Genomic DNA, 72,089 nt, shown 5'->3' with positions numbered 1-72,089 from the left:
CACAGTTTGCGGGGAACAATGCTACACTGGGCACAGGGGCGAGGACCAGACCAGAGGTAGTTTATGAGAGGTTTAGGAGGATGGATCCGAAGGAGTTCTCGGGACTACTAACCCGATGATAGCTGAGGGATGAATTAAGTCCATCGAGGTAATTTTTTCTTTTATGTAGCTGCAGGATGCAGACAGGGTCAGGTATGCCACATTTCTACTGACAGGGGACGCCAGACTATGGTAGGAGAGTGCATCAGTGTCAGTGAATTTGCAAAACCTGACGTGGAATGGTTTCAAAAAGGTCTTCTACTCCAAGTACTTCACTGAAGAAGTACGCTCCCGCCTGACTAGGGAGTTCATGACGATGCGACGGGGAGACAGTATTGTGGCAGAGTTTGTCAGGAAGTTTGAGAGGGGGTGTCACTTTGTGACCCTGATTGCTAATGATTCCCGGGAGAAGCTGAGGCATTTTATTGATGGTTTACGGCCGATCTTGCGTCGTGATGTGAGAGTTGCTGGTCCTACTACTTATGCAGTTGCCATTTTGAGAGCCTTGGCAGCAGAACAGGACCAGAGGGACATTGAGAACGATAAGCAGGACAAGAGGCCCTATCAGGCACCTCATTAGTAGCAGCAGCAGGGACCCCAGTTTAAGAGACTCTTCCAGGGATAGTAGGGGAAGATGCCATTTCAAGGACCGCCGAAAGGCAAGGGTCCTACTCCTTAGTAGAAGGCTCCACAGAAGATCGATGAGTATCCAGTATGCCGAAGTGCCACCGCCAGCATCCGGGACAGTGTTTGTGGGGATCGAGAAAGTGCTTAAAAATGTGGAGCCAGCGATCATATGCTAAAGTACTGCCCACAGTGGAGGCAGCCAACCCAGGGTAGAGTGTTTTCCATGCAGGCAGAGGAGGCGAACCCAGACATGACCCTGTTGACTGGTAACTTATTTAATTCATCACCATATTATTTTTGATATGCATGTTTTGAATTTTATTGGGATTATTAGTGTGCTAGTTATTATATTTGGTGACATTGTATAGAAATTTTCTATTGTGCATGAGATTAAGATTAGAATTATGGGATATAAGTTTTGTGTGTTGTGCTAATGTCTCTCAGGAATTATTATCATAAAGAGGGTAGCCACGAAGGCCTTGATAGATTGCAGTGCAACTCACTCTTTTATTTCGGAGACGTTTGCTAATCATCTGGACGTCAAGTCTATTGGACTCGACGTGAGCTATTCAGTTATAGTTCCGTCAAGGGAAGAGTTATCAGCTACTAGCGTGGTAAGAGAAATTGATCTTGAACTGCAGGGCCCCCTAGTATGCCGATCTGATTGTGTTGCCGATGCCAGAATTTGATATCATCTTGGGAATGGACTGGCTGACGAAGAACAGAGTTCTTATTGACTTTCAGAATAGGTCAGTGTTGGTAAGACCGTTGGGCATGGAGCAGTTTCTCTTTGAGTCAGATAGATGGAGTAGTTTCCCTCGCATGATCTCTTGCATGCAGGCACAGAGACTTATTCATAAGGGATGTCAGGCTTTCTTGGCCAGAATTATTTCCGCACCTAACGCACCCACTCCGTCATTATCTGATGTGCTCGTAGTCAGGGATTTTCCTGACGTTTTTCCTGACGAAGTCACAGGCCTTCCATCAGAGAGAGAGGTGGAGTTCGCCATTGATCTTATGCCAGACACTGTGCCAATCTAAGGCGCCATACTGTTTAGCTCCAGCTGAGATGTTAGAGCTCAAGAAGCAGATTCAGGAACTCCTAGACAAAGAATTCATCCGCCCTAGTTTCTCACCATGGGGTGCACCAGTGCTCTTTGTAAAGAAGAAAGATGGGAGCATGAGTCTTTGTATCGATTAACGAGAGTTGAACAAGGTGACGATCAAAAATAAATACCCACTACCGAGGATCAAGGACTTATTTGATCTGCTGCAGGGAGCTACAGTGTTCTCTAAGATACATATGTGATCAGGGTGAATGCAGATGTTCATAAGACAGCTTTCAGTACCAGATATTGGCACTACGAGTTATTAGTGATGTTGTTTGGATTGACGAATGCTCCAGCAATTTTTATGGACCTGATGAATCGAGTATTTCAGCCCTACCCAGATCAGTTCGTCATAGTATTCATTGATGACATTCTTATCTACTCGAAGAGCCATGAGGAGCAAAGTCAGCGCTTGGGTATAGTTTTGCAGGTCTTGCAGAGTCGCAAGTTGTTTGCAAAATTTAGTAAGTGTGAATTCTGGTTGGAGAAGGTAGCATTTTTGGGTCATATAATATCTAGAAGTGGTATCGAGGTGGATCTAGCTAAGGTAGCAGCAGTTAAGGAATGGTTTGAGTCGAAGAATGCGTCAGAGATTCGCAGTTTCCTAGGCTTGGTAGGCTACTACAGGAAATTTATTCATGGCTTTTCTTCAATCGAAGTGCCACTCACTTCATTGACTAAGTAGAATTCTAGGTTTGTATGGACTGAAGGATGTCAGAAGAGCTTTGATACTTTGAAGCAAGCTCTTATTTCAGCGCCAGTTTAGCCATGCCATTAGGACAAGGTAATTTTGTGTTGTACAACGATGCTTCTAAGCTCAGTTTAGGTGCATTTTTGATGCGGAATGGTCGGGTTATAGCTTATGCCTCCAGATAGTTGAAACACGAGAAGAACTACCCGACTCATGATCTTGAGTTAACTGACGTTGTCTTTGCGTTGAAGATATGGAGAAATAATTTGTACGACGAGATATGCCAATTATTTACTGATGACAAGAGTATCAAGTATTTCTTCACGCAAAAAGAGCTAAATACGAGACAAAGACGGTGGTTGGAGTTAGTGAAAGACTATGATTGCGAAATTAGCTACCATCCGGGGAATGCTAATGTTGTAGCAGATTCCTTGAGCAGAAAAGTTGCAGTCATAACACAACTGTCAGTACAGAGACCCCTTCATTCACAGATTCAGAGTTTTGGTCTAAAAGTGTATCCTAAGGGCAGAGCTCCTAAGCTGTCTAATCTGACAGTTCAGTCTTCCTTGCTAGACCGAATCTGTAGAGGTCAGCCTTCGGATGAGCAATTGCAGAAATGGAGACTGAAGGATGAAGTCAAGGACAGTGTACTCTACACAGTGTCTGATGGTATTTTGAAGTACAGAGGAAGGATGTGGGTGCCTGGTGTTGATTCGATCAGATGGGATATTTTGTCAGAGGAACATACATCTCTGTATTCTATCCACCCCGGAGGTACCAAGATGTACAAGGATCTGCAAATTCTGTATTGGTGGCCAGCTATGAAGGGAGACATCCACCGATGTGTGTCTGAATGCCTCACTTGTCTGCAGTTGAAGGCAGAGCATCAGAGGCCAGGAGGAATGCTTAAGCCGCTCCTTATCCCCGAGTGGAAAGGGGATAATATCACCATGGATTTTGTTGTTGGTTTGCCAAGGTCAGTCAAAGGATCCAACGCCATTTGGGTTATAGTGATTCGACTTATTAAGTCGGCGCACTTCTTACCGGTGAAGACGACTTTCTCCATGATTCAGTATGCAGAGCTCTATATCGGGGAGATAGTCCGATTGTACGGGATCCCAGTTTCTATTGTGTCCGACAGGGACCCGAGGTTCTCATCATCCTTTTGGAAGAGTTTACATGCAGCCATGGTGTGGGGACCCGAACCTAATTCATCTTCTTAATCATTATTAATATCAAATTTAACAATTAAGAAATGTGGAACATAAATTTTTTTATAAATTACACGAGTGCACAACATAAGAAATAAATCTTATTTCATTTACAAGATCAACGTCTAGATCTAAAGTACAAATCCTGTACAAACATGATTTATAATAAACTACTGTTCCTTTACTAAATGTCAGGTAATGAAACATATTCCCTTGTAAGTCTGGATCTCCATGTTAATCTTGATTTTCTCTCATCCTCTTCCTGACCCTGATCTTGTCCCACCTGTTGTCATGTACACATGCAAATAAGACAACAGCCGGATAACCCCAGTGAGAAATACATCCCAGTATAAACAATGAATACATACAATCATATAACAGATATAAAAGCATGAAACAAATATCGATAACATGTATCAAAATCTGAAAGACATGAATCTATATAAATCTGTAAATCAATCAGTGACTAGTCATCTCAGACTCGACTCATTTCTAATCTAGGGATCCCGGTTCCTAGACATTGGCACATATATCGAATCTCAGCGATAGGAATGAATCAATCCCTAAGCGACATCGATATAATTCACTTATCCAGTGTCTTGGCGAATCAGCCGAAGACTTGGCACATCAGCCAAAGACTAGGCATATCAGCCCATAACTCAATGCATGCTTCGCTATAAATCAATAGACTAAGCATATCAATCTTACTCAATCGCAAACATCAATGCAATAAAGTAAAGTATGTGGTTTTGGAAAACTAGAGTCCAATCTATCTCAAGTCGATCTCCCGGTTAACATTGGTTTATACATTTCTTTCTGTCACTCTAACTCTGTCCAAGTCTCGATTCAAAGCCTGTCAATATCAATCTGGAAATGACAAAATTCGAGGAGTATAATATCAATACACCGCTCAAATCAATACTGGATATAATCAGAACTAAATCAAATTCTGTTTTAGCGGCATAACTGCACAGTCTCAATATACCCAGCAATACAAATATCAACCGATATCAATCTCAACTCATAATCAATAACGATACAAATCTGTTATCAAATCAACTCCGAAATTCATAACAATTTCATACGGTATCTGTTCTTTAATCCGGTTCTGATTATACGATGTCTAACATATCAAGAACATCATATATGAATCATATCCAACTCTAACAATACCATAATTTCAAATCATATCAAAACGTAGTAAAACTTACGTCCGTATGAAGCCTGCGTCGATAGAAACACAGTACTGCACTCAGATTCAAAATCGGACGGACAGATTTGTCATAAATCAAAATCTAGAACCAAGAACTTGAAACTTTTCCAGGAGCTTTCTCGTTTCTTTCTTAGTGCCAACTGAAGGAAATTAAGGAAAGTTTATATATATATCATGCATGTCAAGGGCAAGTGGATAACTCTAGGTGTTGCACGTCTCGCGCATATGCGCGAGACCTACTGGTCTCCGCATATCTCTCCTTGACAGCTCGCGCATATGTGCGTCCCATCTCCGCGCATATGCGCGAGGTTATCTGTAAGTGGCCCTTGGATTCTCGCATGACTCGCGCATATGCGCGCACACACTCCGCGCAGATGCGCGAGGCCCTCTGCCCATTTCACGCATGTGCGCTCCTCATGTCACGCATGTGCGCGAGAGGTACTGCCCTCGCACATCAAATCTCACGATCAACCTCAAATCGAGTCTCGGAGCAATCTTTTATAATCATATCAAATCATAAATCAATAATTATAGCTTATCATGATAAAAATCTCGGGCATTACACATGGGGACGAAGTTGCTATTCAGTACGGCATTCCACACTCAGACAGATTGTCAGTCTGAGCGAATGATTCATATTTTAGAGGATTTGTTGAGAGATTGTGTGATCGATTTCCACGGGAATTGGGAATCGAAGCTACCTCTAGTGGAGTTTACCTACAACAACAGTTTTCAATCGTCAATAGGTATGGCTCCCTACGAGGCACTGTATGGAAGGAAGTGCAGATCACCGATTCATTGGGATGAAGTCGGTGAGATATCAGAACTTGGTCCAGAGATTGTTCAACCGAATGCAGATGTGGTGGTCAAGATTCGAGACAGGATGAAGACCGCCCAGAGTCAGCAAAAGAGTTATGCTGACAAGAGGAGGAAAGATCTTGAGTTTGCCATAGGTGATCACGTTTTCGTGAAGATAGCACCTATGAAGGGTGTTATGAGGTTTGGGAAGAGAGGCAAGCTTAGTCCGAGATTTATTGGACTGTTCAAGATTTTTGACAGAGTTGGGACACTAGCTTATCGTGTAGCCCTACCGCCGAATTTGGTTGGAGTACACAATGTGTTCCATATTTCAATGTTGAGGAAGTATCTAGCAAATCCTTCGCTTGTGTTGAGTTTTGAGCCGTTACAGCTTGCTTCAGATCTGTCCTATGATGAGAGACCTGTCCAAATCCTAGACAGACAGGAGCGAAGACTTCGGAACAAGGTAACAAAGTTGGTCAAGATCCGGTGGTTGAATCAATTAGTAGAGGAGGCCACTTGGGAGGCCGAGGCAGATATGAGGAATCGCTACCCGAAACTGTCTGGAAAGGTTTAATTTCGAGGACCAAATTTATTTAAGTGGGGGAGGAATTGTAGAGCCCAAATTCAGTACACGTAAAACCCATGTTTTTATTTAATTGTTAAATTATTTAATTAAGTTTAAATTGATTTTTAGCGGTGCATGCTTTATGAAATTGCATTATTTTAAATTATTTATGTTTATGTGATGCACGTTAAAATATTTTCTTGAGTTTCATGTTTCAAGTGATTATTCGATGTGGGATCGAGGAAAAGAGACAGGTGACGATTTTGACGAGTTTAAAATGTGGTATTTTATTTTTAAGTTAAGAATGGGGTATTTTAAATTATTTATTAGTTTTGAGTATTTTTAAAGCCTAATTCACTTAATTGGTATTTTAAGTTTTTAAAACTTTTAAAGTTTAGCAATTGTGCATTTTATTTTAAATTAGGGGACTTGGTTTAGTTGGTAGGAATTAATATTTGTAATTAGCATTTTAATTGTGTAATTAAGCAATTTTTCTCCTCTAAATCATTAAAAACTCACGCACACCTACACAGACACAGGCACTTTGTTGCATTATAATTCATAGGAAGCTTTATGGTGTCAAAGGTTGTTTGCAGGGGTTGTGTTGCGTTGTAGGATTTGCATCGTTGTTTTGGGGCGTCGTGTGAGTTTGAAACATTGCCATAGTGCTCTAAGTTGAGTCTGGTTGCATCGGTTTGAGTTGATAGGGCGTGGCTTATAGTTTGCATCAAAATTGAGCTTCTGGGGTCGAGTGGACGTAGAACTAGTGCCGAAGAGCTCTTCGAGGAGCGCCGCAGCGCTGCCTGGAGGCGCCGCGGTGCTAGGGCTACGGCCCTTCTAACGTTGGGGCGCTAGAGCCTAGCGCCTAGGCGCAGCAAGGCCCAGCGCCTAGGCGCTTGAACATGATTTTTAAACCACTATTTTAGGCTCATGTCTTCTATGTTTCGAAAAATGTTCACACGTCATTTTAGGATTTGTTTCGGGGGTTGATGTCATGGTTTCGTACAATGATTAAACGAGGTCAAGTCCCGAGCGATTTAGAACGTCATAAGAAAATCGTCATTTTGGTGGTGAGCACGATTATTACGTCTAAGTATGGAATTTAAGTGCATGAAATTTAGTTAGTATGTGCAGCAGTGGCCCCAAACGAAATCCAACGAACCCTCAACGCCATGTAAGTATGTTAGACGTGAAAAAGAAAATAATTTATGTTTTTTAGGTTTACTAATTGTCTTGTGACCAATTATGAACGGGTTTGGAAGTCGGTGAACGTGGCCGAGGACCTCTCCACCCCGGTATAGCATGACCGGGTTTAGATCAGGATTGGAAGTGGTAAAGCATGACCATGGACCAATGCACCCGGTAAAGCATGACCGGAGATCTCATGTATGTGATAGTGGATTTTCTCTGCCAGCCCAGTACTGTAGTAGTGTAGTTTAGTCTGATCAGGCACATTTATGTATGAGTCACTTGCTTTGAAACATATCTCTACGCAAAATGGCGAAGTTTATGCGCGTTCAAGTACGTATGATGCAAGTATGTTTATGAAAAGTTTTACGATGATGGCACGTCTATGTTTATGTATGTGTGTTCAGGTTTAAGTATGTACGCTCTACTTTTAAGTTGCATATGGTTTTATTGCGCATTACTTGTTATCTCCAGTTTATATATGTTGAGTCTTTAGACTCACTAGACTTGATCGTTGCAGGTAAGGACGAGTATGAGGAGACGAGGGGTGGGGACCAATGAGCCGGCTTGGACTACACAGGAGGCTAAACTCGAGGACCGCTAATATTTTAAGATTTTATGCATGACGATTGTAATACTGTGATTTTCACGAGATTGCTTCACGTTGTTTGAACAAGTTATTTTTAGCACTATATTTGTAACCTTTTTCTTGCAAATATTTTGGTTGAATAGTTTATATTTATTGCATTTTGAATGATTACTACCTATTTAAGAAAAATTTTATTTTTCCGTAATTTAAAATAGTTTAAAAGTACAGTACGTTACAGGAAGGGTCCCAGGTTGTTCCTAAGATGGAAGGTCGCAGCAGGTTGCACTAGGGAAGGAGCCGTGAGTGATGGGAAAGGGCTAGGCACGCGCGGCTTGTGTAAAAACGAGGGAAGGATCACGCGCATGGCTGGGGCTGGCTACGGCTAGGATAGGCTAGGTGGGTAGATGAGGGTCCAGGACAGTAGGCTAGGGTCTGGTTCGGTCATGGTCCGGGTTGGCTCGAGGGTAGTTCGAGAGTTTTGGGAGCGCGACTTGGTTTGGGAGAAATAGGTTTGAAAATGGCTATGGAAAGAAAAAGGAACTCAAACCATGGGCTCACAGGGGTTGATTCATGGCTCACGGCGGTAGACTAGAGACGATTAAGTTATGTTTCAAATTTGGGAAGAAAATAATAAGTTCTGAAATTATTCTCATTTAAAACGCTATACAGTTTAGTTAATAAATGAATAAATCGAGAGGTTCGGGTTTACGTCTAAGAAAAATATTAGAAGTAAAATATAAGCTTTTATTATGGTTCGGAATAGGCTCGAGTCAAGAAAAATAAGAAAAAGTCAAAAATGAGAAGTTCGGGGTCCAGGGGTAAAATGATCATTTTATATCCCAAGTAGTTCGAAAGGCCTTGCAGTGTCCCGAGGAATCATAATACATGCTAAATGATATTTTAAAATATTTATGATGAAAATATGATATTTTTACAATATATGCTGAGTCTACACGATTTTCCCGAAATGCTATTTTTACGATTAGTGAAGAACACGATATTTTATAAAAAAAAATGAAAGGAAAAATATTTGAAGGATTTGAATTGACTGTGACACATAGAATATGTGGGGGATCCGTTTTAAGAAGGAATAGTAAACTTACAAATGGGAATATCGTGAGGGAAAAAGCTCCAGATGGAGCCCATTTACGGGAGAAGGCCCAGAGATTTACTTATGCTTACAAGTTTTATGCCAGTTTATTTTAAATAAAAGTATGATTTTTAAATACATGTGCATGTATATATATTATTTGGTATGTATGGTTAGGACGTGCAGAGTCAATATACTTACTAGGTTTGAATGGTTGCATGTGAGGATGATATTGTGGGAAGCGCTGACACTTGAGTGGATCGGGTCCAGCAGTACACTCCCGAGGGACATTAGCATTTCTGCATTAAGTTTAAAGTTTTTAAATAAAGTTTGAAGATTTATTTTATAAAGATTTTATGCTTTGGTTTTAAGTTTTAAGGTTGAGTTTTCTTTAAATTGACGTACGATTTTGTGGTTGACGATTTATGGATTTTTATGCATTTGAGATTTTTAAATATTAGTTTATTTATGTTGGATGGTTTCAAAATTTAGAGGAAAATGTTTTTTTTTAAAAAAATACCCTATCATTTGTTTAAATTTTAAAGTTAAAAGTAAGAGACGTTTCACCTGCACTGTAAACCTGACTTATTTTTCATTTTCTTCTAGATAAGTTCACCTTGCTTTTCTTGAAAATTTTAAAATCACACGATTTATTAATATTTATAGAAATTTTTTGATTGTTCATTCTTTTCAAAACTTTAAAAAGTTCTTAGTGAGTAAAGCAAAAGAGTCAATCAAATTATCGTTATTTTCTAACATATCACTTCCTTGGCGATTTCGCGACTCGAATTTAAGAGCAATTCTTTTGCCTTTTCTTTTTTGATCGAACTTCATTTCAAAGATAAGTAAAGATACCATTAGTTCGTCCAACCTCATCGCATCTATTTCATTTGCTTAGAGTAAAGAACTCATCATAATATCACATCTTGATATTAAAGTCGTTGATAGTATCGTCCTCCTTCATCTTGAGATCCTCAAACTGGGTTGCAAAAATTTCGAGTTTGGAAACTTTGACTTCTACAGTAATTTCATAAGTTGTATCTAGAATATTCCACACATTTCTAGCTTATTCACATGTAAATATGATCTTGAAATGGTTTACATCTACTACGGTGAATATGGCATTTATCGCTTTGGCATTCGCATTTGAAAACCTTCTCCCTCGATGCTCCATTTTTCTTCAGTTTTAGGAGAAGTTTTTTCTCCATCCTTATTTTTATCCATTGGAGGTGTCCAGCCAGTCACAATCGATCTCCAAGACTTTTTGTGAATTGATTTAATGAAAACTATCATCCTAGCCTTACAATATGGGTAGTTAGTGTCGTCCAGAAGTGGGGTCTTGGTGAAAGAAGTACCTTCTCATCAAATCATCAAAAAACAACCCACAGATAACTTCAAAACTTGAACAAAATATATCATAACTTAAAAAAGCTAATCAAACGATCAAATTAAGCTAATATGCACAGTCCAAAAATATCAAAAACAATTAAAATTTAATAATATAGTATAGATATTTTTTTCGCCCGACATGGGTGCATAAGCATTTGCACAAAATTTAATATAAAATTAGTGACTTTTTGCATGCGTTGCATGAAAAAAATTAGTAGCTTTGAAAATTTTAGAAAGTGAACAAGATAGTGATAAGAAAATATACAAATTACTAAATTGATTTTTATAATATTTTTTTTGAAACATTTAATGTTCGCAATCTTGATTTTGATGTTAACAAAACTTGTTATTTTGTTTCTAATCAATTTACTTAAGTGCGTAGAAACATGAACTGAATAGGATTCGAACTGATCAGTTATCAAGCCAAAATTGAAGCCATCAAGAAGCAAACTGAAAGCACCAACTGACTGATCAAACTGAACAAGTCCAACTGATGTATCAAGAACAGTTCCACTGATTGTTCAGTTGATAGGTGGTTCAGAAAAAGACCTTCAGAAGCCCGACCAGCTGATGAAGAGTTCAACTGATGAAAATCCCAATTGACCAGTTCCGTGACAAGCCAACTGATTTCACCGCACCAGTTCAAGACCAGTTCAACTGACCAGTTTAAAACATCAGTTAGGAGCAAACTAGTTTGCAGTTGCCGACAAGCTTACGTAAATGGAATTCAGCTGTGCACAAAGGTACAAAAGCTTTTGTCCAGTCAAAGGACAATAATGGACATTGCATCAGAGCTTAAAGACAAAAAGTTCCAGAATGGCTGTCGGAAAAGTCGAGACAAAATTCAAAGAACGCATTCCAGTTGCAACGATCACATTTGAAGAGTCTTTGGTGTACGGTCTCAATGCCTCTATAAATACCAGACCAAGATCATCAATAAAAGTGTGTGAAAAAGGAAGGGCATACAAAAACTTTTATCAGCTTACAAGAAGCAATCAGCCCATATTTGAGGGGACACTTCAACGTGTTATCAGCTTAGATTAGAAGCATAATTCTCTCAGTGTGTGAGAACACTTTCGTGTTGTACTCATATCAGTTCTCACACACACCACCACTCAAATACAGTCTTGCACAAAGACAATAAACTTGTGTATGTAGTATTTGACACACAGACGTTAAACAAGTGTTGGCTGGAAGGTACTGCCTTCAGTCTAGTCTAGGATTTCAGTTAGGCAGTAGAGTAAGTCCTAAGCTGAGTAAATTTGTACAAGGTGTTGTATAGATCAAAGTCTTCTAGTGGATCCTACCCGAGGTGGAAAAAGGGGTGACGTAGGAGCAGTTGAAGTCTCCGAACATCCATAAACATATCTTGTGAATTAACTGCTTAATTTTGTTTTAAACTGATTTGATCAGTTCAGTTCTCAACATAACTGAACTGATACAAGCCTGAACTGATTCCCCGTATTTCAGTTGATCAGTTTACACAAGCTAAAAGTTTTCAACTGATCGGTTTTCTTCACGAAAGATTACTTCAAGTATTTTTCGCTTGGTTTAAAACTAAATTTGATTTAATTCAACAGTGTATATGTGAGGACCCGGACGCTAATTCATTTCTTAATCATTTTTTGGAATAATTTAATCAATTAAGACAAACATGGTCTATTTTTTTTTATACAACTGCGGAACGTAATGGAATCACTTTGATATACATATCAAAATAAATACATGTCTCGTACTCAATACAATAAAATCAAACTAGGGTTCAACTACTATATATCAAGTGCTGAAGCCTATCTACTTGTGATCCGGATCTCCATTCTAACTTGTCCTCTCTCATCCTCTTCTTGACCCTGATCTTGTCCCACCTGTTGTCATGCACACATACAAACACGACAACAGCCGGATAACTCCGGTGAGAATATAATCCCAGTATAAACAATGAATAAATGCAATCATATAAAATAACATATATAAAAGCATAAACTGTCATCAATAACATGTATCAAATCTGAAAACATGAATCGATATAAAACTGTAAATCAACTAGTGACTCGTCATCTCAGACTCGACTCATCTCTAATCTAGGGATCCCGATTCCTGGACATTGGTACATATATCGAATCTCAGCGATAGGATTCGATCTACTCCTAAGCAACATCGATATAATTCAATCATCCAGTGTCTTGGCATATCCTCCATAGACTAGGCATATCCGCCAATGACTAGGAATCTCCGCCCATGACTCAATGCACGCTTTTCTATGAATCAATAGACTAAGCATATCAATCTCATGAAATTGCAAACATCAATGCAGTAAAGTAAATTATGTGATTTTTTTGGAAACTCAAGTCCAATCTGACTCGAGTGGATCTCCCGGTCTATCAGTCTGAGCCACTGATCCAGTTGATTTTGCTCCCTGGGATCTTTGGGAACCTCTCTGTGGACATACTCTAGCAAAATGTCCCTGTTGTCTGCAAATATGGCAACTACCAATCACTCCCTGGCATTACTCAGTCGGATGTCTTCCTCCGCAAGTTCTACAATAAGCTCCGGTATAACTCTAGCTCTGTCGGGAACCACTGGAGCTAAAAGAACTGTTGCCAGACTTCTTAAACTGTCTTCCTCTAGCTTTCAGATAATCTTTCTTTCCACCACTTCTGCTGCCACTCTCAAATCTGGGAGGTGGTTGATGTGGTCTCGATACTGGAGGAACATAGGAAGCTCCTTTATGTCTCATCAGACCAGCTTCATCTCCTTTGGCTCTGCTCAAAGCATCAGCGAAATTATTCGGTCTTCCGGTGGTCACCAATATAAAAATCTCCTGATTCAGTCCATTGATGAAATGATCAGCCACAGCTTCATCATTCTCAGCAACATGCGGAGCAAAACGTAGCAAGGTAGAGAACTTGTCCACATACTCTTCAATGTTCAGCTGACCCTGCCTCAGATTTGCAAACTCTGCACCCTTGTCCTTCCTGTACGACACTGGGATAAAACTCATATTACAACAAAATATGCATTCAACCACACTCAAAAGACAACGGTTTTTTAAAAAAACCGTTGTCTTTTGCTTTTTAACAATGGTTTTAGTGAAAACCGTTGTTAAAAAGCAGCAAACGACAACGGTTTTGTAAATCTGTTGTCGTTGACCCTCAAAAACACGCTAAAAGACAACGGTTTTTTACGTTAAAAGACAACGGTTTTTAAAAAACCGTTGTCTTTTAGCGTGTTTTTGAGGACAAAAGACAACGGTTTTCGTGAACCGTTGTCTATTAGCGTGTTTCTTTGGAGAAACGACAACGGTTTTTTTTTAACCGTTGTGGATTAGCGTTATTTTTGGGGAAAAGACAACGGTTTTCGTGAACTGTTGTGGATTAGCGTTTTTTTTCGGAGAAATTACAACGGTTTTAGAGAGCCGTTGTTAAAAATAGCGACAGTTTAAACAAAAAATCGTCGCTATTAGCGACGGGTTTAGTAAAACTGTCACAAAGTTTAATGTAGCGACGAATTATAAACCGTCGCTAACTTTAAATCGGCGACGGTTTTAGAAAATCCTGTCGCCGATTCAAACCTAGCGACGATTTTGTAAACTGTCGCCGATTTAACGTAGCGACGAATTATAACCCGTCGCTAATTTTAAATCGGCGACGGTTTTAGAAATCCCGTCGCCGATTCAAACTTAGCGACGGTTTTGTAAACTGTCGCCGAGTTAACGTAGCGACGGTTTTATAATTCGTCGCTGAATTAAAATTTGGTCATTGTCTGTTCTTTGTCTTTTAACAACGGTTTTAAGAAAACCCGTTGTCGTAGGCTCAAAAAACCAGCACATAGACAATAGTTTCTTAAAAACTGTTGTCAAAGATATGTCTACAACAACGGATTTTAGAAACCACTGTCTATTAGTTTTTTTTATACGACAACGATATTTAAAAACAGTTGTCTATTTGCGTGTTTTTTTTTGTCTACGACAACGGTTTTTAAAAACCGTTGTCTATTAGCTTGTTTTTTGTTGGCCTACAACAACGGTTTTTATAAACCGTTGTCGTAGAATTTTTTTCAAATAAATTGTAGTGTTATAATACACACTTGCAATAAAAGGGAGATAAAAAGAGGAGTATAATACACACTTGCTACGTCTCTCTCTTCCCCCTCCCAAAATCCCTAGCCGACGAGGAACAAGTGATTTCACAAATACACAAGTAAATCAAAACTCACACTCAAACCTTCTTCTCTTTAATCTATCTCCAATCCCTCCACATCTCCAACAAGGTACGTCGTTATGCTTTTCGGCTTCTGATGCTTATTTGTAATTATTGTTTTCTTTTCGTTTTCCTTTATTATTTTTTGATTGATTTTGTTTCCATTCTTGCGGGTTTACTGTAATGGTGAGCATGCTTCATTTTCATTTCTCGTGGGGGTTTCAACAGTGAAGTTCAATGCAGAATGTTACAGCAGACAAAAATATCTCTACCATGACAAAGGTCGAAGGAAACAACCTTATACATATATCGCATGTCTTCTTCTTACATGAGCTGAAAGGCCCTATACATACTGTAAAATATTAGGATTGAAAGGCTATACATTCGATAGATCTTTAGCTGTACAAATTCGAGGTTTAACGTTCAGCTAGATTTGGTTTTGGCTCTATTGCTGATGATGCTTGTTGGGAATTTATCATCTTATCAATTGGTTTTTTATAAGATGTTTTTTCATAATATTTGTTAGCTAATTATCCTGATTTGAGTTCATTAATAAATTTTATACATTTGGTTTTTTCTTCAAATTATTTTTAATTTATACATCTGGTTTACATTGTGACTGATGTGTGTTTTTCATTTTCATATTAGAAGTTTGCAGCTGACTTGAGTGAGGAAAACAGGGGTAAATGAATATATTTTTTAGGCTATAATCTTATTCTTAAGTTATGCAAATGTATACGATAATCATACATTGCATATATTTATTAATTTATATAACAGAAAATATAGAATATAGTAAGGAGAGGATTTAATTTGGAATCTTTCATTGTCCCTGAAAGCAATCTTTAATTTGGATTTGGGCTATTTTTCACCATCTTTTTTCCGTACTTCCTCCACTTGAAAATCCATTATCCAATATCTCAATCTGTGACTTGGTTCTAAACATAGTTGTTAAAGGCGCGCCTGACGCGCCTCAGGCGCTAGGCGGCGCTTCAGCGCCTCAGATGACCACCAGGCGACGTGCATGGCTGGGCGAGCGCCTTTAGCGCCTGAGGCGCGCCTTTCTCCAGGCGACGGGCGGTCCAGGCGTTCCGCCTCTTTGCAGCAGGCTTCTCTTTTATTTTTTAATGACCCAAAGCCCAATTAAATAAGCCCATAACTAATTTCAGCCCATAAGTAATTTATTTTAAAAAAATATCCTAGTTTGCATGTCGATACGTATTCCTACAATCGTCCAAAGGCCCGTCGATTGAAGCTTCACGCTGCGCACCAATCTCTTTCTGCCGATTGAAGCTTCTGCGCAGTGCGCACCATCTCTTTCTCTCTGGTTTTTTGTTTGTCATCGAGTCAATCCACTCTAGCTATAGGTCTTGTTCATTATAGTTTCTGGTTTTTTGTTTGCGCACCAATGACAGTAAACTTCTGCAGTAAATAGTCGTGGAACTGGGTATTGGTAGGGGAAGTTTAATTGTTGACTACAATGGGGCTGTTTTGATGAATATTTATTTATTTATTTTCTATATTATCGCCTCGTGGCTAGGCGATCGCCTTTTGTCGCCTAGGCGTTCGGGCACTAGGCAGTGGCTCATCGCCTTGACGTCGCCTAGCGCCTTGACAACTATGGTTCTAAAAGCAACTTTCTCTCTGATTTCTTTCTTCTCCTTCCCACTTCCACTGTCTTCTGGTAATACCAAAAAACACACACACACACACACACACACATATATATATATATATATATATATATATATATCACTCACGTATAACCCCCTTATATATAGTTAAGTACTGTTGACAGAACTCTCTAGAGAATCATATATACAATAACTCAGGAAATGACATCATTTTTATGCTTTACAGTGACTTGCTTACCTGCAATCAAACAATTGGAATTTGAATTTAGAACTTGATCCTGTTGGCTAATAATTGGCTGCATTTGATATAGCAATTAAAATTTCAAATAACAATATATTTAAAGGTTGTTCAACATTATGGAAGGATGCATTTTCTATAAGCCATATTCTTTTGTTTTCTCGAACTCCATTGATTAATCTGCTGATTAGCAAGATATACCTTTTTATTTGAATTTAAATGATCGATTGATGTTCATTTGTTAAAACATATTAAGTGTGTCACACCTCGACTTTCCAACATATTTTAATGGTTGTTTCGTTGTGAATATTGTGTGTGTGTTTTTTTCATTTATTTTGATTAATAGAGTAACTAGATGTTATTATTTTAAAAAATGAACATTTATCAAAATATCTAAACCTCGTATATTGATAAATATATATTTTTGAATTTGAAATAATGTCATAAAATAACGTGAATTTTAATGTTTGATTGCAGGTATTTTGACTAGTATTTTCTGCGATAGAACAATTTCAAAGGTGTCAAGCTATCACGAGCAAGTTTCTTTGATGCGGATTTGAGCGGTAATTTCTTTGTTATGGTTGTTTTTCAAGTGTAGTTGTGTCGCGTGATGGGTTTGACTCATCACAACATTGATGTCTAATTTTGTTGTTTACAACTCTTTTGAACACCAACTTAATAGTATTTTTACAACTGTTTTGTAGGATTTGACTCATTGTTGGTTGCTTAGTTGTACGTATAATGGACAAAGATTGGATGTCAAAGAACAGGTTGTCACATGAATATGAGGTTGGGGTGGAGTATTTCTTGCAGTTTGCATCGCGAAACGCTAACAATCCTTATGCAATGCCTTGCCCATGTGCAAAATGTGGTAATCTAAAGACGAAAGATATTGACACTATAAGGGCTCATTTGTGTTGTAATGGTATAGATTTAACATATCATACATGGATTTGGCATGGCGAAAGATATAAGTTCGGGAACTCAATGAATGATAGTGATCGAGTAGGGCAAGATGAACGCAAATATTTTACCGAGGAACCTATAAGTATGGTACATGGTGCATATGATAGTTATGCTAAGAATCCAAACCAATTCCATAAGCTACTTGAAGATGCCGAGAAACCTTTATATCCTGGATGTGTTAAATTTACAAAGTTATCTGCACTTGTGAAATTATACAACTTGAAGGCAAAATATAGTTGGAGTGATAAAAGTTTCACTGATTTACTTTGTTTGTTTGGGCAAATGCTTCCAGATGACAATGAATTGCCTTTATCTTTGTATGGTGCAAAGAAAAGCTTATGTGCTTTAGGGATGGATTATGTGAAAATTCATGCTTGTCCTAATGATTGTATCTTATACCGGAAGGAGTATGAGGATTTTACCAGTTGCCCTATTTGTGGGATGTCAAGGTGGAAGTTGGGTCAAAAATCTACGATAAATGGAGGAGTTCCTGCAAAGGTCCTTTGGTACTTCCCACCTATTCCTAGATTTCAAAGATGGTTTCAGCAGAAGGTGATATCTAAGGAGTTAACTTGGCATGCTGATAAAAGAATTCATGATGGATACTTGCGTCATCCGGCTAAGTGTTTTGGCAGAAAGACTAAGTGTTGCATCAACAAATCAACTAGTTTTAGTGCCGCTTAATGTTGGGTGAGTCAAAATTACAATATCAAATTTAATTTGTTTTCTTGACATTTTATTGAATTGTATGCACTGACTATGTGTTCTGTGCATAGTTACCATTGGATTCTTACCGTCATCGATCCTTACAAGGAGATGGTTTATTTGCTGGATTCACTTGGTCATCGAAACCGTTACGATGACTGGAAATATGTGGTGGATATGTAAGTTAATATTTTGTTTTTTATATCAAATTTAATTCAGTGATTAAAACACTCATATGTTGACTGTTAATGATGTATGCAGGAGTGTAAGATTGTTTAATTCAAATAAGGAAAGGAAAGGGAAAAAACAAGCTATATGGGAAGTAGTAAAGGTATGCATGTGTACTTGTCATTAATTAACGTTTTTTTCAATTTGTGTATCAATCACTAACAATTTTTTTGTAAAAAATTAGGGTCCACGACAACCAGATTCGAAACAATGTGGTTTTTATGTTATGAGATTTATGAGAGAAATGATTGAAAAAAATGCTACCAGTGAGAAGAACTCGATATCTTCAATTGTAATATTCGACATATTCTCAATATTCACAAATAATTGTGTATTTCTCATTTTTCAATGTCTATTGATTGTTTTTTTTACTAATATTGACATTGTGTTTTTTCACAGTTCATGAAAACTGAGTATTCCAAGGAAGAGATTGATGAAGTGCGATCCGAGTGGGCGGAATGCATACAAGACTATATTTACGAATAGGTATGCAAAGTGTTGATGAAGTGGTTTGTGTTACAATGAACCAAATCAATCATTTTTCTATTTTCTTCAATAATGCATGGTATAGTAATGCAAAGTATGGATGGGTTTCTGCTGTTAGCCCTTTCCCCCAATTGTTCTGTCACTGAACTAAATTTCAATAACTCATAAACTTCTCAATGAATCAAGTTCAGCTACATGATTGTTTTGATTATGAAGATTCCTCAACATTGCAATTCTAGATTATGCAGTACCTTGCCTTGTAGGTTCTACATTCAGTGAGTTTGAACTTGTGTAGGCTAAACCCGTTGTCTAGATAATATGTGTGCATCGTTTCACTTATAAATTTATTTCAAGGGCATGTATTGCTCATCTATACTCCGGAAATAATAAATGAATACCATTTAAAGATATTGATCATCATAGAATAGTAAAATGTATGTTTGTGGCCTGTTATCAATATTTATATCGATTCTTTTTTAGGTAGTGGGTAAGCATAGGTCGGAATCCACATTAATATCCATACAAGGCCAGTTGCTTGAAATGTCATGTGATTTATTAAAGATTAACATTTGGAGACTTATTTAATTTCTTTAGGTACTTTGTGTATATTGTAAATCTGACGTATTGTTATCACGTGAATATAAACGTTATTCGTTTGTGAATTGATGTTATGACTTACTTTCGAGTATATAAATGTTGTTTGTGTTGGATGGAAATTTGTGGGATGTCATATTTATGGGGAGGTCATGCCGAAATTTCTATTTTCCTCAGTATATATTAGTTATGACTTTATTTTTGTCTCTATGCACCATTTGTGTTAGCTGCGTATCCAGTGCCTGTTTCGCTTGCAATCTCATCTCTTACATGGGTTTTTAATGAGCTTTCTATGTGTGGATTATATGTCAGGGATGAAATGGAAGGTTTTGATGCATGAATGTTGATGAGGTTTGAGGAGATCGAGGCCAATGATGACAAAAGATTGCAGTATATCCGTATTTTTTGTTTGGAAAAACTTTATATTGTGGGACTCTACTAGCTACCACATTGCCACGTTGATGACGAACATGGATCACGGTCAATTGCAATACTAAATTCAAATTTGTAAAATTTTTGTTTATCGTTGGCATATTTTGGATGATGGATTTTGAACATTACATAGTCATGGATTTAACATGGTAAATATTTTGTTTTCTGTTGTTATTTTTTGTTTAATTATTATTATATAGATTGTAAATTAAAAGAAATTTAATATAAAATTTTTACCTAATAAAAATAATTATTAAAGACAACAGATGCAAAACCATTGTCGTTGATAGATAAGACAACGGTTTTTAGGCGTTGCAAAACTGTTGTCGTTGTTATAAAAAACAACGGTCTAAAAAGTGTCGAAACTGTTGTCGTACATATATTATGACAACGGATTAAAACCGTTGCAAAACTATTGTCAATAGTGTTAAATAACAACGGTTTAAAACTGTTGCGAAACCGTTGCCGTTGGTATAAAATACAACGGTTTAAACCCATTGCAAAACCCTTGTTGTTGGTATAAAAGACAACGGTTTAAAACCCTTGCAAAACCGTTGTCGTTGGTAGAAATTACAACGGTTTAACACCGTTGCAAAACCGTTGTCGTAGGTAGAAAAGACAACGGTTTAAAACCGTTGTCGTTGAAGACACTTTCAACAACACCCTCAGTTACAACAGTCGAAAATGACCTACGACGGCGTTTTTGTTGTAGTGTCAGTTTTAAAGACATTCCAAGTGATATTCGTACATCGATGCTCAAAAGCCTTCTTTGTTGTAATCCACCAGTTCTTTGCAACGTCATGCAACGGGTGCCCAATCAATCGGACTCTGCACTCATCGGTGTAATCCAAGGAATCAAACAGCATCTCAATATCATCTAACCACCACTGACAGTCAACAGAAGTCTCTGTTCATTTCAAGGTTGGCGGTTTGAACGACTGAAATCTCTTCAGTAACGTTTCCATCGGAGTTGCTGTCACATCCATTGGATTCGCTGAAGTACTACCCTGTTCCGGGATTCTTCGGGGAGGCATATCTGATTATCAAAAGGATTAGTAACCCAATACAACAAATCTGTTTCAGTTCAGTCCCCCCTCCGATCATCTTACTGCTGATCAAGAATCTGTTCTGATTCATTCTCAATAATACATATTACTAATCGAATCAGATAAATCAAGTAACATGTAATTCAAAACAGTAAAACATGCTAGCATCAAAAGCAAGGAAGAATAACTCAATCTACCCCGCTCACTAGTTTCTATCTCAGTCTAAGGAACCTACAGTTCTAGAATCTACTGCTCTGATACCACCTGCTGTGGGGACCCGCACACTAATTAATTTCTTAATCATTCTTGGGAATAATTTAATCAATTAAGATAAACAGGGTCTAAATTTTTTTTTATACAAGTGCGGAACGTAATGGAATCACTTTGATATACATATCAAAAGTAAAGTACATGTCTCGTACTCAATACTTAAAATCAAACTAGGGTTCAACTACTATATATCAAGTGCTGAAGCCTATCTACTTCTGATCCGGATCTCCATTCTAGATTGTCCTCTCTCATCCTCTTCTTGACCCCGATCCTGTCCCATCTGTTGTCATGCACACATACAAAACGACAACAGCCGGATAACTCCGGTGAGAATATAATCCCAGTATAAACAATGAATAAATGCAATCATATAAAATAATATATATAAAAGCATAAACAGTCATCAATAACATGTATCAAATCTGAAAACATGAATCGATATAAAACTGTAAATCAACTAGTGACTCGTCATCTCAAACTCGACTCATCTCTAATCTAGGGATCCCGGTTCCTGGACATTGGTACATATATCGAATCTCAGCGATAGGATTCGATCTACTCCTAAGCAACATCGATATAATTCAATCATCCAGTGTCTTGGCATATCTACCATAGACTAGGAATATCCGCCAATGACTAGGCATCCCGCCCATGACTCAATACACGCTTTGCAATCAATCAATAGACTAAGCATATCAATCTCATTAAATTGCAAACATCAATGCAATAAAGTAATATATGTGATTTTTTTGGGAAACTGAGTCCAATCTGACTCAAGTCGATCTCCCGGCTAACATTGATTTATACCTTTGTTTTGTCAGTTTCTGGCTTTGTCGAAGTCTTGAATTCGAATATGTCAATACTCAATCTGGAAATAACAATATCGAGGAGTACAATATCAATATACCACTCAATTCAATACTGGATATATTCAGAACTCAATCTAATTCTGTTTCAACGGCATAACTACACAATCTTAATATACCCAGTAATACAAATCAACAGATATCAATTCTCACAACTCATAATTGATAACAATAAAAATCTGATATCAAATCTCAATCAAATTCATTCTGAAAATCATAAAATTTCATACGGTATCTGTTTTTCTATCCGGTTTCGATTATACAATGTCTACTACGTCAAAAACATCATATATGAATCATATCCGATTCCTTCAATATCATATTTTCAAATCATAATATAAATCAATAAAACTTACGTCCGTGTGAAGTCTGTAACGATAGGAACACAGTACTGAAGTCGGATTGAAAATCGAACGGACGGATTTTCCGCAAACTTCAAATTTCTAAAATAAAAGGTGTAAGGATTTTCTGAAGAATTCCTCGTTCTTCTTCTGCTAATTCTGAAGGAAATATATATATATATATATATATATATATATATATATATATATATATATGTATATATATATGTTACATGCATGTCTACGCCATGTGGCCTCCTTCTTTAAGCAACACGTCTCGCGCGTATGCGCGACCCTCCTCGGTGCATATGCGCGAGACCTACTGGTCTCGGCAGTTCCTTCTCGGCAGCTCGCATATGCGCGCACTTCTTCCTCACATATGCGCGAGGTTCTCTGGACTTGCAATTGGCTTCCAGCATAGCTCGCGCGTATGCACGCACCCCCTTCGGCATATGCGCGAGGTCCTCTGCCCATCTCGTGCATTTGCGCGGCTCGTGTTGCGCATATGCGCGAGACCCTCTGTCCTCGCGCATTCAATATCACATACTATCTCAAATCATGCCTCAGAATGATCCTTCATAATCATATCAATTCATAAATTAATCATCTCAAATTAACAGGATAAAATCTCATGCATTAGATTATACATTCTTAAAATACGAGCTATTGTAGCTTATGGAGAATATTGTGTTTGAAGCGCCTCGAAGGTGCCCGCACACGATCCTTCATATTTTTTACTAAATAAAAATCGAGTACTTTTATCATTTTAGATGTGTACGGTTGGTTATTTATAAAATTAAAGATGACATCAAAGTTAGTAGTTAGTTACTCTAGAAGCATCGAACTTAATAGAGTAAGTTTCATGTGAGACGCTATTAAGAATTTATATATGTGAAATGGATCAATATCATCCATATTTACTGTGAAAAAGTAATATTTTTGCAATAAAAACGGATAAATTTTATAAATTGGATCGGATTGAAGATATGTCTTTTTTAAGTATGTTTAACTTTTTATACAATAAGTTGTGATTATTTTAGAATAATATTTTTCTATAAATATTTTGTTTTTTTTATATAGAATTAAAAAAAATATGGAAATAAATATTTGGAGAAAAAATAGTTAATTAATTAAATAATAAAATGGTTTACTTTATTAATGTCAGAGTTCGTGTGTCCATATATCACAACCCTCAGATCTCTCACCATAAAAAAATACATTTCTTGGGTAAATCAGTTCAATCATTTATTCATTCACCGAGAGAAAGAGAGAGAAAAGAGCAAAGGTAGACGCGGACTCTGAAAATGGCGTTGCTTTCAGATCTCATCAATCTCAACCTCTCAGAATCCACTGATAAGATCATTGCCGAATATGTCTGGTGAGTCTTTTTCCAGTGGCATGCTCTGTTTCTTGGAACTTTTTTGCTTCTGCTTTTTGTTGCAAGGAGATTTGTGCTGGATGATAGTTGTGGGTTCTGGATTTTCCTCTGTTTTTTGTTGTTTTCCTCTGTTTTGTTTATGTGTTCCGTGTTTTCCATGGTTTGGATAATTGTGAGATGGCTCTGTTTCATGTTGTTTCTTTTACGATGTTTTCGTCAGTTTTTGTTGAAAGTGAGTGTGAGTGGCTTTTTTGTTATGTTTTAATTAATGAAAGGAGATCTTAGATTTGCGTATAGAATAATGGGATTTTGCCATTTAGCAAGTGTTGTATTTCCTCCATTGATCAACCGATGGTATCTGGCTATCTACTGGTTTGTATTGTTTGACTATATATATTATGGGAAAATGAGGAAAATGGGAGTGACGAAAGTGTTTAAAAAAAAAAAAGGAGTGAATGTAATTTACTTTTTTATCTTTTGTTTTAAATTTGTTTTAAAACTAATTTTTTCATCATTGTATTTTTATTTTAATTTTATATATAATAAAATCTATAATTTAACTAAATAAAAAAAACTTACTCGACTCAATCTTTTCCATCTTTCCCGAATTTTCCGGAATCAACCCTAGGTCTCACTTCATTCATTATCTTCACAAAACATTCATTATCTTCACAAAACATCATTTTCTTCTCAACCTTACATCCTGCATACATTGTTCTGGTTTTTAACAATTAATAATGACTCTACAAGGTATTCCTCTGCAACAAATCCAACGAGAAAACCATGTATTGGTAAGAAATTTATTTTGAGAAATGAAATCTATTGGGTCTCGTCGTTTGCTTGAGCCCTGAGTCGAGCAGTGTGAAGAGCTTGTTTGCTCGAGCTCTTCACGACCCAGGGTGAAGAGCTTCACCGACTTCACGACCCAGGGTGAAGGGTCGCTCTTCACCCTTCACGACCCAGGATGAAGAGCTTCACCCTGGTTTGTGTCTTCTGGGTCGTGACTTCACGACCCAGGGTGAAGCTTCACCAAGCTCCCTGGGTTGTGTTCACGACCCAAGGGTGAAGGGGTGACGACCCAAGGTGAAAAGCTCTTCACCTTGGGTCGGGAAACAAACACGACCCATCTCGACCCAATTTAAAATGAAAAAAACGGTTTAATTTTAAATTTTTACAAATAATAACTTTTTTGTTTGTTTTGTTTGTTTGTTTTTTTTTTTTTTGCAGATTTACTTCCTCACTAAATTTGGAAGGAATCAATTCTTTTAATGCAAGTTAACTTTAGGATCAAGATACGTTGAAATATGTAAGAAGATTGTATCATTTTTAAACGAGAAAGAGATAGAATATTTGGTGCAGTATACTCAATTCGGTAATTTAATTTTATGTGTTAATGATTATAACAATTCCAATCAATTGTTGTGATTTTTGATGACTAGGCAAAGTTATGACAGTGGAAGTGATGAATTTTGGATGATATATCGTAAACGACCTTTACGATTTTCATTGTTAGAGTATTGTTTGTTAACTGGCCTAAATTGTTCAAACTTTTATCCTATGATACCTGAAGAAGATAAATTTAGGGAGAGACATTTTGGTGGAAGTTATTGTATAGGTTTGGGGGATTTGTAGATAGGATTGATGAATATGAGAATGATTTAGGGGAAGAAATAGACATTGAGAAGGTGAAATTGGTTTGTCTTTTGTTTGTGGTAGGTGTATTAGGTAGACACAGAAAAAATAAAAATGATACCGTGGATTTAGAATGGATTAGATTAGTAAATAACTTTGATAGTTTTATAGACTATCCCTGGGGTAGAATAGCTTTTGAAGAAGTAATTTATTGACTTAGAAAAGATCTCGAAACTAAGTTCAGAAGCTATGAAAATTTGGTAGCACGCCGTGGGAATGATCTAGATTTCAGTGGGTTCGGTAGCTTTCATATAAGTGGATTATTCATCCTTTACATGTAACTAAATATTGTTCATTTAATGAAATATCCTTGTTATTTAATATCATACTAATAATGTGTTTATTTTTGTGTCCTAGATTTAGTCCTATGAATATTTTCCAGCAATTGCTGAAGTGTTTGCTAGACATCGAGAACGTCCCAATGTACCGATTCCTCGGATGTGTCATTTGATTGACTAGAAAATGGAGTAAAAACTATTCCCCTTCAATGGATGAGGTGAACAAAGCATTTAAAAGTGTATATACCAAGATAAATACAAAAAATTCATTTTATTTATTTTTTGTATTATCTAATATATTTTTTGTTAACCGTTAACTAATTTCATGTTTATTGTTAATGATTAATATATGATATTTTGGGGATGCTCATTCCCACCACGGAGGAGCTGTTGTCTTTACATTATATGACTGGCAATTTTGTTGATTCTAATAATGTGATAATCAATCGCATTACAGAGTTAATTTGCCAAGGTATCAAAGTAATTTGCACTCAAGATCCATTGGGTGACCCAGAGGATGAAATGGGTGTACAGACTGAGACTGAGGATCAACCGTTTCTCCAGCCATTCACGTATACATACTCCAGATCATCTCGAGATAAAGTCAAAACATCTTCTCGGCCATCTCGTAGTCCTTCACACATAAATCAACAGTCTCCTCCATTGACTCACATGAGACATATATCTATGCATAGAGATCATACATCTTTTGCAGATACGTATGAACTTCGTTTCACAAGTTTGGAGGATAAAGTTGGGACGATACTAAAGGACCAAGCCGATATCATAAATTAATTGAAAAATATGCAAGACGATATCTAGAGTTTGAAGGATATAATTGGGAGCGTGTCCTTCAATGAATGTAAATGTTGGTAAGTTTTATCAATATTTATATGATTTTTAATTTTTAGTATGAAAAATGACAAATTGTATGTATTATTCTCTCAGATCAATGCGAGACATCAAGGCATATATATGAAGATATTCCATTTATGAGAGTAGATGACGTGGATCCAAATATTCGACTTGTGAGCGATCCCTCTTTGAGTCGAGCTTTTGAAAAAACTTCGGGTCATAAGTTAAGATTGTTCACAGTGGAGGAAGAGTATGACAGACGAGGAACTGCGTCATCATGTTATGAATGATATGATGTCTTTGACTTTTGACAAAAGAGCTAAAATGTTCGCCAATAGATCGTGGCCACGAGTAAGTGCTGAGATTAATTCTTGTATGAAAAATATGAGGATATATGGGTTGTGTTCGTGCTACGATAGCTCGTGGTTTCGTGTATTGGGGGCACCTGCTTCTTGGCTGACCGAGACAACAAGTTTTTTCTTATTTAGTTTTTTACGTTGAGTTAGTAATTAACATATTTCACTTTATCACTTTCAGAATATTCAAGAATGTTGTCGAGGGTTGCTTCAATTACAAAAGACGTACTCACATTTAATGTCACATGAGGTGTCACATGAGGTGTCATTGATAGACGTCGATTTTCATCAGCTGGTTTCGAGTGCTTTCAATGAGGGAGAGACCCCAATACACGAAACCACGAGCTATCATAGGACAAACACAACCCATATATCCTCGTATTTTCCATACAAGAATTAATCTTAGCATTTACTCGTGATCACGATCTATTGGCGAACATTCTAGCTCTTTTCTCAAAAGTCAAAGACATCATATCATTCATAACATGATGACGCAGTTCTTCGTCTGTCATAGGCTCTTCCTCCACTGTGAACAATCTTAACTTATGGCCCGAAGTTTTTTCAAAATCGCTCACAAGTCGATATTTGGATCCTCCTCATCTGCTATCATAAATGGAATATCTTCATATCTATGCCTTAATGTCTCGCCTTGATCTGAGAGAATAATACATACAATTTGTCATTTTTCATGCTAAAAATTAAAAATCATATAAATATTGATAAAACTTGCCAACATTGACATTCATTGAAGGTAATCTCCCAATTATATCCTTCAAACTCGAGATATCGTCATGCATATTTTTCAATTGATTTATGATATCGGCTTGGTCCTTTAGTATCGTCCCAACTTTATCCTCTAAACTTGTGAAACGAAGTTCATACATATCTGCAAGAGATGTATGATCTCTATGCATAGATGTATGTCTCATGTGAGTCAATAGATGAGACGGTTGATTCATGTGTGAAGGACTACGAGATGGCTGAAAAGATTTTCTGACTTTATCTCGAGATGATCCGGAGTATGTGTATGTGAATGGCTGGAGAAACGGTTGATCCTCAGTCTCAGTCTGTACACCCATTTCATCCTCTGGGTCGCCCAATGGATCTTGAGTGCAAACTACTTTGATACCTTGGCAAATTAACTCCGTAATGCGATTGATTATCACATTATTAGAATCAACAAAATTTCCAGTCATATAATGTACAAACAACAGCTCCTCCGTTGTAGGAATGAGCATCCCCAAAATATCCTATATTAACAATAAACATGAAATTAGTTAACGGTTAACAAAAACTATATTAGATAATACGAAAATAAATAAATATTTATCTTTGTATATACATTTTAAATGCTTTGTTCACATCATCCATGGAAGGGGAATGATTTTTACTCCATTTTCTGGTCAACCAATGACACATCCGAGGTATCGGTACATTGGAACCTTCTCGACGTCTAGCGAACACTTCAGCAATTGCTGCAAAATATTCATAGGCCAAAATCTAACATAAAAAAATAAATAAAATAACAAGGATATTTCATTAAATGAACAATATTTAGTTACCTGTAAAGGATGAATAAATCCACTTATATGGAAGCTACCGAACCCACTGAAATCTGGATCATTCACACGGCGTGCTACCAAATTTTCATGGCTTCTGAACTTAGTTTCAAGATCTTTCCTAAGTTCATAAATTACTTTTTCAAAAGCTATTCTACCCCAGGGATAGTTTATAAAACTATCAAAGTTATTTACTAATCTAATCCATTCTAAATCCACAATATCATTTTTATTTTTTCTTTGTCTACCTAATACACCTACCACGAACAAAAGACATGCCAATTTCACCTTCTCAATGTTTATTTCATCCCCTAAATCATTCTCATATTCATCAATTCTATCTATCAAATCCACCAAACCTATTCAGTAACTTCCACCCGAATTTCTCTCCCTAAATTCATCTTCTTCAGGTATCAAAGGATAAAAGTTCGAACAATTTAGGCCAGTTATAAACAATACTCTAACAATGAAAATCGTAAAGGTCGTTTATGATATATCATCCAAAATTCATCACTTCCACTGTCATAACTTTGCCTACTCATAAAAAACCATAACAATTGATTGGAATTGTTATAATCCTTAGCACATAAAATTAAATTACCGAATTGAGTATACTGTACCAAATATTATATCTCTTTCTCATTTAAAAATGATACAATCTTCTTACAGATTTCAACGTATCTTGATCCTAAAGTTAACTTGTATTCAAAGAATTGATTCCTTCCAAGTTTAGTGGGGAAATAAATCGGCAAAAAAAAAAAATAACAAAACAAACAAAATGGTTATTAGTTGTAAAAATTTAAAATTAAACCATTTTGTTTATTTTAAATTGGGTCGTGTTTGTTTCCCGACCCAAGTTGAAGAGCTCTTCACCTTGGGTCGTGACCCCTTCACCCTGGGTCGTGAAGCACGACCCAGAAGACACGACCCAAGGAGCTTGGTGAAGCTTTACCTTGGGTCGTGACACGAACCAGGATGAAGCTCTTAACCCTGGGTTGTGAAGGGTGGAGAGCGACCCTTCACCCTGGGTGCTCGAGCTCTTCACACTGCTCGACTCAGGGCTCGAGCAACGACGAGACCCCATAGATTTCATATCTCAAAATAAATTTTACCAATACGTGATTTTCTCTTTGGATTTGTTGCAGAGGAATAATTTATAGACTCATTGTTAATTGTTAGCCAAAAACCAGAACAATGTATGCAGGATGGAAGGTCGAGAAAAAAATGATGTTTTGTGAAGATAAGGAATGAAGTGAGATCTAAGATTGAGTCGGGAAAGATGGAAAAGATTGAGTCGAGTAAGTTTTTTTTATTTAATTAAATTATAGATTTTATTATATATAAAATTAAAATTAAATTTTTAAATGCCCTAATGAAAAAATTTGTTTTTAAACAAATTTAAAACAAAGGATAAAAAGGTAAATTACATTCACTCTGTGTTTTTTAATACACACTTCCGTCACTCCCGTTTTCCTCATTTTCCCTCATATATTTTTTATTGTTCCGACTCCCTATATATTATTATATTGTTTCTTAGTTTCCTTTGATGGTGACTGTGGATCTAAAATATTATTTTTAAACTTCTACTTGTATTTGTTTCTTGTATTTATGTTTATCCATTCTTGAGATGGGAAAGATATGATTTTTCCGTGATCTTTAAATTTCTTAACTGTATCTCGAATGTTTTGTGGCATCTTTTGCTAGCTTTTAAACTGTTTATTAATTAAGTAGTTACTTAGATGACCATTGTAGATGTTGTGTACAACTATGTGACAAGCATCTAGGCTCAGGGCTTAGCAAGCTCATACATGGGTCTGACTATCTTTATTGGGTATAACACATCCGGTGGGACATCTGTATTGGATCCCAAATTCGTGGTGTGATCACGTGAATTCATGTGGAGCCCTGGGAATATAGAGGTTGTGTCTGTTCTACGTGTAGTATGGACAGTCCCCTCCGTCATGCTAAGGCTCCGGTCTTCAGTGAAGCGTGTCCTTTGATCTTAAAAACCTTGTTCTTGGTGTGCTTTAAAGTCTCGAGGTGTTTAAGCGCACTTTACATGTGAGGATAGTAAAAGATGGAATGCATTATAACATTCATTAATCTTTTATTATAGACTAACAGTTGTTTGTTTCATTGGCATCTAATAGTTTGTGAATTATATGTTTCGTATATGTTTGATGAAATTTTCTTTAAATATTTAGATTTTGGCATAATCTTTTTTACGGCACTTCAGATCAATAAACAACGTCCCTTGCATTACGCCTAGGCTGTACAATATCCTTATAAGCCTTACTGCACCTTCTGTATCTAATAACTATGTGTGATCGATTCTGAATAAATGTCTACCATGTTTCCTGTTTTTCTTGTTAATATAGACGAAAATGAGCGATACTGTAATCCCCTGATTTTTGTAAGTAATTCAACTTTGGCTTATTTATGAGGGAATCTAGTGTCATCCCAATTCGCATCGAGACTGTATTTTTTTGTCGCCCTATTTCGATTAAATCCATGGTGCTGTCCATTCAATGGTTTTATCAAATATATAGTACTCCATTTTGATTTCTCTTTATGAGTACTCTTTTCATTTGATTATAGATTACTCAGATATGTGTTATATCTATAATTGGCAGGATTGGTGGCTCCGGTATGGACCTTAGGAGTAAAGCCAGGGTAAGTAATTCCTTAGCTGAAAGTTCTATGTACATGTGCTCTGTATGTACTTGAGTTACAATATAATTGAGCCAACTTTTTGTTTTCTCAGACTCTTTCTGGAATGGTAAAGGATCCTTCGAAGCTTCCCAAGTGGAACTACGACGGATCAAGCACAGGTCAAGCTCCCGGAGAAGATAGTGAAGTAATCATGTAGTAAGTATTTTCGATTACATTGTCTACTTTTCTCTTTTTGATATTGTTCTCCACGAAGATTCAAATATTAATCATTATTTGTTATAATGCAATAAAACAGTCCTCAAGCTATCTTCAAAGATCCCTTCAGCAGGGGGAATAACATATTGGTGAGTTGAGCCTTTATACTTTTTATATATTTCAAATCTTATTGGCTTCAAAATTTGTTGCGAAATTTAAAATATTTTTCTCTCTCACAGGTAATGTGTGATGCTTACACTCCGGCTGCTGATCTAATGTTAGAGAAGATGCCCTGCAAGTCAACTGTTGGCTAGGGATTTTATTGACTCAAGTGTAATAAACAATCTTTATTTTAATATAATTCATTATTTCATGGTTTGTTGTTTCTTTATCTGTATACCCATGTGAACAACATAGATAAAGACGTTGATTATACTTTAATACAAATGAATCGTAATTCGATGTTGAAACTCGTTTGTAAACACTGTATAATCTAAATTCGTTCCTAGTCAATTCAGCCGCCTAAAACATGGATAAAGGTCGCTTGAGCTCGAGACTAGCATCTGTGATGTTGTGTACTGCGTTTCTTAGTAAGGGCATAGAGATGTCCAAACATGCAGATGGGTAGTCATATGATCATTATACCGAACAACCCTCCCTCGGACTTTCCAAGTGGTTATCATTCATCGAGAGGATAAGTCCGTGGTTATGATCGTACACCATTAGTCCTTACGACCCGGGACAACACTGAGGCTCTATATGCTAGGGCTGTGCTTTGACTCGTTTACCGGCTCCGGGAGAGTCATCAGGTGGCTTGGTTGGGTGCAGTTGCGACACATATAGGAGCCAATGCATTGTAGTCGGGGATTCACCGCTCACTTACGGGTGTGGATATCCTATGTAATCTAATGAAATAATAGTGCATGAAATCTCTGGCCAGAGTACGAGATGTACGTTGGAGAAGGAGTTCTCAAAATAGTACACGCGATGCCACTATTATAGTTATCACATAGTTATCGAATTAATATGCAACCCTCGATGAACCAATGGTTGCAGATTCAATCGGGATATATGAGATGAAGGGACCGTACTGTACGTTAATCATAATCGACTGGTTCTTGCAGGCACTATCAGTGATACCTAGGGGATCATGGGGCGATGCTACTAGACGCTCTTACAATGATCCGATGGGTGCTATCAGAAATAAGTTCTAACATTCTTGATCAAGGTGTTGATGAAAAGAATGGAGCTAACTAGGGTAAGCCCGAATAAAGGATTATGTCCTGAATCACAAAGAGTTGTGAACCCACGGCTAGCTGTATCCCTGAACCATTGAGGGTCACACAAGTACTGGATTGTTTGTTCCCGTTGAGAGAATAAATTCAAAAGTTGAATTTATATTATATAGTAAATTCAAGGAGTTGAATTTATGATAATTAAATTTTGAGAAAATAAATTCAAGGAGTTGAATTTATAAAATTTAGAATTTAATTTATTAAACTCAATTGTTGGGTTTATTAAATATAAAATGTTGGAGGTGATAAAAATTCAAAGAGTTGAATTTATAATTTAAATAATAAATTCAAATGTTGAATTTGTATTGTATTTAATTTATTAAGCTCAAAGTTGAGTTGATTAATTAATAAATTAAATATGGTGGGTATTATGTTTAATGGGCTTGTAGGAGTACAAGTCCAACTTAATAAATAATTAAAGTTTTAATGGGCTTTGATTAAAATTAATTAAACTAGTTGGACTAGCCCAATTAATTAAATCAAGCCCATTAATGTTAATTATGTAATTATGTTATTATTTTATTATAAATAATACTAAACCTAGCCACCACAAGAGGACTTACGTGAGCCTCCACTCAAATGAAAAATTATTTTCGGCCACCTCTTGAATTTTGATCAGAATATTGAGCCGTCTCTCAAATAATCTTCTCTTACGCGAAATATCTTCTATATTTTCTAGTGCAAATTAGAAGAGGAACATACTATCTAGTCGTGAACTTGATAGGAGGATTTCATCGAAGAAAGTTCGTGGGAATCAACAAGAGCTAATCCGTTTATACCGGATTAGTTGGAGTCCAGTGATTTATTCACAAAAGGTATAATTTTCTAAACATCTTATGCATGTTTAATTTGTTAAATCATACGAGCGCCTAAAGCAATATTATTTTGTTTTTCAAAATAAAATAAAAATTTTAAATCTTCCGCTGCGTTTGGGCGTGTAGAAAACCGGATCCAACAGTGGTATCAGCAGCAGGTTTTCTAAATCGTATGATTTTAAATTATATTGAATAATTTGTTTCTAACCACACAAGAAAATTTTCAGAAAATTGATGCACCATAAAATTATTTTTTTTCGGATTTTCAAAAAAAAAAATCGCGATCTGCCCGGAACAGACCGCGCGCGAGGCTGCGCCGCGTGCGGAACGTCCGCACGCTGTGCGCCGCCCTGCGCGGCGCACCACGCGGCGCAGCGTGTCTGCCACTGCCCGAAACGTTCGGGCAATGGGGGCGACTGCCCGGGATCGTCTCGGGAAGCGTTCCGATTGGTGGGCTTGAATTGTTTGGGCCCATGGTGCAATTTTCTGATTTTTCAAAATTTTGAGGAAAATTGATATTTTTGAAAATTGGTTCAATTTTTATTTTGGAAAATTAATTTTTAAAAATTTATAATTTTCTTGTAAAATAAATAATTAGAATATGATTTTAATTATTTATAGTAAAAATGAGTTTTTACAAGAAAATCAATTATTATTGATTTAATTAGAAATTAAATAAAAGAGTTTATTTAATTTATTAAATTCTTTAATAATTATGGTGGTTAGTAATAAAATTATCAGATATATGATTTATCAATTAATTAAATTGTTTAATTAAATTGATGTTAATATTTGATATTAAATGCATGAAGGATGATCGAGAGCCTTGACCAATGTGTTAGGTGTATGTTAGGATATTTTACTGTTTTTATTCAATTTTATAATATTTGATATTATTAAAGTGAGCCTGGTTTGTGGTCCGTTCCCACCCCCATGAGATGTATCCCTTATGTGCCATGGCTATTCAAATGTAATAATTAGAAATAGTGGGAGATCAAGACTGGAAGATGGTGGGCCCGATGATCAAGATGAAGACATGTAAAATATTGGAAGCTTTTGTAATAAGTTGCATTTGCATCCCTGCATTCACCTAGTTTTGGACCTGGATCCATGTTTGGCTCACATGGATCTAATAGTGTTGGCGATCGATCATCCTTATTTATTGTTGAATGTCATATTATGATATATGCGATATATAGTAGTATACATGTATGTATATTATTAAATAATATAGTTGCATGAATCCGGAAAACATACAAACTCGTGGCACACGATTTTTGAATTAAAATGATAAGACAATTTTAAAATTAAAATCCCTCATTTTGAATAAGATTCAAAATTTATATCAAATCAAAAAAGTGAAAATTAAAAGAGTTTAATTTTTCCTTGCCTTCCATCAACCGTGGTTGCATGTTGATCGCTACCTGCAGACAGTGTCTGGCTCATATTATTGGGGAGGCCTGTACGCCGGAAAGCTGTGACCTCCACCGGGCATATGATGTGAATTGAGTAGAACTCCCATGACTTCGGCTCATATTATTGGGGGAACTCATGGCGACCATCCACTACAATTCAATATTGATGGGTTGGTTTGACACGTGAAAATAAACGACGTCATATTATTGGGTCCTTATTAAACGTGAGGCAAAACACGCGGAGGTTGCATAGGGATGCAATTGGACTCTACCTTTTAGAAATTATAATTGGCTGATATTATTCGGGATTATAATTGGCTAATTGGACTCTACGTGCCTACTAAGGAAATACGATTTCCCATTTTCATCAGAGGGTGGTGAAAATGTCAAAATAGTGGGAGGGTAATTTATAAAATGAAATCCATATTTGATATCTTAGAATTATTTTAAAATTATCAGTAACATTTATCTGTTTTCATTTTCAGTATATTTACGATGTCTATTCGTAACCCGCTTTCAATCATTCTCGATCAAAACAAATTGACTTGCCCTAACTATCACGACTGGTTTCGAAACTTAAAGATTGTTCTGAACTCCGAAAAGATTGCGTATGTGCTTGATAAGAAGCCACCTAAGGAGGCGGCTCCTGATATCAGTAGGACTGAATTAGCTAAGCTTGAGATACATTGGGATCATGATCTCCAAGCTAAGAGCTACATGTTGGCTTCTATGTCGAATGAACTTCAGAGGAGGTTCGAGGAGGCGGTGAATGCTGCTGACATTCACCTTCATCTGAAAGAATTGTATGATGTACAAACTCGTTCAGAAAGACATGCGACTGTTAAAGAACTCATGACTACACGCTTGCGAGAGGGGACTTCGGTCCATGAGCATGGTGTTAGGATGATTGGGCTCATCGAGAAGTTGGTGGGACTCGATTTGGTTATACCTACTGAGCTCTCGACTGATATTCTCTTGCTGTCTTTGCCTGCCTCGTTCGATGGATTTGTGGTTAATTTTAATATGAACAAGCTTGAGGCCACCCTTGAAGAGTTGGTCAATATGCTTACTAATTATGAGGCCACAGTTAAAAAGGAAAAGCCTGTTTTTCTAGTGGGTTCTTCGTATGGTACGAAAAAGGGAGCCCCAAATAAAGGCAAGAAGCGTTCTGCCCCTCCAAAGAAGAACAAGCCCAACAAAAAGCCATACAAGAAAGCAAATCTGGGGCCCACAAAGCCTGACAAGTCAGAGCATGTCTGTTTCCACTGCAAAAATCCTGGACATTCGAGGCGTAATTGCGAGGAGTATCTAGCCCAGAAGCGTTCTGGCCATGGTATGTTTTATATTGAAGTTAATGTTTCTATTAATTCCTCTTCTTGGGTATTGGATATCGGATGTGGTTCTCATCTATGCAATGATTTGCAGGTGATGGGAAGAAGCAGGAGGCTTAGAGATGGTGAGACCTTTCTAAGACTAGGAAATGGAGCAAGAGTTGCTGCCACTGCCGTTGGAGACATTACTTTAATTTTGGACAATAATTTTAAGTTGTTTTTTAGAGACGTTTTATTTGTTCCTGAATTGGTTAAAAACATTATTTCTATTTCTATGCTTGATAGGGATGGTTATTCTTGTGTTTTTGCTAAAGGTGTTTGCAATTTATACAAGAATGAATGTTTGATTGGAATTGGAGAATTAACAAACGATCTCTATAATTTAAAATTAAAGGATATTCCGTTAAACAATGTCCAAGCGCATACAAAAGCAACAACAAACAAAAGAAAAATAGAAGATCCAAATCCCGTACAAATATGGCACGCTAGAATAGGTCATATTTCCCAAAGAAGGATGCACAAGCTAGTGGGAGAAGGCATGTTTGACTTGTCAGACATAAATTCTCTACGAACTTGTGAGTCCTGTCTAAAAAGAAAAATGACTAAAACTCCATTCAATGGACACGTGGAACGTGCGCATGGTCTGGAACGTGCGCATGGTCTACTGGATTTGATCCACACGGACGTTTGTGGCCCGCTAAATGTTAGCACAAAATTTGGGCATTCCTACTTCATTACCTTTACTGATGACCATTCGAGGTATGGGTACGTTTATTTGATTAAACACAAATCTAAAGCATTTGAAAAGTTCAAAGAATTCAGATCTGAAGTAGAAAATCAGTAGAAAGAAGTATTAAGGCACTTCGATCTGATCGAGGTGGAGAATACTTAAGTGCTGAATTTTTGGGTTATCTAAAAGAGAATGGGATTCTCTCACAGTGGACTCCACCAGCAACACCACAATTGAATGGTGTTTCTGAACGTCGAAATCGAACCTTGATGGACATGGTTAGATCTATGATGGGATTCACTGAGTTGCCTATATCGTTTTGGGGCTTTGCGCTTGAAACTACGGCAATGTTGTTGAATAAGGTCCATACAAAAGCAGTGGATAAGACACCATATGAGATATGGATGGGAAAAACTCCCAAATATTCTTAAATGAGAATATGGGGATGTCCTGCTTACGTGAAGCAGACAGTGGGAGACAAATTAGATAGTAAATCCACTTTGTGCTACTTTGTAGGATATCCAAAGAATTCTGTTGGATATTATTTCTATCATCCAAATGAAGCAAAAGTGTTTGTTTCAAGAAATGCCACCTTTATGGAAAGGGAATTTCTATTGGATAGAAAAGGCAAGATGATAGAACTTGAAGAAATTCAAGATACTCCCTCAACTATAGAAGTTGAACCAATTTTCCAAGAACCAGTAGTTGAAGTACAAGCTTCTAGAAGGTCTGATAGGGTTCTTAGACCACCTGCAAGATATACGCTTCTTCATGAACAAGACCATGATGAGTCTTGTGTTGGATGTGATCCAATGAATTTCAAAGAAGCAATATCTGATACTGATTCAACCAAATGGCTTGAAGCCATACAGTCAGAAATGGACTCTATGTATTCAAACCAAGTCTGGACATTAGTGGATCCACCTGAGGGAATCGTTCCCATAGGATGCAAATGGATCTACAAAAGAAAGCTTGGGACGGATGGGAAGGTAGTGACCTTCAAAGCAAGACTGGTTGCAAAAGGTTATAATCAAAGGCAAGGAGTTGACTATGAGGAAACTTTTTCACCAGTTGCTATGTTTAAGTCCATTAAATTACTACTAGCCATAGCAGCATGGTATGACTATGAGATATGGCAAATGGATGTAAAGGCTGCTTTCCTCAATGAAGACATCAAAGAAGAAATTTATATGTCTCAACCCGAGGGATACACATCAGTAGGAAGTGAGCATAAGGTATGCAAACTTCAGAGATCAATATATGGTCTCAAGCAGGCATCAATGAGTTGGAACCTCAGATTTGATAGCACTATCAAAGAGTTTGGTTTTGCAAAAAATCCTGAGGAACCGTGTGTGTACAAGAAAGTTAGTGGAAGTGCGGTGACATTCCTAGTACTTTATGTTGATGATATCCTGCTCATTGGGAATGATGTAGGATTACTGCAATCAACTAAAGTATGGTTGGCAAGTAAATTCTCCATGAAGGACATGGGTGAAGCATCTTATGTATTAGGAATACAGATCTATAGAGATAGATCGAAGAGGATGCTGGGACTCACCCAAGCCACTTATATCGATACCATTCTTAAGCGATTCTCTATGGAAGAGTCCAAGAGTGGATACTTACCAATGTGTCATGGTATTACTCTATCTAAAGCTATGTGTCCCAAAACTGATGAAGAGATAGAGATGATGACACATATTCCATATGCGTAGACTATTGGTAGTATCATGTATGGTTTGATATCGACACGTCCTGACATTGCTTATGCTTTGAGTGTTACAAGCAGATATCAGGCGAACCCTGGTCCAATGCATTGGAAGGCTGTGAAAGACATTCTTAAGTACTTGAGAAGGACTAAGAATTTGTTCATGGTCTATGGGGGTGGAGAATTAAAATTGGAAGGCTACACTGATTCTAGCTTCCAATGTGATGTAGATGATTTGAAATCGACCTCTGGTTTTGTATTCATGCTTAATGGTGCGGCTGTCTCTTGGAAAAGTTCCATGCAAGACACCGTTGCGGATTCCACCACTGAAGCTGAATACATTGCTGCATCTGCTGCAGCGAAAGAGGCAGTTTAGATGAGGAATTTTGTCCAAGAGTTGGGCGTTATTCCTAATGGAGTTGATCCAGTCCCGGTGTACTGCGACAACACTGGTGCCGTTGCGCAAGCAAAGGAACCAATGTCTCATCAGCGATCCAAAAATGTATCGAGGAAATTCCATATCATCCGGGAGATTTTGGGAAGGGGAGCCATATCAGTCGAAAAAGTCCCCACTGCAGATAACGTTGCCGATCCACTTACGAAGCCCTTGCCAGGACCATTGTTTGAGAAGCATCGCGAAGCAATGGGATTAAAGTTTATGGGTAGTTGGCTCTAGGGCAAGTGGGAGATTGTTAGAGTAGATGCCCTGCAAGCCAACTGTTGGCTAGGGATTTTATTGACTCAAGTGTAATAAACAATCTTTATTTTATTATAATTCATTATTTCATGGTTTGTTGTTTCTTTATCTGTATACCCATGTGAGCAACATAGATAAAGACGTTGATTATACTTTAATACAAATGAATCCTAATTCGATGTTGAAACTCGTTTGTAAAAACTGTATAATCTAAATTCGTTCCTAGCCAATTCAGCCGCCTAAAACATGGATAAAGGTCGCTTGAGCTCGAGACTAGCATCTGTGATGTTGTGTACTGCGTTTCTTAGTAAGGGCATAGAGATGTCCAAACATGCAGATGAGTAGTCATATGATCATTATACCGAACAACCCTCCCTCGGACTTTCCAAGTGGTTATCATTTATCGAGAGGATAAGTCCGTGGTTATGATCGTACACCATGATCTGATGGGTGCTATCAGAAATGAGTTCTGACATTCTTGATCAAGGTGTTGATGAAAAGAATGGAGCTAACTAGGGTAAGCCCGAATAAAGGATTATGCCCTGAATCACAAAGAGTTGTGAACCCACGGCTAGCTATATCCCTGAACCATTGAGGGTCACACAAGTACTGGATTGTTTGTTCCCGTTGAGAGAATAAATTCAAAATTTGAATTTATATTATATAGTAAATTCAAGGAGTTGAATTTATGATAATTAAATTTTGAGAAAATAAATTCAAGGAGTTGAATTTATAAAATTTGAGAATTTAATTTATTAAACTCAATTGTTGTGTTTATTAAATATAAAATGTTGGAGGTGATAAAAATTCAAGGAGTTGAATTTATAATTTAAATAATAAATTCAAATGTTGAATTTGTAATGTATTTAATTTATTAAGCTCAAAAGTTGAGTTGATTAATTAATAAATTAAATATGGTGGGTATTATGTTTAATGGGCTTGTAGGAGTACAAGTACAACTTAATAAATAATTAAAGTTTTAATGGGCTTTGATTAAAATTAATTAAACTAGTTGGACTAGCCCAATTAATTAAATCAAGCCCATTAATGTTAATTATGTAATTAGGTTATTATTTTATTATAAATAATACTAAACCTAGCCACCACAAGAGGACTTACGTGAGCCTCCACTCAAATGAAAAATTATTTTCGGCCACCTCTTGAATTTTGATCAGAATATTGAGCCGTCTCTCAAATAAACTTCTCCTACGCGAAATATCTTCTATATTTTCTAGTGCAAATTAGAAGAGGAACATACTATCTAGTCGTGGACTTGATAGGAGGATTTCATCGAAGAAAGTTCGTGGGAATCAACAAGAGCTAATCCGTTTATACCGGATTAGTTGGAGTCCAGTGATTTATTCACAAAAGGTATAATTTTCTAAACATCCCATGCATGTTTAATTTGTTAAATCATACGAGCGCCTAAAGCAATATTATTTTGTTTTTCAAAATAAAATAAAAATTTTAAATCTTCCGCTGCGTTTGGGCGTGTAGAAAACCGGATCCAACATCCAATTCCAACAAACAAGAGATACAGTGCCGCCAAGATTTTCAGCAATCCTGAAGTTGAAGCCGAAGAGCCATGGAAACATATCTCCAATTCTGGTGCGGAATATATCACAACTCATTTGAAATTTTTATTTCGATAGGTATGGTATTGAACAAGAATACACACTTTTGAAAAAGAAGTTAAATGGCCTCTTGGATGGCCAACTGGAGGTTATCCTGGACCTCAGGTAATTATAATCCCGAAACACAAATTTCCTTGGTGTTTTCTTGTCGCGGTTTCTTTATTTATTTATCTTCATTAGTTTACGCTTTAATTGTATACAAGGCCCATATTATTGCGGTGTTGGAGCTGACAAAGCCTTTGGACGGGACATTGTTTGATACCCCATGGATGAGCCCATTACCCCTGGCCCATCCCTAGCCTAAATGGAAGACAGGCCCATCAAGGACCCAGGTATTCTCTTATAAATACCAGGTTTGATTGTTAATTCAGGGATTAAATATTGTTTTCAGCAGCGCCCTTAGCTGCTCCCCCATATATCCTCAGTCACTGACTTGAGCGTCGGAGAGGCTACGCCAGGACACCCTCCTGGCCCCCTCTTAACGGTTTTTTTCTTGATTTCAGGCTCAGGGTCATCTTAAAGCCCACGCCTGAACTAGTGACGCTCGTTGGGATCGGACCCTAAATTTCCCGTGAGTATCACTTGGCGCCGTCTGTGGGAACATTTTCGTTGAGACGTAGAGATGGTAGGGAAGAGAGGGAGTAGAAGAGCTACCTCAGAAACATCGCGTCCTCAGAGGGGACCTGAACAGTCTCATGCTGAGGCAAGGCAGGAACAACCCCATCAGGAGGCGAGAACAGAACAGCCTCGTCAAGAGAACAGGGTCGAGCAACCCCGTCCTAATGAAAATGTGGGGAACTTGACTTTGGAGCAGTTGGGCCAATTTATCACCCGGACAGTGGATGAGGTCATGAAGAGGAATCAAGAGTCTATGTTTGCAGAAGAGCAGGTCGCTCGCCAGGAGCGAGAGGAGAATGGGGAGGGCAGTCACAGTAGGGTGGAGGAGACGCGACCCCTCCCAAGTGAGGAGAATCCGGAGATGGAGGAGATGTGGAAGGAAATACAGATGTTGAGGCAGCAGTTGGGGAGCAGAGCGCCGACACCCAAGAGAGGAAGTCCTTTTTCACTAGCCATTTTAGAAGAAAGACTTCCTCCAAATTTTCGACAGTCGAATGTGGGAGAGTACGATGGACATACTGACCCTGAGGAACACTTGTGGAGGTTTGAGAATGCGGCTCTGTTGCACCAATATTCGGATGAAGTTAGGTGCAGGGTGTTTCTGGGCACGTTGGTGAGGTCAGCCCAGCAGAGGTTTAACACTTTGCAGCCCAGCTCTATACGTTCTTTTGACGACTTCTCAGCTGCCTTCTTGCACGTTGGAGAAGTCGCGAAGGGTTGGGTGCAGTGCTAGATTGCCTTCACGGGATAGACGAGAAGGATCCTCATCCAGGAGTCGACAAAGGTCTCGCTCACCCCCTAGGCGTGGTCAAGGCCCTCCATGGATAAATCAGAGGATCGGGGAGCAGAGAGGGGAAGGTCGATGTCAAGATGTCCCTCAGGAGCTCGTCGAACCTAGGAGGGAAATGAATGAGGATAATCACCCTACGAGAGGAATGATTCATATGATCTCGGGGGGTGCTACTGATGGAGACTCTGGGCGAGCTCGGAAGGCACATGGGAGAAGATTGGAGAACTTTGAGATATCTAGGGGTGCAGACTTACCACAAGACCCCGTCATCAGCTTTGGGCCGGAAGACCTCCGAGGCGTTGTGACTTCACATAACGATGCCTTGGTGGTGACTGCCACCATTGCCAATTATGATGTGGCAAGGATATTTATTGATAATGGAAGCTCCGTGAACATCTTGTTCAAGAGCACGTTGGATCAAATGAAAATGGGAGGATATGAGTTTGAGCCGGTATCCACCCCGCTGTATGGGTTTTCAGGACACGCCATTCCGCCTTTGGGTCAGATTGTTCTTCCCCTATCCTTGGGGACTGATCCTCGGCGGGTAACAAAGATGATAGCCTTCAGTGTGGTAGATATCCCGTCAGCATATAATGGAATCATAGGGCGGCCAGCCCTGAAGGATTTTAGAGCAGTAGCTTCCAGTTATCATCAGAAGCTTAAGTTTCCTGTGAGAAAAGGAGTTGGAGTCCTGTGCGGGGACCAAAACGTCGCACGTCGTTGTTATGAAAGAATCGTGAAGGAATAAGAAAAGAGAGGTCACGAGCATTCGCATGGAAGCTTGAGCTCAGTCTTGCAGTTATAGAGTCATTCGGAGAAGCTTCTAACTGGGTAACTTTGTCCTGTGGAGGTACAAGAGGAGCAGAGAGGAAAGTTGGAGAATGCGCTGGGTAAGGCTCTAAAGAGGCATGGGAACGCTTACCACTTTAGAGAATATTAATCTTTACTTCATTTTTGATGTATTTCGTTCCTGAATTTGTCATACATTATCAGTTGATATTTAATAAAGCCAAGTTCTTATATTAAGTTCATGGATGTTGTTGTATTGTGAGGATGAAATAAATTTTATTTTCCTGCTAAGACACTGCCTAGCAGAGGAGCAGAGTTGGGGTGGGAGAAATTTTATTTTCCTACTAAGGCATCGCCGAGTAGAGGAGCAGAGTTGGGGTGGGAGAAATTTTATTTTCCTACTAAGGCATCGCCTAGTAGAGGAGTTTAGTTGGGGAGCGGAGAAATTTTATTTTCCTACTAAGGCATCGCCTAGTAGAGGAGCAGCGTGAGAAATTAAATTTTCCTGCTAAGGTATCACCTAGCAGAGGAGTTAGAGAGTCAGGGTGGAGAATTTTTATTTTCCTGCTAAGGCGTCGCCTTGCAGAGGAGTTAGAGAGTGAGGGTGGAGAATCTTTATTTTCCTGCTAAGGTGTTGCCTAGCAGAGAAGTTAGGGGGTGAGGGTGGAGAATCTTTATTTTCCTGCTAAGGCATCGCCTAGCAGAGTCACAGAGTTGGGGTGCAAGAGAAATTTTATTTCCCTGCTAAGGCATCACCTAGCAGAGGAGTTAGCGAGTGGAGGTGTTGAATTTTATTTTCCTGCTAAGGCATCACTTAGCAGAGGAGTTAGCGAGTGGAGGTGTTGAATTTCTATTTTCCTGATAAGGTATCACCTAGCAGAGGAGTTAGCGAGTGAAGGTGTTGAATTTCTATTTTCCTGCTAAGGTATCACCTAGCAGAGGAGTTAGAGGGTGGGCGCGTTGAATTTTATCTTCCTGCTATGGCGTCACCTAGCAGAAGAGTTAGAAGATGGAGATGTTGAGTTTTTATTTCCTGCTAAGACCCGGCTTAGCAGAGGAGTTAGATGGTGGAGGTGGTGAATTGTTATATTCCTGCTAGGGCGTCGCCTAGCAGAGAGCAAAGTGGAGGAGGAGAATTAAATTTTCCTGCTAAGGCATCGCCTGGCAGAGGAGCAGAGTGTGGGAGGAAAAAAAAAATTTCGGTTAGTCGATAACGAAAGTTGTTGGGGGAGCAGAGTTTACGGGGATCGACCTGGGCGAGCAGGAATCACACAACCATAAATTTTACGCCCCCATAAATTTTTTTCAGGAATCACACAACCAGAGTTTACGCCCCCATAAATTTTTTTCAGGAATCACACAACCATTCGCAAGGCAATGTATGAAAATTCTCAACATACTGGACGAGCGCTTGGGCGAGCAGGAGGTGCGCCGGGCGAGCTAGGGTGAAGCTCGGACGAGCAGGATGCGCGGCGCGGGGCGAGCGTGGGCGAGCTGCTGTGGCGTGCTGGGCGAGCTGCTGTGCGCGGTGGGCGAGCTGCGGCGCGCGATGGGCGAGCTGCTGTGGCACTTGGGCGAGCAGGAGGTGCGCCGGGCGAGCGGGGGTGAAGCTTTGGGCGAGCGTGAAGCTTTGGGCGAGCAGGAGGTGCGCCGGGTGAGGCGATGGTGGAGCGGTAGCTTGGGCGAGGCGGGGCCGGGCGCGCGGGGTGAAGCGGTAGCTCGGATGATGGCAAGGTGATGATGAAGCGGTGCTAGGATTACGATTTGATTTGTTTCTAAATTTTTGGGGACTGACGAACGGCTGGAAGATAATGCACAACCCGCACCCGGTAACCCGAGGACAGCACGTCTAATCGAACTTCGAACCTGCGATTCAGTTCGACTCGGGAGGGGGAGACTGGTGATACACCATGGATGAGCCCATTACCCCTGGCCCATCCCTAGCCCAAATGGAAGACAGGCCCATCAAGGGCCCAGGTATTCTCTTATAAATACCAAGTTTGATTGTTAATTTAGGGATTCAATATTGTTTTAAGCAGCGCCCTTAGCTGCTCCGTCATATATCCTCAGTCACTGACTTGAGCGTCGGAGAGGCTACGCCAGGACACCCTCCTGGCCCCCTCTTAACGGTCTTTTTCTTGATTTCAGGCTCAGGGTCATCTTAAAGACCACGCCTAAACTAGTGACGCTCATTGAGATCGGACCCTAAATTTCCCGTGAGTATCATTGTTGATGCACATTGCAAGGCATGCCTTTATGCTGGAATCAATATAAGTGGCATCAACGGTGAAGTGATGCCTGGACAGGTAGAGTTGACTGCCTCTTAACATCTGTTTATGATGAGATATTTAATTCTTCTTTTGCTATATTTTTTCGGCCTAAAACTTGAGATTCTAAATTGTTCTATCGATTTTAGTGGGAATTCCAAGTAGGACCTTCTGTTGGCATCTTGTCTGGTGACGAAGTGTGGATGGCTCGTTACATACTAGAGGTCATTTTCTTCAGTAATATAATGAGGGATTAAAATGAACTCTGTGATTTTTTTTAAAATGTTCATTTACTGTTGACAGAGGATCGCCGAGATTGCGGGGGTTGTTGTCTCCTTCGATCCCAAGCCTATCCAGGTAAACCTTTCGGTGTCTCGCTTTATTTAATTTTTTCTTGTTAACCTGGCATTTTAAAAAGTTAAATGTAACGCTAATGATTTGTCAATAGGGAGAAATACGTTATCAGGTGTCTAATACTACTGTGTTCAGTTTTTGTGTCTTTTATGACTTAATGATTCTCGCCCTCGCCCTCGCCCTCGCCCTTATTGATTATATGCTATTTTTAACAACAGGGTGACTGGAATGGAGCTGGTGCTCACACTAACTACAGGTACTAGAGTCCTTTGAATTCCTAAACAATTTCGTGTATGCTGTCTTCCATTATATCTCTAAATAGCATTCTCTCAATTAATATTCTTTCAGCACAAAGTCCATGAGGAAGGAAGGAGGTTACGAAGTCATTAAGAAAGCTATTGACAAGCGTGGACTCAGGCACAAAGAGCATATTGCTGCATATGGTGAAGGCAATGAGCGTCGTCTCACTGGAAATCACGAAACCGCTGATATCAAGACCTTCAAATGGGTAAAAAATTAGATCTTCACTCGCTTTATTTTAAAAATTCCTTTCAACGTCTAAATAACCAGCTCATGCAATATTTTCAATCCCTTAATCTTGATCATGCTAGTTTCAAATAGTTTGGAATGTTTCTTCTGCTTGCAGGGGGTTGCGACCGAGGTGCGTCCGTTCGTGTTGGTCGAGTCACGGAGAGAGAAGGCAAGGGTTAGTTTGAGGACAGGAGGCCTGCTTCAAACATGGATCCATATGTTGTCACCTCTATGATTGCAGAGACTACCTTTCTTGGAAAACCTTGAGCTTATAAACAAGCACTATCGTTATTGTTTATTTCTTGATTCAGTCAGTTTAACAATATTCCTGAGATTATTAGTATTATTATTATTATTATAATAATAAATATAAAATTTCAAAAAAGTACTTAAAAGCGATAATTTAGTTGAGAAATGATTTCCTTAATATGATTATTATTGCAATGTTTTCACGTTATAAATATTATCATTTAGTCTGCAGATATGAATACATGTCTAATATAATTGAACTTAAAATTTGTTAATTTTTTATACTCAATTTGATTTATTTTTAAGAGTGTTGTATGCATAGGATTATCTAAATTATTCTTCGGTATTTTTTTTTCAGGTCCTATTGCAATTATGCCGTGATAATCATATGAATTGTCTTTTGCGAAGAAATCTTCGTTTCCCCATCATTTAATGATTTTTTTTAAATGATAGATTTTCGTGGATTTGGTAGATTTTTATTGACTCTTGTAGAATCTTACAGATTTGTAATCAGAGTTCCATAGACTTTTGTAGACTTTTTGCAAGAATTTGATATAGTTTTACAAAAATTTGATAGATATTTGCAAATATTTTGAACTAGTAATTATTTAACATAAATAACATCTTCACTTTGAAATAAATTTAATTACTTAAAAAATAAATATGTTTAATATATGAAAAAAATTCACAATTCAATTTAACAAAATCAAAATTTCAATCCCCATATGTAAATAATTAATTAATAAATTTTTAATTTTAAACATATATAAAAATTTAATCAATATATATAAATAACTAATCAAAACATTATCAAATTTCATAAATTCCTACAAAAACTTTCATAACAAGCTAACAAGTATATACCTTTTTTTAAAAATAATTTGTTAAATTATCTCCAATTTGTTCATCTCGGTACAATATGTGATGACACACTGTTGATAATTTCTTAACTTCAACAGAATGAAATATAAAATTTGAAACATATTATTTTTTTTAAGAAACTGATAAACTGAAGCCTTCATGTACACTACTGATGAATTATATATATATTGAACATTAAAAAGTTACTAAATTTGAATAAAATATAATTATTTAAGTATAATAATATTTTCCAATTCAATTGATTATTATTAGAAGGTTATCAATAAATAAGATTCATACCGTGCCTAACTTCTTCAAATATTTTCTCCTTTTTTTGTTAATAAAAACAATAAAATTTTACATAAAAAAATGGTAAGACATGAGATAATAAATAATAATGAGATAGTAGTGACAATGGATGTCCCGTCCTATTTTCTATGATATTTTTAGAGCTGGATTTTTTAGCCTGTCCTCGCGGAATTTTTTTTATCTTGTTATTGTTTTCGTAGGTTATAATTTATAAGTGTAATGATAATCTCGAGGACATTCTGCAAAATATATTAGAATGGAGTTTTGTTTCATAGCTTGTTTATAGTGCCTTTTGTGAACTTTTCTAAAATTGAAATTTCCCACCACATGAATGCACAAAATCATATTCTTGTTTTATATCTGGGGTCTGCAGCTGTTGATACTTTACATTCTGGATAATCAACAATAATTGGCTTAATTCAATTATACCTCTGAAATTCGAGAAACCCCAGACTTGTCTTTAGAGAGGAGAAAAGCGTCGTATTTGAATGAAGAAGAGAGATATATGAGTGAGAAATATATTTTATTTTATTAAAAGTCTACCAAAATCTCTAAGGTGAGTGAAGAAAAATTTTGAGTTTTTATAGTTGTACCTAGAGCCTTAAGGTTTGTACATAGATAATTATATTAGAATCATTGTAAATCCATGGAAATATTGGATACCTATAGATTTTTATAGATTCTTAAAAAGTCAAGTTTGAATACCACTATACTTTTTAAGACTCTATAAAAATATAATTTGGATACCACAAAACTTTTATATAGTTTATAAAAGTCTATGTTCAATACCTCTAGACTTTTAAACTCTACAAAAGTCAATAAAAATAATTAAATTTTCAAGATTGAATACACACCTCTTAATTAATAAATTTCAAACGAGAATAGAAGGAGTGAATTTTAATTCACATTTTCCTCTGACTTGATCTTGTAGACCATATTTCCCTTTAATAATCCAAGAAACATTACAATTAATTGAAAATTGTGGTATAAAAAGAAGTTCTTCAAGCTAAGTATTAGCTTGTTGAAATTTTCTCCAAATATTTTAACATTAAAAGGTAATATGATAGGCATTAAACCCTATGAAAAGAAAAAAGTTTTAAACCGAGTTCGTAAAAATTAGATTAATATCCATCATGAATGTTTTCTTTGAGAGTTTTCATACAAAACAATATCATCTCAAGCTTTGATTTAATCATGATATTATACATATTTGGCATGGCCTGAAAAGTATTCATTTGACGCACTTGTCTTAAGGACAAACCCCAATTAGTGGCTAATATTATTTTTTTTATTTATCATTTTAGAGAATGCATAATCTCTGGCACTATCCATATGTTGAATTTCAACAGATCCGGTTTCTATTAGAATGATTTTAAAATAATCTCTTGTTTTTCTGTCATAGATTGACTGTAAATCTTTATTTAAATAGCTTTGTGCTATATGAACAGGAGATAGATCTTTTAGATCATTATCCAACATGACAACAATTTAAATGTCTTAGAGTATATAAGGATATTTAAGTTTTTCTTTATAACCTTTTAATGCAAATATTGCATCATGATATTATTGAATATCATATGTTGTGTTATCATCTGCAAATTCAATTATATGATCAAATTTATCGTCTGCCAAAGGAATATTATCCTTTATCTGTATTAACCTTTTTATTGGTCATGAATTTATTCATAGGATTTTTCCCCATTTCTTGTCTTTTTAAGACTGTTTTTCAAATTGGAACCCTGTAAAAATTCTCTGGTTAGGAAATCTAGTAAAGAACTAGATTTTCTAGAAATATGTATAAATCAAAATCAAAACATGTTAATATAGCTTGTCATCTAGCAAAAATTTATTTGGATGTTATTATTTTAACATCTTTTAAAAGAATATCTTTAGCAAATTTGCAATCAACTCTTAATAAGAATTTTTTTTATTTAAAAGATCATTTTCAAATTTAGTAATACACTTATCGATAGAAAGGAGTTTTTTTTTTAATTGTAGAGTAATTTTTTGAGTATTATTTCACATTCCTGATGTATATCTAATAAGAATATCTTCAGATTCTCCATTTAGTTTTTTTTTTTTTAAGAATTCCTCCATAACCAATTTCAAAGGCATCTGTTTCAACTATTTTAAATGCTTCAAGATTAACAATGTTAGACAAGGAAGTTCTTTAATCCTTTTTTTATTTTTTGTACTGTCAGAGTATGACTATTAGTCCATGGCCGATGATTTTTCTTCAACCTTTGAAATAGTAATTTACAATCTTAAGCTAGATCTTTATAAAAATCTCCTACATAATTAAGACTACCAAGTGTAATTGATTAAGATCAATTATTTTATCAGGAAACTTATCAGCAAAACTAATTGCTCTTTCTATAGGAATCATTATTCCATTTTCAATATAAAGACCTAAGAACCTTATCTTATTTTGGAAAAGTTTACTTTTTATTATTGACTGCTAATCCTACTTCTTGTTCAATATTATGAGAACAAATAAGAATATTATCTATGTAAATTATGATAGAATTTATATATGGATTATAAATTTAATTCATAATATTTTGAAGAGTGGGTCTCATGTGAGACCGTCTCATGGATCATAATCTATGAGACGGGTCAACTCTACCCATATTCACAATAAAAAGTAATACTCTTAGCATAAAAAGTAATACTTTTTCATGGGTGACCCAAATAAAAGATCCGTCTCACAAATATGACTCGTGAGACCGTCTCACACAAGTTTTTGTCTATTTTGAAACTCTATTGGAGCATTTTTTAATCTAAATGACATAAAATTCCATTCATAATGTCCAAATCGAACTGTAAAAACTGTTTTATATTTATCTTCTTCTTTCATAAAAATTTGATAAAAACCTGATTTCAAATCAAAATATAAAAAATATTTTTCTTCTAAATAATCTATTTAATAAATCTATTTTATTTGGTAATAAAATTTTTATCCATTTTAATGCTTTATTAAGTGATTCATAATTTATAGTAAGTCTAGAAGCTCTTCTTTCTAATTCAGTTCCATTTAATAGATAAAATACTGAGCAATTCCAAGGATTATTACTGGGTCTAATTAATTCTTTTTTAAGAAGGCTATCTATTTTTCCTTTACAATATTTTAAAACTCTACGTCCCATAGCAATTGACCTTGCTTTAGTAGGAATTTTATCATTAGTAAAGACATCTGTATAAGGAAGACTTACTTGATGTTTTTTCTTATTCCAAAAAGCATTAGGAACCTCTGCTTATACTTCTTCAGATATGATTTCTGAAATAATTTTTATTTTTTCTTTAATTTTTTCATAATTAAGTTTTTCTTTAATATTTTTAAAAAGAATTTTATTTGTTAATGAATTAACAAAATTTCTTTGTTAGTTACTATTTTTTTAAAAATATTAATAGATATTGTCATAGGTATTACTGCAAATAGAAAAAACAAATAATTTATTTTAATGTTGTATATAAACTTTTTTTCATTAATCTTACTAATATGAAATAACATTTGGAAAAAAATATGTTCATAATGTAAAAGGGGTAGAAATATTTTTAATAAGAATAAAAGTAGTATTTAAACAAATTTTTGAATTTCATATTGTCACATCAGACAATTTGTAATTAAATATAAGCGGTTGCTTATTAGCAACTGTTAGAAATTGAGTAGTTTTTTTTTATAATATTTAGAAGGAACAATTCATCCACTAATATAATTTACATCAGCTCTTATAATAAAGAGTGCTTCTATAGTGATTGTAATTTTTTTATTAATAATAAGTGTTACTTTTGAGTACCACTTCTGATAAATAATTTGATCAATTTTATTTATCTATATCATTTGATTTGTTTCATTTTCTTCTTTTGATAAATTATCTTTTTCACTTTTTTCTTCATCTTCTTCAAGTAGAATTATTTTCCTAAATATGTTTATTATTGATGCTAAGAGTATTTAATCTTTCTTTTAAATATTTTATTTTAGATTTTATCTGATATATTTCTCGTTTAATTCAGAAACAATAGGTTCTCTTTCATTTTATTTTTCTTTTTAATATTTTATTATAAGAATATAAGTTGTGTTTTGTACTGTATTTTGTACAAGTTTAGTAGGCTTTTGATTTCATATTTAAATAATGCTCTATAGCTTTTATTTATAGGATATCTTATTTGATCTATAAGATCTAAAATGAAAGCTTCTTCATTTGATATAACATTCATTTATGATTGATAGGCTGGTAATAGTTAATGTTTTATTTTCATATTTTCCGTTATTTTAACCTCCGATATGTTTAATTGACACATTTTTGTGTACTTTTATTGTAGGAGGAATTTTTACGGTCTTAGAGCAAATTTGAGCTAAAAAGGTGATGTTTATCACATTTGAAGTTTTCAAAATAGAGTTGAAAGTGAATGACCAAACCAGAAGAAGTCCTGGAATAAGGCGTGGCTACGTCTTATGACGATACTTCAGCTGCCAAAAATTGCAAAGAAGGGAAATCTAAATAAAATAGTATCTATTATTTTATATTTTATGTTTAGGGTTAATTAAGAGATAGTTGGCTTTTTATATTTATACTTTTAGACCCAAATCCTCCACTCACGTGAAGGAGACAGCAGCCGCACAAGATTGAGCAATTAGAATAAAAAAATTGGAAGAAATTCTCTCAAGCATTTTCATCCTCCACAAGTAGCAAGGCGCAGGACCTCAAGAATTTTTCCAACAAAAATAATAGTTTGATTTTCTTTATGCTTTCTTATTTACTTTTCATGAATATTGTAGATCAAATTATCTTAGGCTAATTTTCTTAGTCTGATTCAAGAGATAGTTTACTGTTTAATTTTATCACTGTGAGGTTTTGCACTTTAATTTATTATTCTTGTTTGCTCAAATATTTGTTGATTTATGATTTAATTATATGAATGTTATACGTCAATTAATCTGACAATTTAATTTGATGTATGATTTTCTAATGCTAACCATGAATTCAGTGATCCGTAATTGTCATGAACGATTGGTACATGAGTAGCGATAGATTAGGCGTGTTGTGCTATCATAACATATTTAATCTAAATGAATCGGTGAAACTCGATCTATAACTTGCAGCTATCTCGATTGTTAGATTTTAGGATTAACTATTTTCACGAAACTAAAATGCTGTCTTTAATTAATATGGAACGCTATCGTGCCCAGTTGATTATTGGCGAGTTTTGACTGGATGCTGAGTTTGGTCAATTAATTTAGGAAAACACAAGAATTTTAGCGGCTATCCCTATTATTCTAAGGTTAATTTTTTGGAATAACATGAATAAATGATTGATTAACCGATGAACAGTGAGATAATTAAATAGTAGAATCTCCTTGAATCAGTATTTTTCTCGTATTAAATTCTTCAATTTATTCTCGTCGATTAATTTTAAATTCTAGATTCAATATTCTTTCTTGCTTGGTAATTTTAGTTTAGATTATTTTATTTAGTAATTATCACAACAAATCCCCCCCATTTTTATTTTTATTATCAAAAGAAATATATCTACTGTTCCCTGTGGATTCGACCCTGCTCATCATTACACTAATTTTATTTAGAGAGTAGGAATTTAAGTTTGGTGGCACAACGACACCACACCAAATTTTGGCGCCGTTGCCGGGACGGTGTAAGGTAATTTCTTTTGATTATTTTCTATTTTTTTTATGCCTCGTTCTTCTCGTACAGGTGAACTCGAATACAATCCAGAAATCGAGAAGACAGCTAAGAGATTGAGAAAAGAAGCAAGATTAAGGCGTGAAAAGCAACCATCATCATCATCTCCTTATTTGGACGTATCATTGGACTCAGACGATACAGAAAAAGAATCTGACATTGATCTTGAGATTGAAAGAAGTGAAAGTGACCAAGAAGAAATGGCAGGACAAGCTCAAAGAACACTCAGGGAGTTAGCTAATCCTAATGTTATTCAACAACCATTATGCATTCAGTTCCATACTACTGATGCTACTTTTGAATTAAAATCTGGCTTGATTCATTTATTGCCTACTTTTCGTGGTCTCGCAGGTGAAGATCCCCATAAACATCTGAAAGAGTTTCATATTGTTTGCACAGCCATGAAACCGCAAGGGATCACAGAGGAACAAATTTCACTGCGAGATTTTCCATTCTCTCTAGCCGACAAGGCTAAGGATTGGCTCTACTATTTACCTTCTGGATCCATAACAACTTGGGACAATATGAAACAACAGTTTTTGGAGAAGTTCTTCCCCGCTTCACGAGCAGCAAATATTAGAAAAGACATTTGTGGGATTAGACAACTGCATGAGGAAACTTTGTATGAATATTGGGAGAGATTCAAGCAGTTGTGTGCCAGTTGTCCACAACACCAGATTCCAGAACAGCTACTAGTGCAATATTTTTATGAGGGACTTTCGCTCTTTGATAGGAATATGATTGATGCTGCAAGTGGTGGTGCATTGGTGAACAAAACACCTCAAGAGGCACGAGCTCTAATCTCCAACATGGCTGCCAATGCACAACAGTTCAGTACTAGGCAAGACAACCCTCCACGACAAGTCAATGAGGTAAGTGTTACTCCTATCGACCAAAAATTAGTTTCTTTGACATCTCTTTTGGAAAAGTTGGTTGCACGACAGGTGCAACAGGTAAAAGCTTGTGGTGTATGCGCTATGGTGGGACATCCTACAGATATGTGTCCGTCACTACAAGAGGAAGCCACGCAACAAGCCAATGCGATTGGTGGATTTCCTGGGCAGCCCCAGCGTCGATATGATCCATTTTCTAATAGCTACAATCCAGGATGGAGGGATCACCCAAATTTCAGCTATAAGAATCAAGGAGGCCAACAAGGATATCCACAGCAAAATTGGAACAAACAACACATACCAGAACAAGCATCCAACTCAGGTATGTCTCTAGACGAAATTGTAAAGGCCTTAGCTGAAAACACTCAAAAATTTCAACAGGAAACGAGGGTCAGCATTCAGAATCTAGGAACCCAGATCACTCAGATCGCTACATCAGTCAGTAAGTTGGAAGCTCAGAATTCTGGAAAACTACCGTCGCAAACGGTGGCTAATCCAAAAGAAAATGCAAGTTCTATGGTATTAAGGAGTGGGAAGGAGATCGACCAAAAGAACACTTCACCAACAAAAAATACTGAAGAAAAAAACACAAATGAAGAGATCGAAGGAGAATCTGAGAAAGAACCAAAGGTAAATTCTAAGCCTTTCTCATCTACTATTTCTAATGCGGTTGTTTCTCCATTTCCTTCCAGGTTGGAAAAATCCAAGAAAATGGACTATGAGAAAGAAGTGTTGGAGACCTTTAGAAAGGTGGAGATCAATATCCCTCTTATAGATGCCATCAAACAAATTCCAAGGTATGCTAAATTTTTAAAAGATTTGTGCACTAACAAGAGGAGGTTTAAAAGTGATGAAAAAGTAAGCGTGGGGGAAAGTGTATCTGCGGTTATTAAGAAGTCACTGCCAAACAAATGCAAGGATCCAGGTATGTTTACAATGACTTGTGTTATTGGAAATCTGAAAATTGAGCGTGCTATGCTAGATTTAGGCGCATCCATTAATGTCATGCCCTATTCAATATATTGTGCTCTGAATTTGGGTCCTTTAAAAGAAACTAGAGTTGTGATTCAATTAGCTGACCGATCTAATGCTTACCCTGAAGGCGTTGTTGAGGATGTTCTGGTGTAGGTTAAAGAAATGATATTTCCTGCGGATTTCTACATACTGCGAATGGAAGAAGACTCCACTGCGATTTCAGCCCCGATTCTATTGGGGAGACCTTTCATGAAAACAGCTAGAACCAAGATTGATGTGGAAGAGGGTACACTTTCCGTCGAATTCGACGGGGAGATTGTGAAATTTAGTATTTTGATGCTATGAAATACCCAAATGAAACCAGTCTATATGTTCAATCGATATTGTTGATTCCATTGTGCAGGAATGTTTTGAGGAGACATATGAGATTGAAAGTTTTCACATGCAGGCACAGTTGGAGGTGGAAGGAGAGATAGCTGAAGCTTGGGAGATTTCGGAAATTGATGAAGAGTCACAAACTGTGGTTCCAAATTTAGAAACCGAAATATTAATCCCTCACAAGAAATTGCTACCATCCGTTTTGCAGGCACCCAAATTGGAATTGAAAGATTTGCCAGATCATTTGAAGTATATCTATTTGGGAGACAATGATACTTTGCCTGTGATCATCTCGAAGAGGTTAACTGAAGAGAAAGAAGAGAGATTAACCACAATTCTCAGAGAACATAAGACCGCAATTGGCTGGACATTGGCGGACATCAAAGGCATAAATCCTTCCATCTGCATGCATAGAATTCGTTTAGAGGATGATGCCAAATCGGTACGAGAATTCCAAAGAAAGCTGAATCCGGTAATGAAAGAAGTGGTAATGAAAGAGATTCTCAAGCTTTTAGATGAAGGCATAATCTATCCTATTTCAGATAGTAAATGGGTGAGTCCGATCCATGTCGTACCAAAGAAAACAGGTATCACTGTGGTAAGAAATCAAAATGGTGAGTTGGTACCGACAAGAGTGCAAAATGGTTGGCGTATGGTTATCGACTTTCGAAAGCTTAATTTAGCTACTAGAAAGGATCATTTTCCTTTGCCATTTATTGATCAAACATTGGAAAGACTAGCTGGAAAAACTTATTTTTGTTTTCTTGATGGATTTTCAGGTTATTACCAGATAGTCATTGCTCAGGAGGATCAGGAGAAGACAGCCTTTACATGTCCATTTGGAACATTTGCCTACAGACATATGCCTTTTGGACTTTGTAATGCTCCAGGCACGTTTCAAAGGTGCATGCTTAGTATTTTTTCAGAGTATATTGAGAACTGTATTGAGGTATTTATGGATGATTTCACTGTCTATGGGGATTCATTTGACAATTGGTTGAGTCACTTGTCCAAGATTTTGAAAAGGTGCATGGAAACCAATCTGGTTTTGAATTATGAAAAGTGTCATTTTATGGTGACCGAAGGCATTGTGTTAGGACATGTGGTTTCCTCTAGGGGTATTGAGGTTGATAAAGCAAAGGTTGATTTAATCACAAATTTACCCTACCCCACTAACGTTAAAGGTATTCGAGGTTTTCTTGGACATGCAGGTTTTTACCGCAGGTTTATTAAGGATTTCTCGAAGATTGCTCTACCGATGTCCAAGTTGCTCCAAAAAGACGTACCTTTCGAGTTTGGAGAAGATTGCAAGGAGGCTTTTAACAAGCTAAAAAACATGTTGACCATAGCGCTTATTATCCAGCCACCTGACTGGAATTTGCCCTTTGAAATCATGTATGATGCGAGCAATTATGCTGTGGGGACTGTTCTAGGCGAGAAAGTTGATAAGAATAGTCACGTCATATACTATGCTTCAAGAATATTGAACTCTGCGCAATGCAATTACACCACTACGGAAAAGGAGCTTTTAGCAATTGTTTTTGCTTTAGAAAAATTTCGATCATATTTGCTAGGCTCTAAAGTAATTGTGTTTTCTGATCATGCAGCATTGAAATATCTGTTGACAAAAAAGGTAGTCAAAACCGAGGTTGATACGGTGGATACTTTTACTCCAAGAATTCGACATCGAGATCAAGGATCGGAAAGGAATTGAGAATCCAGTAGCTGATCACCTGAGTAGGTTGGTGAACGAAGATAATGTTTTGCCTGTTTCCGAATTTTTTCCTGATGAGCAGTTATTTCAAGTGAAAGGTATGAATCCCTGGTATGCAGACATAGTTAATTACTTGGTTACCGGAATTTTACCTAATGATCTTAGCAAATCTCGTAAAGTGAAAATTCGTTGTGAGACAAAGTATTATGTGTGGGATGAACCTCATTTATGAAATTTTGTACTGATCAAGTTATTAGGAGGTGTGTACCTGAAACTGAACATAAGTCGATCTTGACTTTCTGTCATAATTATGCATGTGGTGGCCATTTTGGACCGAAACGGACTGCTAGGAAAATTTTGGATTGTGGTTTATATTGGGACACACTTTTTAAGGATGCCTATTTGTTTTGTAAAAACTGTGAACAATGTCAAAGAACATGATCTTTGTCGCATAGAAATGAAATGCCCCAAAACCCAATTCTTGTATGTGATATTTTTGATATTTGGGGCATGTATTTCATGGGACCATTCCCTTCATCAGGAGGTTATCTTTACATATTGTTGGCAGTTGATTATGTTTCGAAGTGGGTGGAAGCAAAACCCACTAGGACTAACGATTCCAAGGTTGTTGCAGGTTTTATTAAATCTAACATTTTCAGCAGGTTTGGTATCCCAAGGGCGTTAATCAGTGATCAAGGAACCCATTTTTGCAATCGAACAATTGAAGCTTTGTTGAAAAAATATGGGGTGCATCATAGAGTTGCCACAGCCTATCATCCACAAACAAATGGACAAGCCGAAGTTTCTAATCGAGAGATCAAGTCTATCCTATCAAAAACAGTCAATCCGGGAAGGAAAGATTGGAGTCTCCGTTTAGATGATGCACTTTGGGCTTATCGGACTGCATATAAAACATCAATAGGGATGTCTCCCTACAGGTTAGTTTTTGGGAAATCAAGTCATTTGTCTGTGGAGATTGAACATAGGGCATATTGGGCAGTTAAAAACTGCAATATGAACTTGGAAGAGGCGAGTGCATCGAGAAAACTGCAACTACAAGAGTTAGATGAGATAAGATTGGAGGCATATGAGAATTCGAGAATCTACAAGGAGAAAACGAAGTTGTTCCATGACAACGCGATTTTGCGAAAGCAATTTTAGCGTTGGTCAAAAAGTACTACTGTACAATTCTCGGCTAAAACTTATGCCAGGTAAGCTTCGTTCCCAATGGATTGGTCCATTTGTTGTTACTCATGTGTTCCCTTATGGTGCAGTAGAAATCAAGAGTTTGGATACTGATAAAACATTCAAAGTGAATGAACATCGATTCAAGGTGTTACATGAATCTGAAAGCGCGTCCCAAGTACTAGAAATCAAGTTGGAAAAACCCCAATATTCTGAAAGTTGATGGGACGAAGAATGTCGAGCATAACGACATTAAAAAAATTGCGCTTTTGGGAGGCAACCCAAATTTTAGTTCTTGTTTTTTTTAATATTTTTCTAGTAGAGGTTTTCGAACAAGACGTGGCCACGCCTTGTTGAAACACCTCTCCTGTTTTTGAAAAAAAAAAATTTAAATAAATAAAAAAAATTCGTTTACAACAGAGGTTTTTTAATAAGGCGTGGCCACGCCTTATCAAAACACCTCTCCTGCTAGGAACTTTTTATTTATTTACAGCAGAGGTTTTTTAATAAGGCGTGGCCACGCCTTATCAAAACACCTCTCCTGCTAGGAACTTTTTATTTATTTACAGCAGAGGTTTTTTAATAAGGCGTGGCCACGCCTTATCAAAACACCTCTTCTGTTAGGAACCTTTTCATTTTCAATTAATAAAAAAAAATATTTTTTTAACACCGTCCCCTACTCTGCAGATCTCCTCAACCAACAACAGCTTCTCCCAACCGAGCACCGCCTCCAAATCTACTCTCTCGCTTGTCACCTCGTCCAGCACACCAGACCACATCGCCCCTCCCACTACGCACAGCAGCTTCGCTCGGTGAAGCCCCCTTCTCCAACTCTCTCAACAGCGCACCACCCTGCAACACTGCACCGCCGCTCGTGCCTCCTACGGTTCGCGCAGCACACACACCGATCATCATCCAGCACAGCTGCTCATCTCCCACTCTGCATCTCCATCTGCGCTCGTCAACCAACGACAGCACACAGAAGCCATCTTCGCATAACAACAGCGCATCACCACATCAGTTTCAATCGGTTCATCACTCATCTCCACTCGCAACTCCTACAACAACCACACCGTTCGCCATATCTGTTGCCACCGAGACCCAACTTCACACAGCAACATCGCACCACAGCCCACAACGCTTGCCATCCCGTCTGCACCCTCAGCGTCGCTCGACATCTCTGTTGCAACTCTCAACCAACAGCACAGCCGAGTCCCCACAGCACCACCACTCGTCCACAAACCTCGCGCACAGCCTCCGACCTCTATCTCGGTTTTTCACAGCAACATCGCACGGCAACCACACTACTCTAGGTGAATTCTTTACAACCCCTTTGTTATTTCGATGTGTTTACATGGTGTTTTGTTAACTTATTCTTTTCACTCGCAATTGGATATCGTTGTGTGCGCCAATTATTACTGGGCTTAACTTGTGATTGTGTCCGTATTTATTGTTGGTTGTGGGATAATTGTGTGAAGTGTTTAATTGGTTAATAGAATGCAACGGGATTCTCAAGCATCGAATAAAAAAGTCGGCACCTCATGTTCTTTGTCGGGACGGAAAAGGGCTAGAATGGGAAAGGGGATGAATTCGTTACCACCGTCTGAAGCAGATTTGAATGGTCATTTGACCTTCACAAAAAAGGTGGAAAAGGATAAATATAAGGCGTTGTGTACCAAAAAAATCATCCCATGCAAGAATATTCACCACCCCACCATGGAATTATTGAATATTAAAACTGGTGTGCCTGATTTGATTAGTAACATTGGGTGGGAATCATATTTTTCTGTCTTATGTCCTGCTTATATAGAACTTGTGCGTGAGTTTTATACCACTTTTGAATTGATCAAACTTGATAATTTCACACTCTCCAGTCCAAGAGTAGTTCATTTTAGGTTAACGAGACGCACTTTCAGATTTTCAATCACTGAATTTAACATTGCTTTTGGTTTTATTGAAAATGATTTTGCACAAACTGATGAGTATTTGAATAGTGCGTGTGATTTTCATGAGCAATTTAATCCCATTGCCCTTTATCGAGCTATGTCCACACAGCACGACTACGACCCGAGTAAATCCAAGGATTATTACTTGCACAGCCCAGAGTGGAAATACATTCACCGTTTCCTTGCGTTTACTTTTTCGGGTCGAAAAGATTCTGCGGGTGTGTTAACTAAAGCCGAATTGTTTTTCTTGTGGTGCATGCAGAATAGAATAAGAGTTAATTTGGGTTTTTGGTTGGCTTCTCAATTTGCTGGTGTCGTTGCTCATAAACGCCATTTGATTCTTGGTTCATTGATCACTGCATTAGCCGTCAACCTAAAGTTGATTGATCTTGATAATAATGACCTTTATGTTGCTTGTCCTATGCTTCCTCTTGATTTGCATTGTTTAGAGACTATGGGATTGATAGAACAAGTGCAGGGAGTATTTTCTTTTTGTCCACCAGGTCCAGTGACTGCATGACCAGGCCTCCATTATTCTGAATCTGATGGTCCGGATGACCCTTTGGACTCACGTGCGCCCCCATCCACATCTGCTACTCCATCACGAAGGCGTGTCGACGAGGAAGTGGATGAGCTCAAGCAACGGTTGACCAGAATGGAACTGAATCAGTTGGCATTTTACAGACACATGGGATTCGAACCACCGTTTCCCCCTCCGCAGCAATAGATGATGTTTCCTTACGATGCTCAACACTTTTCAGAGGAGTTCTCTAACTTCATACTATTTTATCGTTTTAGTTGAGCATCTATTTTTTGTCATTGAGGACAATGTCAAGTTTAGGTGTGAGAGTTTTTTTTTTTGATGTGCTGTGAGAAGTTTGACTTGATTGTGGAATTTTTGATATTTTATATTTTATTTGATCTTTAGTATTTCGATTTAATTTTTCTGCAATTTTTTTTAAAAAATTGTTTAAATTTTTTTTTTAAAAAATTGTGACGTTGTTAGTCCCAAGCATCTAGTTCATTTGTTATTTCTTTCTTCTGAATCCTGATTGCCTCCGATGCGAAAAAAAAATGATGTTTTCTTTGCGTGCGAATTGTTTTTGCATTCTCACTTTTGCATTATGAATAAGTTGCTCTTGATGATAGTTAGAGAGGACAAGTGTGTGGGATTTAACACAATTGCTATATTTTTTCTTTGGTTAGCTTTGAGCCTATGAGCAATCATGATATCTTGCTCCATTTTCTTTGATTGTGTGTTGTCATTGCATTGTTAATTTTTCTAGAACTTGCATTGTTATACATGTCTTTGTCAACACTTTGTGGTGAATTGGGTGCATAAACAACAGGATAAGGGCATTAGGTTAAAACCATTTCCTTTCGCATCATCTGAGCCGTTCATTGAGCCTACCCTGATTCATAGTCCCCTAGTTAACCAAGTTTGAGCCTCAGTTTTTTTTCTTTGAATGAAAATAACCACATTACGAGCCGTGACAAATCCTTTTTGTTGGTTAACCCCCTGTTTTGAACCCTGAATTGGAGAATCATGTAAAATTTTCACAAATAGCATCACTCAATCCAAAATAGTGTGAATTGCTGGGATTTAGCCAATCTCAAATCCTTATAGTCACCGTCTAAAAAAAAAAAACAAAAACAAAAAAACCAAAAATTGGGAAAAAGAAGAGAAGTAGACGAAGTGAGAAAGAAAAACAGAGCCGAAAAAAAAAAAAATCGCTCTTGATGTTATAACGAGGTTGAAGATGTTATTATTTGGATGCAATTGTTTTTGTGAAAAGTGCATATGATTTCTCCAATTCCATAGCTCATTGTCCTCTTTTTACCCTACCTTACCCCTAACTACATTACAACCCACTTATAGCCCTTTTTGTTTGTGTATTTTAATTCATTCATTTAGTGGAAGGATGTGATATATTTGCAAGCTTATGGTAAAACTTTTCAATGCATTTGACGTGAGAGTTTGTTGATATATATCCTAGACACTAATGAGCGGAATGAGCGAACCTTGTGAGGAGTTGTTAAATCCCATGCATTTTACTTTCTACACATGCTGATTGTAGTGATTGTTCATGATGTTATTTTGTGAGGTGCTCTGAAATTAAAATGTCTTGTTGCATGAAAAAAAAAATGTTTTGGATAAGTAGAGGAAGCGGAAGGAGGACGAAAATTGAGATAATAAGTTGATCTATTTTATGCTTGAGGACAAGCATCGTTTAGGTGTGGGAGATTTTGATAGGCTGGTAATAGTTAATGCTTTATTTTCATATTTCCCGTTATTTTAACCTCCGATATGTTTAATTGACACATTTTTGTGTAATTTTATTGTAGGAGGAATTTTTACGGTCTTGGAGCAAATTTGAGCTAAAAAGGTGATGTTTATCACATTTGAAGTTTTCAAGATAGAGTTGAAAGTGAATGACCAAACCAGAAGAAGACCTGGAATAAGACGTGGCCACGTCTTATGACGATACTTCAGCTGCCAAAAATTGCAAAGAGGGGAAATCTAAATAAAATAGTATCTATTATTTTATATTTTATGTTTAGGGTTAATTAAGAGATAGTGGGCTTTTTATATTTATATTTTTAGACCCAAATCCTCCACTCAGGTGAAGGAGACAGCAGCCGCACAAGATTGAGCAATTAGAATAAAAAAATTGGAAGAAATTCTCTCAAGCATTTTCATCCTCCACAAGTAGCAAGGCGCAGGACCTCAAGAATTTTTCCAACAAAAATATTAGATTGATTTTCTTTATGCTTTCTTATTTACTTTTCATGAATATTGTAGATCAAATTATGTTAGGCTAATTTTCTTATTCTGATTCAAGGGATAGTTTACTGTTTAATTTTATCACTGTGAGGTTTTGCACTTTAATTTATTATTCTTGTTTGCTCAAATATTTGTTGATTTATGATTTAATTATATGAATGTTATACGTCAATTAATCTGACAATTTAATTTGATGTATGATTTTCTAATGCTAACCATGAATTCAGTGATCCGTAATTGTCATGAACGATTGGTACATGAGTAGCGATAGATTAGGCGTGTTGTGCTATCATAACATATTTAATCTAAATAAATCGGTGAAACTCGATCTATAACTTGCAGCTATCTCGATTGTTAGATTTTAGGATTAACTATTTTCACGAAACTAAAATGCTGTCTTTAATTAATATGGAACGCTATCGTGCCCAGTTGATTATTGGCGAGTTTTGACTGGATGCTGGGTTTGGTCAATTAATTTAGGAAAACACAAGAATTTTAGCGGCTATCCCTATTATTCTAAGGTTAATTGTTTGGAATAACATGAATAAATGATTGATTAACCGATGAACAGTGAGTTAATTAAATAGTAGAATCCCCTTGAATCAGTATTTTTCTCGTATTAAATTCTTCAATTTATTCTCGTCGATTAATTTTAAATTCTAGATTCAATATTCTTTCTTGCTTGGTAATTTTAGTTTAGATTATTTTATTTAGTAATTATCACAACAAATCCCCCCATTTTTATTTTTATTATCAAAAGAAATATATCTACTGTTCCCTGTGGATTCGACCCTGCTCATCATTACACTAATTTTATTTAGAGAGTAGGAATTTAAGTTGGTGGCACAATGACACCACACCAATGATCTCATAAAATTTATGAGACACGTGTCACAATCACAATCTGGATAAAAAATTTTAGTTTATGATATTTCAGATTCACTATTAGAATCTTCAGATGTTTCATCATCAATAATATTGATATAAAAGTTTCTTTATTTTAAATTTTCTTCTTTGTTAAGAAGAATATATATTAAAGATTCTTTAAATTCTATGTCTATATTAATATTTTTAATTTTTTCTTAACATAATACTTATTAGCCTTGTGTCCTATTTTACCGCATTTCCAGCATACTGGAACTTTATTTTGATTATTATTTCTTATAATCTGCTTATATTTTTTCTTGAAATATTTTTTTGGTTGGGAGGTGAATAAACTATTTCTTTTCTTTGACGTTTTTATAAAGGTGTTAGAATTTTGTTAGAGATTATAACTTATCTTGTTCGAATATATTTCCAGCATATCACAATAACTTGTGCGGAAACGTTCTGATGGTTTGAGGTGAAAACAATAAACAGTTGGCAGCGCCCTAAACACGATTTGACATGTTTTAAATTTTTATGTTATCACGTATATGACTTTTTACGTAAATATGAAAAATACGTTGTATGCTTGATCTTAAGAAAAAATTATGTATATGCATGATTTTGATAAATGATGAATATGATGACATGTTATGAAGGATGATAGTTGGTTATGACTAATATGTATAAGTATACGATGACATGTAAGGCCAAGGCTCAGTGGACGGGTAATACTGTCGCTGATGTTCCCCCCGCCAAGTACCACAGTTATACATAGATGGATCCATCGAATAAAGCTTATACAAAAGTCACAACTAATGAAAGAAATTCAAATAAGAAAACGAACATGTATATGATGATATGTTGAGACATGTTTTGACACGCTATGCTATGATAGATATGTTTAAGTTCATGCTTTTAAGATCATGAAACATATGTTGAGTACAATACTTTTCACTGTTGCATGTTATGTATATGTACTTGCTATCACGGTTCAGGTGTGTTGAGTCTTTAGATTCACTAGGTATGAATGATGCAGGAGAGTAGTTTGAAGTTGAGGAGACTGGAGGTGCTGAAGACTAAGTAAACGGAGTTGGTGGTGCACTGGATAACCCGATGACCTTGCATTTTTCCACATAATATGGTTATGAGACATGATCTTAATCAATATATTTTAAATGTGTTTTTCATCTCTTTATATGACGATGATTTTGACAGGCATTGAGTTCTTTTAAAACAGCAGACAAGGAGATGGATTTCATTTTATGATTTCTTTAGTGGTTGGGCGACTTTTTAAATGCATGATTGAATGGTTTTGTTTCATACATGTGTTCTGAGTATTTTTTTATCTTAGATTTTAAAAAATAAATGTTTCAGTAGTATTTCAGCACAAGACGTTTCAGCATGAGATTGATGTTAATGGAGGTCTTGATGGTTTGATGGTTGATCTTGCTGGACTGAAGGTGCACACAACCCGAGGACCGTCGCTAGTTTTTCTCAAATAAAACTATGTTTATGATTTATGATTACTTGAAGATTTTTATGACTTATTATGCTTTTGAGAGGTTTTTGAGAGGATGTTAGAGTTAAGTTTATTTTTGAAAACATGTTAGTTTAGGTTGGTTAACGTTTACGATTTTATGCTTTGAATTACTTTTTTGGATTTTCAAATAATAGTTGGTTGGTTTATTTTTAAATGGTGCAAAATATTTTAAAGGTATATATATGTATGTATCCATTTCGGTTGAAGCAAGTGTTAAGATTAAAAAAAATAATTTATAGTACATTTTTTAGAAAAACGAGTAGTTGACGTTTCAGGTGGCAAAGCCACTCTATAAGCTAATGTTTCAGTCTTCTCTAAAATCTCAAACGGTCCTATGAATCTCGGACTGAGTTTGTCTTTCTTTCCAAATCTCTTAACACCTTTCATAGTTGCTACTTTCACAAATACGTGATCACCCACTACAAACTCTAGTTCTCTTCGTCGCTTGTCAGCGTAGTTCTTTTGTCGGCTTGGTGCAGTATTCATTATATCTCGGATTTTGACTACTAGCTTCGCTGTCTGCTTGACCAAGTCTGATCCAAATTCCCCTCTTTCACCAACCTCATCCCAATATATGGGTTATCCACACTTCCTTCCATATAGTTCCTCATAAGGAGCCATTCCTATAGACGATTGATAACTATTGTTATAGGTGAACTCCACTAGAGATAACTTCGTTTCCCAACTTCCTTGAAAATCGATCACACAAGCTCGGAGTAGATCCTCCAAAATTTGATCCACCATTTCAGAATGACGATCGGTTTGAGGATGAAATGTTGTACTGAATAACAACTTCGTCCTCATCGCTATATGCAGACTCTTCCAGAAAGATGATGTGAACCTCGGATCTCGTTTAGAAACATGGACACTGGAATCCCATGCAGTCATACTACATCTCGAATATACAGCTCTGAATACTTCGTCATGGTGAATGTTGTCTTAATAGGTAAAAAATGCATTGATTTGTAAGACGATCAACTATCACCCAAATGGCATTGAATAATCTAATAGTCCTTGGCAATCCTACAACAAAGTCTGTGGGACCCTTAGCTACTAATCATTATTACAATACAACTTGATTAGAGTTAATTAATTACAGCGGAAAACGGTTAAAAATTTTCTTTACAATGAGCCCAAAACATGTCAACTATAATTATGATACTGAAAATATTATATAATATAGTCTCATCAAAACACGTCACATATAAAATAAGCCCACACATAATCCATATCAACTACATACAAACAAACTCATATCCTCAGGACATGCCCTGGTATATATATAAACTGGGAAACGAAACATAAAACACCAGCTCAACTATGACTTCCTCCAGAAGTACCCTCTCCCGTCTCCTGATATCCTAGAGTACCTGTCATTGTCCACATATAAAGACAACATCAGCCCCATCTGGGGTGAGAAAAAACTCCGTATGAAACAACCACAATATATACCACAAGTATCTAAACAATGATATATGATATGCAATGCATGTATGTCGTGGAGGTATCAGGTCAAATGCCCATCCACTGAGCATATATCATAATCAATCGAATCTCTATAAAATCAATGCTCGAGCTGGCACACCGGTCGTAAGGGATGATCGTATAATAGCTTCGACAAAGCGCCATCAAATCCCAAACCTCAATCAATCATCGGGGCCACTAATTACTATGTTTTATGGGCCATATAATGCAAAACATAGCATCGTGTTCACAAACCCCAGAATCAAATCCAAATTATATCAAGGTATCCAAGGATCTTAGCTCAACGTGTATGTCATGTATGCCACATCAACTCAACAAATAGGGCATATAGACACATATTCTCAGTCAAATCAATCAAACATATATCATATGATACAGATACATGTCGTATGTTACTCGATCACAACATACCTTAATTCTTTGTGTCCAGTCCATTGTAGCTTTAGATTTTAGTATAAAAATCTATCTACGTCAATTACATTTTCATTTCAATCAGTAAAGTCATTCAAAATCAACAATATAAGTTTCAAATATCTTTTGAAACTTTGAAAATTCATATCAAATTGAAATCATAACATAATTCAATTCTGACTTCGAATAGCAGTCGCATATATGGATCTCTACTTCAAATACATGATATTCCAGTATTTCAATAATTAAATCTGCTGAAACCAAAAGAATCTTACCTCAAAAGAAAGCTCTCTGCGCAAGGATTCCGATATATAATTTGTTTTGTTCTAATAGCGTGTCGAGATGATTAGGTACGGTAGAAATCAAGTTTCTCTTGTAGTCTCTCGAAGCTGATGAAGGAAAGTGAAAGAAATAACGTACATCAACTCATTATTATCACCTCAAAATTTTTAGTTTCGCGTTCAGGCGGTAACATCTCGTGCCCGAGCGCGAGACTTTCTGTCCTCGAATGCGAAATGTGCCGCGCTCGAGCGCGAGGTGTTCTGTCCAACATTCTCGGTTCCACAAGAGCAAAAGCGGTCAACATAAAAGTTGTAGTGTCATGCCCCGAGACCGAATAATCGGTGACATCCGGCATTATTTAACAATTGTATGAAAACAATAAGCCTCATAGCAAATAGCCAAAAACCATTCTTTTTCATAAATAACTTTGTATTTTACATTGACAGCAAAAAGGGAAATTACATCAATAGAGTTGCGGAATCGGAATTCAAAAAGGGAAATTACATCAATAATCGGTGACATCCGGCATTGTTTAACAATTGTACTTCGATCTTTTGATACGGTCGCCGGCCCCAGAACGTCTCCTGTTCTTCCTCATTCAATTCCTCTTCATTATTATCTGGAGAGATGTAAGGGGTGAGTGCTTTGGGAGTCAATCAGCAAGTGTAGGCCGATCGATTACCACAAAATACATATAGAGATAATTTAAAAACATCTTTCAAGACCTATCATATCAACATTAACCGAATCAGACTCGAAAGGTGAAACATAACTTATCAGAACAATTCCAAAAGAACAAATCAGAACAAATGGAACAATGTTATTCATCTCGTCATCCATGGTCAAATTGTCCTCCATATGTTATCCTCTAAGGGGTGATGCCATAACACAGTTTTATACCCACTGATGGAAGCCAGACAGAACACAGTTTTATACCCACTTAAAGGGGGCCAGACAGAATTTACAATCGTCATTCCATATCCAACTTGAATCATAACAGTGTGTTACAGAATCAGATTCATCAAATAGTACTTATAAAAATTATGAAGGACTCAGCAGATTCAAAGAACATCGAGACCAGAAATGTGGGGACCCGGACGGTAATTCATTTCTAAATCATCGTTGGGAATAATTTGATTAATTATAATAAACTGGGCCTAAATTTTTTTTAAAATACATATGCGGAACGTAATGGAATCACTCTAATATAAACACCAATATAACGTACAAATCTTGTACAATTATATTACAAACAAACTAGGGTTCAATTACAATGTATCAAATGTTGAATCCTATTCTACTTCTGATCCGGATCTCCACGCTACTTGTCCTCTCTCATCCTCTTCTTGACCCTGATCCTGTCCCACCTGTTGTCATGCACACATACAAACACGAAAACAGCCTGATAACTCCGGTGAGAATATAATCCCAGTATAAACAATGAGTACATGCAATCATATAAAAACATATATTAAAGCATAAACAGTCATCAATAACATATATCAAATCTGAAAACATGAATAGATTTAAAACTTTAAATCAACTAGTGACTCGTCATCTCAGACTCAACTCATCTCTAATCTAGGGATCCCGGTTCCTGGACATTGTCACATATATTGAATCTCAGCGATAGGAGTCGATCTACTCCTAAGCAACATCGATATAATTCAATTATCCAGTGTCTTGGCATATCCGCCACAGACTTGGCATATCTACCAATGACTAGGCATCTCCGCCCATGACTCAATACAAGCTTTGTTATAAATCAATAGACTAAGCATATCAATCTCATTAATTGCAAACATCAATGCAATAAAATAAAGTATGTGATTTTTGGGAAACTCAAGTCCAATCTGACTCGAGTCGATCTCTCGGTTAACATTGATTTATGCCTTTCGATCAGTTGAATTCTAGCTCTGTCGAAATCTCGAATTCGAAGCCTTTCAATACTCAATCTGGAAATGACAATATCGAGGAGTACAATATCAATACACCGCTCAAATCAATACTGGATATAATCAGAGCTAAATCAAATTCTGTTTCAGCGGCAAGTGCACAATCTCAATATACCCAGCAATACAAATATAAACAGATATCAATCTCAACTCATAATCAATAACAATACAAATCTGACATCAAATTTCAATCAAATCCCTTCCGAAAATCATAACAATTTCATACGGTATCTGTTCTTCAATCCGGTTTCGATTATACGATTTCTATTATGTCAATAACATCATATATGAATCATATCTCATTCCTTCACTCTCATAATTTCAAATCATATCAAAACGTAGTAAAACTTACGTCCAGTTGAAGCTCTCGTCGATAAGAATACAGTACTGAAGTCGGATTGAAAATCAGACAGACGGATCTTTCGCAAATCACAAATCTACACGATAAAAGACGCAAGGATTTCTTCAAAGCTTTCTCGGTTCTTTTTCTGTTTTATTTTTGAAGGAATGAAGTTATGTATATATATATATATATATATATATATATATATATATATATATATATATATATATATATATATATATCCAACTTGCATGGTGAAGAAACGTGTCTCATTTTCCATGAATTTTAGGCGGCGCTCAGGCGGTTACAAACTACCGCTTGGGCGCAGAACGTTCTGTCCAAGCCCTCATCTTATTATCCACTGGCACTCGGGCGGTCAAAAACTACCGCTCGGGCGCCAGATGTTCTGTCCGAATGGTAAACTTATGGTGCACTGGCGCTCTGGCGGTCTTTTTCTACCGCTCGGGCGCCAGATGTTCTGTCCAACATCTTGGCTTATAATGCACCGACGCCCGGCTTCTTCACTTGAGTTCCTACAACCTCAATTCTGTCAATTAATCAATGTCTTATTACAGTGATTAAATCTCGGGCAATATATTTCTCCTCCCCTAAGATACGATTTCGTCCCCGAAATCACATGCAATCATATCATTAAGAAGGTATAACAAAACTGAATAGAAAACTCACATAGGTGAAATAATTCTGGGAGTCTCTGTCTCATGTCTGATTCAGTCTCCCAGGTAGCTTCATCAATGCCATGACGACTCCATTGAACCTTCACAACCGGAATAGTCTTCGTTCTGAGCTGCTTTTCTTTACGATCGAGAATCTGGATCGGCTTCTCGAAGTAACTCAGTGTCTTATCCAGCTCGGCCTCATCTGGCTAAATAATATGTGAAGCATCAGGAAGATATTTCCTCAATAACGATACATGAAAGACATCATGTATCCCAGATAAAGAAGGCGGTAAGGCGAGTCGATAGGTATGATCTCCTATCTTCTCGAGAATCTCATACGGCCCAATATAACGTGGAGACAACTTCCCTTTCTTGCCAAATCTGACAACTCCTCTGAAAGGTGAAATCTTCAAGAATACTTGGTCTCCTGCCTCAAATACCAACGGTCTATGTCGAACATTGGCATATTTGGCATGTCTGTCTTGAGATATCTTCATTCTCTTATGAATCAGATTCACTTTGTCTGTCATATCTCTGATCATATCAGGTCCAATATCAGGTATATCAGATATATCATCCCAATATAGAGGGGATCTGCACTTCTTACCGTACAACGCTTCAAACGGTGCCATCTCAATACTCGTCTGATAGCTGTGTTGTACGAAAACTCAAAAAGTGGAAAAGATTCTTGCCAACTAGTGCTAAAATCAAGCACTACTGCTCTCAGCATATCCTCTAGTGTCTGGATAGTCCGCTCTGATTGTCCGTCGGTCTGTGGATGATATGCGGTACTCATATGTAATTTTTTACCTAGAGCCTGCTGTAAAATCTGCCAAAAGTGCGAAGTAAACCGAGGATCACGGTCTAATTCAATCGACTTCGGCGCTCCGTGCAGTCTGACCACTTCTCTGACATAGATCTCTGCTATTTGGTCATGTCGATACGTCATCTTGTATGGAATAAAACATGCGGATTTGTTTAATCTGTCAATCATAACCCAAATCGCATCACAACCTCGGGAGGAACGTGGTAACTTCGTCACAAAGTCTATGGAAATG

At 36.8% G+C, this 72,089-nt stretch overlaps 4 protein-coding genes, 1 long non-coding RNA gene and 1 other non-coding gene across 8 annotated transcripts; 4 read left to right on the top strand and 2 right to left on the bottom strand.

The window, feature by feature from the left end:
- Positions 1–14,671: 14,671 nt before the first annotated feature.
- LOC140804965 (uncharacterized) lies at positions 14,672–20,127 on the top strand. 3 transcript variants are annotated; one of them, XM_073161134.1, is made up of 8 exons: positions 14,672–14,993; positions 17,061–17,146; positions 17,842–18,239; positions 18,326–18,433; positions 18,516–18,585; positions 18,667–18,774; positions 18,882–18,968; positions 19,875–20,127. In XM_073161134.1, the coding sequence occupies exons 3-7, from the start codon at positions 18,127–18,129 to the stop codon at positions 18,966–18,968; spliced, it is 486 nt and encodes a 161-aa protein (XP_073017235.1). In that variant the 5' UTR covers positions 14,672–14,993; positions 17,061–17,146; positions 17,842–18,126; the 3' UTR covers positions 19,875–20,127. The 3 variants fall into 3 exon arrangements, with proteins under 3 accessions (XP_073017235.1, XP_073017236.1, XP_073017234.1); XM_073161133.1 differs by having other exon boundaries at positions 14,673–14,993; positions 18,882–18,988; positions 19,889–20,127; XM_073161135.1 differs by lacking the exon at positions 18,667–18,774.
- Positions 20,128–23,694: 3,567 nt separating this feature from the next.
- On the top strand, positions 23,695–31,872 carry LOC140804584 (glutamine synthetase-like). The gene is made up of 5 exons (XM_073160642.1): positions 23,695–23,895; positions 31,269–31,308; positions 31,400–31,503; positions 31,604–31,652; positions 31,743–31,872. Exons 1-5 carry the CDS (start codon positions 23,822–23,824, stop codon positions 31,815–31,817), a joined length of 342 nt encoding a protein of 113 aa, XP_073016743.1. The 5' UTR covers positions 23,695–23,821; the 3' UTR covers positions 31,818–31,872.
- On the bottom strand, positions 28,081–31,261 carry LOC140804585 (uncharacterized). The gene is made up of 2 exons (XR_012112183.1): positions 28,639–31,261; positions 28,081–28,576 (listed from the first exon to the last, which is right to left on the bottom strand). It is a non-coding gene; the product is annotated as an uncharacterized lncRNA (long non-coding RNA).
- Positions 31,873–45,551: 13,679 nt separating the features above from the next.
- LOC140804583 (glutamine synthetase cytosolic isozyme-like) lies at positions 45,552–46,800 on the top strand. Its single transcript, XM_073160641.1, has 6 exons — positions 45,552–45,631; positions 45,742–45,816; positions 45,896–45,949; positions 46,165–46,202; positions 46,295–46,454; positions 46,593–46,800. The coding sequence occupies exons 1-6, from the start codon at positions 45,620–45,622 to the stop codon at positions 46,710–46,712; spliced, it is 459 nt and encodes a 152-aa protein (XP_073016742.1). The 5' UTR covers positions 45,552–45,619; the 3' UTR covers positions 46,713–46,800.
- A 6,785-nt stretch (positions 46,801–53,585) lies between these two features.
- On the top strand, positions 53,586–55,616 carry LOC140805400 (uncharacterized). Its single transcript, XM_073161672.1, has one exon. It carries the CDS (start codon positions 53,586–53,588, stop codon positions 55,614–55,616), a length of 2,031 nt encoding a protein of 676 aa, XP_073017773.1.
- On the bottom strand, positions 54,168–54,275 carry LOC140806469 (small nucleolar RNA R71). Its single transcript, XR_012112541.1, has one exon. It is a non-coding gene; the product is annotated as a small nucleolar RNA R71 (small nucleolar RNA).
- Positions 55,617–72,089: the final 16,473 nt, after the last annotated feature.

Source organism: Primulina eburnea, chromosome 11, assembly GCF_022965805.1.
Source record: "Primulina eburnea isolate SZY01 chromosome 11, ASM2296580v1, whole genome shotgun sequence".
In the NCBI taxonomy this organism is placed as follows: domain Eukaryota; kingdom Viridiplantae; phylum Streptophyta; class Magnoliopsida; order Lamiales; family Gesneriaceae; genus Primulina; species Primulina eburnea.
This window is presented reverse-complemented; position numbering and strand designations above follow the sequence as displayed.

What these genes read in the sequence shown, in the direction of transcription:
- LOC140804965 (XM_073161134.1), top strand. Translation starts at nt 18,127, where the DNA reads ATGCTGATAAAAGAATTCATGATGGATACTTGCGTCATCCGGCTAAGT. An exon ending in TTAGTGCCGCTTAATGTTGG is followed by an intron (nt 18,240 to 18,325) that starts GTGAGTCAAAAT and finishes TTCTGTGCATAG; the next exon opens with TTACCATTGGATTCTTACCG. An exon ending in CTATATGGGAAGTAGTAAAG is followed by an intron (nt 18,586 to 18,666) that starts GTATGCATGTGT and finishes GTAAAAAATTAG; the next exon opens with GGTCCACGACAACCAGATTC.
- LOC140804584 (XM_073160642.1), top strand. Translation starts at nt 23,822, where the DNA reads ATGGCGTTGCTTTCAGATCTCATCAATCTCAACCTCTCAGAATCCACT. An exon ending in ACCTTAGGAGTAAAGCCAGG is followed by an intron (nt 31,309 to 31,399) that starts GTAAGTAATTCC and finishes TTGTTTTCTCAG; the next exon opens with ACTCTTTCTGGAATGGTAAA. An exon ending in GCAGGGGGAATAACATATTG is followed by an intron (nt 31,653 to 31,742) that starts GTGAGTTGAGCC and finishes TCTCTCTCACAG; the next exon opens with GTAATGTGTGATGCTTACAC.
- LOC140804583 (XM_073160641.1), top strand. An exon ending in TGGCTCGTTACATACTAGAG is followed by an intron (nt 45,817 to 45,895) that starts GTCATTTTCTTC and finishes TACTGTTGACAG; the next exon opens with AGGATCGCCGAGATTGCGGG. An exon ending in TCGATCCCAAGCCTATCCAG is followed by an intron (nt 45,950 to 46,164) that starts GTAAACCTTTCG and finishes TTTTAACAACAG; the next exon opens with GGTGACTGGAATGGAGCTGG.
- LOC140805400 (XM_073161672.1), top strand. Translation starts at nt 53,586, where the DNA reads ATGCCTCGTTCTTCTCGTACAGGTGAACTCGAATACAATCCAGAAATC.